This window comes from Castor canadensis, chromosome 10 (assembly GCF_047511655.1).
Source record: "Castor canadensis chromosome 10, mCasCan1.hap1v2, whole genome shotgun sequence".
Lineage (NCBI taxonomy): Eukaryota > Metazoa > Chordata > Mammalia > Rodentia > Castoridae > Castor > Castor canadensis.
Genome location: NC_133395.1, coordinates 5600716 through 5661663, shown reverse-complemented (window position 1 = coordinate 5661663; position 60948 = coordinate 5600716). Strand labels below are relative to the sequence as shown.

Sequence of the window (60948 nt, the reverse complement as noted above, 5' to 3'; positions counted from 1 at the left end):
AGTTCTTTATCTGTCATTTAATCCACAGTGAAAGCCTTAAAAATGAGGAGCATACCATCCAAATGTACACAGTCAACAAACTCATTTTATTCTAATCTTACCATGTTTGGTAACCAACACTTGTATGAATCTTAGAGAACATATTGAGACTACCAAACACACACACAGGCTGTGTAAAACTGCTAGATCCTTAAAGATTATGCTTTAATTCACTGGCTTAAGACATACAAGGCATTAAAAAAAAAAGGCATAGAAAAGAACAAATGTTTCTATATCCTCTGATGAATCACTGGTTTAGGAAAAGAGCAGTCTTCAAATATGACTTCCAATGAAATGTTTTGTTTATAAATCTAACAATGATTTAGGTATAAAAGGAAGTATCACTGATGTGGAGCAGGTCTACAGATGTAAAAGCAAACATTCTGATTTGGATTACTTCACAAAGTCAAAGTTCCAAAAAAATACTCCGTGGGGTGGGAACTTGGTTGACACACACTCTATATTTACAGTCCTCTGGAATCCCCTCCCCCCACCTCTCTTTTCATTGTTTCCCACCTCCAAATCATTTACTCTACTCTTTAACTAAAAATATACAACATATAATAGATCAGGCAGAGCAACCCAATAGTCATATGCAAATTATGGCAATCGGCCACAAAATGTATGGTGCAGTGTTAGCAAACGCCAATTTTCTGTATTACTGAACCACTAGGTCCTCCCTCATCACGACTGAATGCTAAATGATCAGCAATAAATAGAAGTCATTACAGAGTACCAATGCTCACAGACATTAAAGGAATCTAGACCACTGTTAAATGGCAGGTCACCAAACAGAATAGTAGGGCCCCTACTATTTGGAAAACACCTACTGTATACTTGTTGAGTGAGGTCCTTCTTTACCTTCAGTAGTCCTTGAGGTCCTTTCAAAAATGATCAAGACTCTAGTATTTTAGTTTTCATAAAACTGTCTTGGAGAGGAACAGCCTTAAAAGTTAAGACCAACTGTCCTGAGCATTTTTCATGACCAGTAGAGCAGAAGAGAATGAATGTTCTCAGTGCGAAAGAACAGGAAATGCAGACGACTGACAACAACAGTCCTAGCTAACAGTAATAGTTTGGGATGATTTTAGGTTAAGTGACAACTGAGGGCCCTTTATATAAAATGAAGAAACAAAATGAGTTGAACTAGACAGAATTCTATGCTGAGTTTACTTCAAGAAATTATAAAGATAAATAAAGCCACCAAAAAGAATTAAGGTACTGCTTTATCTGGGAAAGCGGGCAAACAAGGAAAAAAAAAAAAAGCCAGGGACACACTGTAGCATAAATAACTAAGTCATATGGAGTCAAACCCAGTCTGATTTGCTATGTCTTAAGAGGAACTGAAATAGTCTTAAGCTGTGAGCCCCTTCCCCTATTTGAAGCATTAAAGAGTCCTCACACAAGCTAATTGAAAGGTTTGGTTTATACAACTGATAATTTCTGCAAATTCCACAATATAAATGGCATTAACTACATATTTTAAATACTATAATAAAAATAAACAGTCATTGGTTAATTCTATAATGCATCAAGAATTAATAACCTAAGAAAACAAATTGTGAATAAAGGCATATTTAATAAATTAGGGAACATCTGAACTGCTAATAGACTGGGAGAAATTGAACTTTTATAATAGGTACACAAAGGCAGTAGAAACAAATGAAGAAAACAAGTTACTACATTGTTGCAGCACAGAAAAGATTGGGAGTCTATTAACAATTACATCCTCTTTCCTGTAGCCTGGCAGAGAACAGTAGTCAGTTATTAAGCACAGGAACAATTTAATATCTATGTGAGTCTCAAGAGCAAGCAGATACTGCAATGTCATTAAGCAACTCACTGTGATTTCATACCACATATGGCAGTAAAAAAGTAAAAAAAAATTAATAGGCATACATAAGCTGATTTCAAATATTTTAAATCCAGGCTACTCTCGAGATACAATGTTTTAAATAGTAGTACAGCCAAACAATTTCGAAATAAACATTTCCAAAAATTTGAATACATAACTTAGGAATAATGAATCTGCATCAAAAAAAGTTACATTAAAAAAATAAAGTATAGGCATCATGAAATAATTAGTTCCTATATTTTGAAATAAAAAATTAATCATAACCAACCTATTCTTCAGGGAAATAAAGCAAATGTTTTACAGGAAATCCTATTTATGAAAAAGTTCTCACTGTAGTTCATGCCTATTTAAAATTCTACCTTTAAAGGTATTTAAACTGATTTTATTGTTCCTTACCACATTAAAGAGCTCAAAACTAAAGCAACAGCATTTTTCTTAGCATGCACACACAAAATAATCTACCATTTAAGCATCTCATTCACTTATGTTCCATTTTAGAGATTGATCAAACTGTCTCAAAAATACTGGGAAGCATTTTCTTTACTGACATGTTTATGTATCTCAGGTAGCATTTTTATATCCATATTCTTTTCTTAAATAAACGTTTTAATGCCAGCAGACTTAAAACATATATAAGGATAAACGAGGCAGAGTCTAGTGTGTAGAATGGAAGAGTCATCTGTAAGGTTCCACATGCGAAAAAAAGAAAACCTTATCAAGTTTAAATGTGTTTGTTCCAAAAAGAAACATGCAAGGATGACAGACTACCTTAGCCTTTTTTTTGGTTGAACATAACAAAGCTAAATTCTTTCTGACGGCCCTCTTTGAAAATGATCTAACATTTGATAAACTTTTAAATGCATTTTCTAGTCTTTATTGGTATAATCTGTGCTGATAATACTTATTTCCTAAAAGAGGCACAGGTTTTAAGGACCTAAATCTCTTTGTAGGTGTTGTTGGTTTTTCTTACAGGTAATACTTGATGTCCTAATTGCTCTATCAACATAAAGGTAGGTATTTGTAAAAATAGCCATTAAATACTAATTCATGAGTATATTTAGTGTACATATAAACCCTATGATAAAAGTATAAATGAGAGGAAATATAGAACAGTTCTAAGGCTTCTAAATTGTTGACCATCAAAAAGTAATCCACCCTTTTAAGACTTAACAGAACTTAAAAAAAAATTGCTTAAACATATGAATTTAAGACTTTACTTTATTCAGCAAAATCATTTATTTACACAACGGGGAATGCTGGTTTGACTTTGTCAGTGAAATAAAAACAAGCTGAACAGAGACAATACTGAACTGCAGACACATATTCCTGTATCGGAGTTGACCAACTGTTTCCTTACCTGTATCAGGAGCGTCAAGAGCAACAGCATCACAAGGACACTGGCCTAACAATACACCACACAGGTCCAGTAATACCCTTGGGATTTTCCAATGCAATCACCAACTTTTTCTTTTTTTATAAATGTATAAAAAAACAAAAAGTCAGCAAAACCAGCATTATGATGGAGTAAGCAGAGTATAACTCTGAAGTCAGTGGTCAGTAAAAACCTTATCAGACCATCTATTGTTACAAAGCGATCTGTTCTTCAGACCACTAACACAGAATCCAAACAGGTGAAAAATATACCACTTTTTAGAAGACAGCAATGATCTGATAAGGATTTGACTTAATGGAAGTTGGGGGGGGGGAATAAAAGGGATTGCAGAGCATAGCCCCTATTAGAACAAGCTAACTTTCCAGATTTTCCAAATTAAAAAAAAAAAAACAAAAACAAAAACAAAACAAAAAAACCACTTCAACATGAAGCTACCATACGAAGTTTTTTCCATTTTCTTTGTAAGAAGTTCACAGTCTGCAGTTTAATCCTGGGTCTTTAACGAGAAGGACAGTCTGGGCCTGGACTTCCCCTTGCCCAGGATGATTTTCTGCTCTTCTTTTTGCTGACGCTGCCGCTCCTGCTCTAGTTTCATCCTTTCCTCATGAATCTTTCTTTGTTCTTCAACAATTCTCAACTGTTCTTCAGCCTGAAAGTTAAAATTAAAAATCAGAAACATCCACGATAACCACACCTTCTATTAGCATTATGTAACAAGAATGTATAAGGTGACGACTTATAATCAGTACAAACATACAACAGCATATTTCAAAAACTGTGCCTAAGAACATACAGTAAGTGGTAAAGCAAAAAGAATTAAGTAAATTATCAATTATTTGCACATTTTCTGTATTTCATTTTCATGAGCAAAAGCAAACAAATTTTAGGAAAGCACATTTTAGAAATGTCCAGATTGGTACAGATTTTGTTATTTTACCTATCTGTCCCTCGGCATCATGGTTAGCAGACTGCCACAATAAACCAAGAAACAGATTCATTCAGTTATGTTATCCTCCAATTACAATACTGACAATTAGACAGGCACACAAAAACTCACAGGAAAAAATCCCCATAGAGGCTACACTGTACTGTCAACATGCAAAAAGGAATCATGATAGCTCCAATTCCTTGGAGAGAAAAAATTACCCAACTTTTTAACCTGAGTATAAAATGACCTCTCATTTCAAGCTGACACTGGTATAATTAGCTACTGTTAGTGCTTTAACTTCTTCAATCTCAAGCAACCAACATCTTCCCCACATTCTTCTACAGAAGACCTTCTCTTTACCAAGAAAATTCAGGCCATTCTCATGAGCTCCTTCCTTGCCCAGACTTTCCTTCATGCATTCCAGAGACAACACCCACTTCTCAATTCTCAAAGGAGTTTAACATTACTCCTCCTCCTCCCCTAAAGGACATTGGCATTTATTAGATGATCCTGGATGCCATGACTGGGGATGGTACTGAGGGGTAGAGGTCAGGAACAATGCTACACAGCTCCCCCAACAAGGAAGTACTCAACCCCAAATCTTAGCAGTGCCACCAGTGAGAAAGTCTGTTGTAATTTTGAATGTTTAAACTGAGTTATCACATTATCCTTTTTCTCCTCTATCAGAGCTTGATCTAAAACACTGCATCCTTTGAACTGCATTTCTATTCTCATCCAAAGTCAAACTTTTTGTTTTATTGAGAAAGGGTCTCACTATCCCCAGGCTGCCCTGGATTTTCCTGCCTCAGCTTCCTGAGTGCTGGGATTGTAAGTGTGTATCTCACCATGCCCGACCAAAGTCAAATTTTATGTCACTGCTTCTACCTCAATTATTCTACTGAAACTATTTTCAAGATGATCGGTAACAGTATATACTCCAACCTCATTATTTTAATTTTCTGGTTAAGTCTTTAAAAATGTTCTCACGCCCTTCCACGTATTAACTAATACAAAAGTAAATACAAAACATAAACATCCTCCACACTTCACTCCTTTTGTCTTCACTGATTTTTCTTTTTAAAAGTAAAATGCAGTGGGCACCGGTGGCTCATGTCTATTATCCTAGCTACTCAGGAGGCAGAGATCAGGAGGATCATGGTTTGAAGCCAGTCCCAGGTAAATAGTTCCCAAGACCCTATCTTGAAAATGCCCAACACAAAACAGGACTGGCGGAGTGGCTTAAGTGGTACAGTGCCTGCTTAGCAAGCGTGAGGCCAGGAGCTCAAACCCCAGCAACACACACAAAAAAGGAAAAATGCATGTGACTAGTTTGAAGGCCCTTTGGCAAAGGATGGGAGAAGATGGGGAGGACTATTATGCAAGACAAAAATGTCAATTTTATCTTGAGGGTAGTAAAACAAATAGAAAAATCTTTTAACCATGTAAGACAAAAAGGTTTAAGACAGTAGTGTAAGGCAGAGACATACCAGGTGGCATGGGGTGGGGGTGGGGGGCAGATCCACCGGAGCCAAGTAAGGTTAGAGAGAGCAAGGATCAGAATGAGATAAGAGGGACACAAGGGACGTACAACTGTTCCCTCCCAGGCCTTTTTCATAAGCTACATTTACAGCTAGCTAGCGGATAACCACTGGGGAGATCAAGCGATGCCTTCAATATTCAACATACTCAAGATTTGAATTCTTTTACACTATTCTTAAGGTCAGTCCTTTCTGAGGTCCAAATTCGAAAACTCTTTTTTGGCTATTTCTTCCCCTGATACAACCAGTCATGTTTGTTCATTCCTTACCAGTTCCAGACACACATCCTTTGCACATCTAAAATAATGTGGCTGTTGCCAATGTCTGCTCAATCCACGCTACACAATGCTGCTAGACTCGCCTCTCTTGACAACAGATCTCTTGCATACAGAGTACAGCTTAAATTTCTAGATCGCCATGCTTCTCTAAGCACGAAGACTGACAATGAAATTAATTCTACCTGTACATCAGAATCATTTCAAATTGTCCATATCTTCCTTAATTTTCACTGATAATTATAAAAATAATTATAATTATAAAAAGAATGATTTGAGCCTGGCCTTGTGGTGGACACTTGTAATTCCAGCACTGGGAAAGGGGAGCAGGAAGACAGCAAGTTTTGAGTACAGCCTGAGTTACACAGTGAGACTATATCTCAAAAAAACAAAGAAAAAGAAAAGAATTCTCTGCTTCTGATCACCTTTAATAACTTCAAATGCTAGTAACTTTATACAAAGTTTTAATACATCACTACTTACTTGGGAGCTGAAATGTGTGCATCTGAATGAAGATGTGGTGAAAACTTTCTTGCATGTGGGCATGCACTTAGGAAACCGTTGTCATTTGTAAATACCCAAGCTCACTATTCTCTGAAGTTCTGACTTAGCCCAAGGAAAGCGTATTAGAACCTTGGGAGTGACCACCTCAACTCATAAGGGATGTCGAATCAAAATTACAAATACACCCTTTTACCCTATTCCACTGACAGAAATTCAAGTATGACAGCACATGCTATCTTAATACAGAAAAAATTTAGTACTGACTAAATGAACCACAGAGTATCTGAAACAGAATACTACACAGCTGTTAAAAAAGCAAAAACAAAATTAAAAAAAAAAAAAGGAGCCTCCATCTTCTGAAATGAAGTCTCCAAGGTACATTATCAAAAAAAGCGAAGAACCAAATAGCAAGTATAGCATACTATTTTCGTGCAATCGGGAGAATAAAACTAATTAAATATTTGTATGTGTCTGAATAATACATTTCAAAAACTCTAGAAAAGTAAATAAAAGCATAAATATACCCTTTGGAGATGGGGATGGGAAATGTGTAGATGGGGTGGGGAGAAGACAGATTTCACTTTACCTTCCAAAAAAAAAAAAAATTGAACCATGTGATCATGATATAATCAAAAAAATTTAAAAACAATTTTAAAATTTTTCCTAACCTTAAGAAATCCTAGCTCTAATCCTGAAAAATTCTTTATAAATTGAAAATACTAATTATGCTGCATTGAAATTACCTTTAGATTGTAAAGAATCAAGTTTCATTTTGTTTACATCCAATTAAACAGAAGATTTAAGTATAATTTCTCTGAGACCATATAGTGACAGGGTTAATCCCCAGTGCTAATTGTAAGTATTTAATGCAGTAATTTCAAAAACAAATTGAACCGGCAAATATCCTGCCTTTGCATTAAAACAGTAACATTCCATTATCTTTCTACTCCTTGGCAAATAAAACTCCTCAAACACAAATCTAAAATCATCTCTCATTTTAATACAGTGATGAAAAACTGGTTTCTTGTCCACCCATTTGTGAGTCCAGTCTAATTCTACACATTACTTCCTATTTTTCTAAACCCTACCCACCCTCTCTCTACTCTAACTTCTTCCATCCTAATAAACTACTTGCCATAAAATATCCACTGTTCTTCTCCCCCTTTGATTCCCATTTATACAGACAGCAATCTTTCCATGCAGGTAGGGTGAGCAGTACTAAACTCACTCACTATGGAGGCCAACGAGAAAGAACGATTACATTAGGATGGGTCTTTTTGGCCATTATGCCCACCCAGGACACTGTACCCCATCCCTAGGAGTCACTGGTGAGAATTAAGCTACAAAAGCGCAATGTACTGCTGTAACTGAAGTGCCTACTTACCCCTCCCAGTATCCTCTGCCTCATCTCCTTTACCCAGAGTTTACTGGTATTATAAAAAATTACTTTCAGCATTCTCCTTATACTACTATAAATTTAATCAACATGTTCCTTTAGCAACAGCAGTCCCTTTAGCAGACAAGTTACTGCATTCTGTTCACTACTTAGGAAAAAAAATATATAGAAGACATTTTATGTGTATAAAATGTATATCTTACAAATATTGTCTTATAAAATGCAAAAAGTTTGTAAAATATAAAAAATGTAGAGGGGGGGAGGGAGGTTGAGGGTGGGGCCTGGAGGGTAGGGGGGAGAAATGACCCAAACAATGTATGCACATGTGAATAAACGAATGATAAAAATAAATAAATAAAAAATAAAAAAATCTAAGTAAAGATACCAGAAGTGATGGGAAAGAATGAAAAATGGCACAATTAGGAACTGTGCCACTACTCAGAAATGTGGACTTTTGGCATTTTAAACATTAAGACACATCTTCATCATTCTGTCTTTTGCAACTGTAATTCTTTGGTTCATCTTTCCCTTTGTAACTTATATTTGTGTATCTCGTTTTAAATAACTAACGAATTTAAAAAGAAATTAGATGTGATTAGCTCTGACCCTTAGAAAACTTTAAAAATATACCAAAGCCAGACATGGGGCATACTCCTGTAATCCCAGCACTGGAAAGGCTAAGGCAGGAATATCGCCAAGATCACAAGATTATGGTCAGCCTGAGTTATGAGGAGACCCTGTCTCAAAAAAACCACAGAAGGTAAGACACAAGGACCCCTTTAACTATCCCTCCCACCCTGCCAATTGCAACTTGGTTACATGATGGTTACACTTCCTTAGAGTAACAACATTCCAAATCTACTGTCCTATCATTAGCCACCATCTAAAGAGAATTTGTATCATCACCCACTCTTCCTATCCCCCTTTCTTCTCAATTCATTTAAATTCCCTATTACTTTTGTAACCATAAATCATTTTGGAACTTCAACTTTAGGTAATTCTATCTCTGGAGATTATAGTCCCTAAAGTGAAGACACCAGCAAATGCTTCAAGAGGGAAATGACTGAGGTGGGTATGTGATACCATGTATAGAAATCACTGCCTTAGAACTCCAGAGACACTGCTAGGAGACATCTGATGCTTTCAGATTTTCTTGGTATTTCAAAACACTGCACTATCCACATGTGGCTCTTTCAATTTTCTGTAACCTAAACTCTCATTCCCTCATGGTCAGTTTTTTTGGGTTTTTAAAATCTTGGTCATTCATTCCCTTTTGAATGCTAAGTTTCCCTCACACCCTAGTGATCCCTGGTGTTACTTTATCAGGAGGGCCTTCTCTGCTCCTTCAACAGATGTTCCCTTCTGGCTGCCTCTAGACACCCATCACTCTTTCTAGTCTCTCTTTGGTTTCTAACAACTGCTACTTTATAAATGCTAGCCCCATCTTCTGACTTGTTTCCAGATTGTCCTTCAAGCCACCCTATGTCAATTCATTCATCAATGTCTAAAAATTTAAAAACTGTTGCCCCAAATATATTAACATAAGGTCATAAATCATTTTTTTGGTGGTGGTAGTAGGTTTTGAACTCAAGACTTCATGCTTGCTAGGCAGCACTCTACCCCTTGAGCCGTTCCTCCATCCCCAGACTGCGGTTTGAACCCAGGGACTTGTGCTTACTAACCAAGCACTCTATCACTTGAGCCAATCCCCTACCCCCAGCTCAATCAGGGATTTTCTCAACATTCAAGGAATAAGACTTTCACGCTAAAAATTCTTACTTTCCCCTACCACTTCATTTCAAATTAAATTAAAATACTTGGCATTTCATTTGGTGCTATATTTTTCCACCTCTTAAAATGTATATGCACAGCACAGTTAGCTGTCCTAAGTACTGTGCCATTCCAACTTACATAGCTCACTCTACTACAAAATGCCCCATTTCTCCTTCCAACTGTGTTAATTTCCCATGCCTGCTGCAAAAAAAATTATCAGCAGCTGGATGGCTTAAAGTAAATGTACTGTGAAGGCAGGTAAGCCCAAACTAGCATCACTGGAGCAAAGTCAAGGTGTTAGTATGGACATACCCCCTCCAAAGGCTCTTCCAAGTTTCTGGTGGCTGCTAGGGATTCTTAGGTTGTGGTCTCCAATCTTCAAGGCCATTATCATCAAATCTCTGTTCGTCTTCCCATCATCTTTTCCCTATGTATGTGGATTCATCTAGAATTCTGTTAGCGTTCCTTCATTATGCCCTCTGTCCCTTTCAGTCCTACTGGCAGTATTTCTGCTAATATACTATCATCCTAAGAAACCTTGCAAGTCAATTGGTCCATTTTCTGCTGCTATAACAGACTCCATCAACTGGGTAAAGTATAAACAAAAGGAATTTATTTCTCCAGTCCTAGAGGCTGAAAAGTCCAATATCAAGGTGCTGGCATTTGGTGAGGGTCTTCTTGTGGCACTGTAACATGGCAGACAAAGGCAAAAGAGCATTTGCCTGAAGTGAGGGAAGAACAAGCGATCCACTCACAACCTGAAGTCTTTTAGAATCGGCACTGGTACAGGAATCCATTCACAAGGGTAGAAGCCTAAGGATCTAAACAATCTTAAAGGTGCTACCTTCCAATACCATGGCACTTACATTTCAGTATGTGTTGTGGAGGAGACAAACACTCAAGTCATAGCAGTCTCCAATCTGAGTACACCAGTAAGACAGCAGCTGCACAGGCTTTCCTGAACAAGCTCATCTATTCCTCGCTGTTGCTGAACTGGATAGGGAACCTTACACTCTCTTCAGCACCACCAAAGGCTGTCTAAACACATCCTTAGCCTTCTTTCCAGAGCAAGGATCTGTCCAGTGAACATCTTTTGCCATCTGGGCACATTTTTGCTTCTGAGCCCCAAACAGAAACACCTATAAAATCTGTATTTCTGTCAAGTCTTTTAAAAACAATGTATGTGTTTTCTATCCTGTGCCTCAAAATCCTTCCAGCGTCTTCTCAATTCCAAAAACCATATCCACAGTTTTAGCTCAAAATAATGGAAACTAATTTTGTAGGCCAGAAGTGTGAAATCAGTATCACTTGACTGAAACTAAAGTGTTGGCAGGGCCATGCTCCCTTTGGAGGCTTTCGGGGTAGAGTCCCGTGAATGTCTCTTCTAGTTTCTGACCACATCACTCCGATCTTCTAATATAATCTTTAAACCTCTCTGCTGTTTTTGATTCAGTTTCTCTTGTCTGTGCCCCCCTTCTCTCTTAAAAAGGATACATGTCATACCATTTCAGGCCCACCAGTTAATCTCGGATAAAACTCTCCATCTCAAGACACCCCTCTTCTTGGCCATATAATGTAACATAGATTGGAGGAATTACAACATAGGTACCTTTTTATAATTGGAAGCGGGGGCATTTTTTAGTCTACTATACAAGTGCATCAAAAAATCCTATTTTCTTTAGAACTCTTTAGAGCCATTACTTACGAATGAGTGCTGGATCACTTTATACTTGTGTATGTGGATAGATGATCAACTGGCTTCTTGTTTTTGCACAGGACTGAGGTTTAACCCAGGACCTCGGCTTGCTAGTTACATGCTCCACCATTTGAGCCATGCCCCCTGCCTGATCACCAGCTTTTAAACATGACACCATTTCCCTCTCAAACCACTCACTGTACAATGTGGTACAGCACAATGAGCTTGGCATGGGTAAGGAGAAAACTACTTCAATATTAAAAGTATCTGTAAACCCAGAACTTGCATTAATTTATCTTTCCTTTAATTAGCATGTTGTTTACAATTCTATTAAAAACTGTCAGTGTGACTCTTAATCTGGAGTGCCCACACCTAGGTTAGTTGGATTCTACTCTGATAGTTTATCACCACCTCCACTAGTAGGCTGCTCTTCCCAACCTCTGCAAGGATTTAACTCTACAGTAAAATCTACATTTTAGTAGATTACTAAAATCTACATGTATCACCTTTTTAAAAAGTCTGCTTCCCTTTCCAAGTAAGATTCCTATACATTTCAGAATGTCTGGAATTTCCCAGGCATATCATAAAAGAACTGGAGAAGACTTCAAAAAATTTCAAGTGCTACTTAAAAAAAAAGGAAATTAAAACTCTCCATTGTATTAACAGTAGCTCTTCAAATATTTAAAGACAGTTATGTGTTGCCAAAACCAACCCAACAAATAGGAGCCAACCTGCCAAAAGCCAATTCAAGTCAAACCACATTTGGACTCTTACAGTAAGTCTGTCTGTTTGTGCAGTTACTACAAACAGTATTGACCCAGCGTGGTCAAAAAATAATAAATACAAAACAAAATTTCAAATGCCTTTGCACATTGCAGCCCAGTTGATGTGGAGAAGCTGCCAGTCCTGCATTGTCAGTTGTGTTTAAACTGTGTAATCTGCTGGGTGTTTCCCTTAATTCTCTGATAATATGCCTCCCAAAAAGCAAATGGTACCCCAAAGCAAGGTAAAAGTTAATGTGCTTACTTTAGGTGACACAAAGTGAAAATGTGAGATTTGTTCAACAGAAGCATGTCTGGTGGAAGGACAGGGTTGTGAGAAAAATGAATTAAGCACCTGGAACTGTGTGAGTATTCTCAGGTTTTCCTAAATGGTGGTCTCCCCATGGATACCAAGGGCCTATCTGATGTGTATCAGTTAATACTTCTTTTGTCTTCTTAAGAAAAGACAAACCAAATATCTTGACATACAATTTGGGAATGAAATAAGCAAACACTACCTATGTACTGGAGCAGTTAACTGATTTTCATACATGAGTGAGCCCAAGTGTATAAACTTAACACATTCCTTGACCCAATCTTCAAACTTTTGTCACAAGTACCTACTTAAAAGTGTGTAAAAAGCATGGCTTAAATTTACTTTCCTTAGTAATTATTTTTATGTGATCATAAAAGTAATGTACATTACTTGTAGAACATGTACTAATTGGTGAACAGTATAAAGTCAGAGATACTGTTCATAGTACTCTGGCTTATTTTTCTGTCTTAAATGTGCAAATAACTTTTTTTTTTAATGAGTTTTGTATTTGGCTATTTTCTATTTTGCATTTCCCCTGTATTAATGTAATATTTTGTGACTACAGAAAATAAATCTACTCCTCCATTATCATCATTTACCTAATAACCTGGACAATTTTCACTATTTTAAGTAGTCTGCTTTTATGATTCAGTATCATTAGATAAATTCTAGAAGCAGGGATAATTAAGGTTAACGACACTTCCTGATTCACCGTTACTCTCATCTCAGTTTCCAGGATCATATAAAAATTCTCCTCACACTATATCCTTGCCAAAACAGGTTTTTTTCCAGGGAGGAGGGGAACCCAAGACTTTCTAATTTGGGATTTGGTATTAAAGAGAAAACAGAAAGAAGGGGCATTGTGTAAATAATCTCTTTTTTGTCTGTCTTGTTTTTAATGAGGAACCTGGTCCCTCAACAGAGTTGCAATACACTTTTTCACAATTATAATATTTACCGCCTCCCTTCTCCTGAGGTACTTTCTCTAACTTGCTTTCAAAATCTTATTTCAGCCTGTATACAAACTTCTCAGCACTTCAGGCTGACCTATAACTACTTTTATCACTACTGACTGACTTTATAACGACCACCAATACTAGTCTTCCCATTATCCCAAAAGATTCCATTCCAGATGCTTTGCTTGTATTTTACTCTACTTTCCAAATGTCTTTGCCCTGCTTCATTTCCTCACCCTCTCATCTGCCTTCCACCTCAGTTTCTAACTTCCACTAAGGCCTAGCTTAAGGGTCGCCTCTTCCAAGAGGGTTTCTCCGGCCACTCCAGGGAATCAAGGTCAATTATCTGACCCATTCATACCACTTACTAAATAATCCTATATTACTAATTTTTCTTGGAAATGGCCTCGTCTCTACAATAAATTATTTAGAAGACTTAATGCTTTGTCTATTTTCCCACCAAACTATTTTTATCAATATAGATTTTAGCCATTTGTCCTCTTCCCTCATTTTCTAGAAGCTGGAATGCTTCTCATTCTTCTTGCGAGATACAGCCTATGGAACAATGAGCCATTCTCATTTCTAGTGCATTCATTATGTCACGAAGCAAGCACAACTGCTGGTTCACCCAAACTACCTACCACTACTGATTAAAAATAATCCTCCCATGTCCACAACACACTCTCCCTTCCTTTCACATATACCTCGTATTTCAATGCAAATTTCAACATATTTTACATCTTATTTCCCAATAAACACATGTAAAACCTGAGAGGAAGGAGAGGAAAAAGGATTATAAAAATGAAAGAAATACATCATTTTATTAAAAAAAAGTCTCTTCCTTCATGCATGACATTGCACTTTCCCTGCCAGCGTGACTACCAATAAAACCAAATATAATTTTCCCCATCATCAACAATTTCTTATACTCCCAACTTTACTCAACACTGTAATCAAATGAGCTAAGTACGACCAAACTTCTGACAACTTTTCTAAAATTCAAGACTCTTTTTTACCTAAGGTCTCTTTCACAGCACTCTATAGACAACATATTATCAGAATAGTGTTACCTCCTGCAGCCTATCTGCTCAAATCTGAATTTGTGCACTTCAGAGCAGTGCTAGCGCTAAGTGTAGCCTATAGACCAGTGACAGTCTGCAAACTGTAATCAATCCACAAATAGAAGCCAAGAGTATTTTAAGAAGGCTTTGTAGCAATCTGACCTCATTTTCCTAGTAATTCATCTGACTGCACTTTGCAAAAGCAGAGGCCTGAGAGAAACTGGTATTAAAAAAAAACCAAAACTGGTCATTTACTGTTACTTGAGAACTATTCCCGCAAAATATGATTAACAATCTTTTCCCAGTAGAAGTACACAGGCTCTATTATATTGTTCTTGTGGGTAAACAGGAAAGCAGTTGCAAGGAAGTCAAACTATCCTTATCCACCCCAGGATCAGAATGGACCAAGATTTTGGTAGGGTATACCAAGGTAAGGAGTTTTCAAGTCAACCCAAACCAAACCTACCACAGCTAACCAGTCTCTTTATCTTATCCTAAAAGGAATTTTAGTTCCTCGACTTGCTTGGTGATTTTGCTTTCACATCTTAACATTAATTGTATTTTTCTTCTCTTCTGAAATGTCCATGCCTCACAAACCAGACTGTGTTTACTCTCCAAAGCTCAATCTTAAGAACTCAAACTTCATACTTTCCTTCTTACTTCCTCCTACCTGCAGTAAGATTCTCTCCTATATGGAATCACATATTCCTAAGCATGTAGTGATATATTTTATAATGATATATACATCTCATATTCATGTTGATTTTACTCTACCTAAGCAGAGCAGATTTTAAGGTCACTGGGAAAGCAGGATTAAGGCCTTCTAATACAGATTTCCTTATGGGTTTCATATTAACAGGACAGTTATGTTTACCAGGAATCCTCTATACTATACTACTTGACTATGCGATTTCCAGTATTGCCTATTACCTGGGGCACATGACCTTTAAAAAAAAAAACATGTTCTAGAACCAACTGGCCCATGTTAACTGTTCATGTTCTTATGAACTAAAAATTATTTATGATCCTTTCTCAACCCTACTCTCAATGGGACCCACTGTTAGATACTGTGAGACCATTTGTTTGGGTACATTTACAAACACAGCTACAGGGGGAAAAAAAAAGAAAGAAGTGGAATTTACAACTTGCCTCCTCACCACCCTCCACCCAGACCTTTCTTTGGCTTCATCATTGTCAACATTCTAGACAACTCTCTAAAACTCAGAGTCCCTTCTGGGCTGTGCCTTCATTACTAGGCACTAAATACCAGTAACCATAGCCACCAAACTTCCTTCTTTTTGGATTTCTATTCTTATTTTTAAGTAGTCACCTTCACAGAGAAAGTTTTTCTCTGTGAAGAATACCTGTGTTCTTTTGTGTTTAAGTATTTCTATCCACAGTCTTTCTTATGCTGTATTTTTTATGACAATTTAAAAATTGCTCTGTATCACTTTTTACACCTCTCTTTATCAATCAATCACTTAAATCTACATTTCTGGTTAGATTATGAACTAGGAACAGGAAATAAGATTTATTACTCTGATATACTTGCTTAAATACATAAAATCTACTTAATTTGTATAGTGACTGGTAACAAGGCAACAAATGCAAAGTGCAATGGGCGGTTTAAATAACTCTAAGTTGTTTTTTAGGCATAGAAGAAATGTGATTGAAGCTGTGATAGGAAAAACTGGGGATAGGCAACAGTACATTTTCCCCAGGAAACCTGTTTTAAACCACCACAATTCTGGAACCATCTCCAGATCACAGATAAAAATCTAGTCAACTCTTCCTACTCTAGCTTCAAACTCAAAGCCCTGAAAAAGCACCCTGAGAATCTCGGCAAGTAACTTCAATTATAAAGTACAAAACTATTCCACAAAAATTTGGAATTAAAAAAAAAATTAAGCAAATGCAAAGAACTTCTTGCATGTTTTATACTTACCAGTTTGGCTTGTGCTTCTGCAATTTTTCGGTTATTCTCTTCTAGTATTCGCTCTAGCTCCTCACGCTTTGCACGTTCTTCCTCCTAAAGGGGAGGACATGTTAAAATGTTAGAAAAATAAAATGTTTATTTTTATTGATAAATATTCACTAATCTTCCTCTGACCTTTTTTGATCTGACTTACAGGGTAGCTTTATAGCTACCTTCTGTCTGACAAATGATTAACTGCGCAGCCACTAAAATCGGTTTCTAGCACTAAATTTATATCATCCCTCCCAGTCCAAACAGCAACCGACTAAACCCTCCCTAATGATAGTTTCCTGACAATTATCACTAATACTTTAATATCACACAAATCAACAAGGACAACTACAAAACTGGATAGTATTTACCAAATTAAAAAATAATATATAAAATATAAATAAAGTGAATATTTGTCTCACCAATTATGTATACCTACGTATTCTTTACCTATACTCCTTTAATCAGCATTAAAAGTTGAATATTTACTGTCTTGTCCAGTGTCCTGCAGAGTGTGCTCCTCGGCTGCCATACGCGCCAGCTTCCTCTTTAAAATGATTTGTACTGTTAGCTTGGCAATACCTGCATCAGCAGCTCAACCATTTATAAAGAAACAACATACAAGGAAGGCTGAGCTGAGGAATGCAGATGTTTATGGTAAGAAGGAACAAAAAATGTAATTCATCATTCCTAAGGCAAACAATTAATAAGAAAAATACATTTACTGTTAGTGAAAAATACAAATGGTAATCCATACTTCATGGAGCTAAGGGCTTCTTCCATGGGGAAAATGGACTTAACATTCAGATGTTGACAATTTCTAAAAGGCAGCTTATATTGTCATCTACAGTCTGAACTGAAATTCAGGAATCCAGGGGATGCATAGTCAGGAAATAAAATTCTGTAATTTATTTTTTCTTGTATAATTTAATGAAATTTTATAATGCAAACTATAGGAAGACTGCTTGATGGTTTGGGCAGTGTTCAGATCACAGCATACATATTCAAATGATTTTAATATTTGGAAAGACTGTCAGAGGGTTGTGTCCGTGTTAAAAAAAAATGTTAATATGAAACAAAAAGCAAATGAAGAGAAAAAAATCTTACTATGATTAATAACTCGCTACAAGAAAGCACAATTACTCCAAAAGTATTTTCATTATTAAATGCACTGATATAAAAAATTTTATACATTCAGTTTTATAGTCTATGAAATCAGCTATAGATATAGACATGTATATTCAGTTAAAGACAGGACAAGAGAAAATACACTTTACAAGCTAACCTTACTAAAAAGCAGAGATTTATTACAATGTCAGCCTGTCCACAATAATGCCAAGATGAAAGATGACAATGAGTCATGTACTTTAAGGCACACACTTTAGTTTAAGAAAATATAACTACAGGACTTTATGTCACACCAATAGGATTCATACTCATTATACACACTATGTTGATGGGCACTCAGTGCTGTAAAGTAATTTGCCTTGAGTGTTTCAATGATTTTCACCAAGTTTTAGGATCCTGGAGTAATCAGTGCAAACAAGCCATAAAGCTTCAGTAGCAAATTACTGTCTCACAGAAAGACATTTTCAACTTCTGCGCCAGCTGCTGATAAAACAAATCATGTGTTTAGCTTGACTCCAGACAAGGACAACCTGTTCCTTCATAACTCTCTAGAGAAAAAAAGGAGTTGTTAGTAGATACTAAAAAAGTGGATGAATAATCTGGACATTTTTCCTAAAAAGATTTCTTGAAACACATTAGGAAAATGGAGGGCCTTATGATCAGAATGCTAGAATTAGTCCACTGTATTGAAACAGGATTTGGGGAGGGGGTGAGGGATAAAAGAAGGAAAAAAGAAGAGTAAGAAAACCTATTTATCAAAAGCAGGTGCTGTCACTCAATGTTAGGCCCTGCTCTTTGTAATCTGACTGAAGGCAAAAGCCTCTCACAGTCTAGTTAACAGAGTGATGAACAGAAAAGAATATACAACCACAGGTGGATTTTTAACCTTTTCCCTTTACCACTCCTTGTCTCCCCCAACCCTCCCAAAAAGAATGTAAGTCCTGCAGCCATGGCAAAAGTTTCAAACACTTCTCAAATATATAAGCCAGTTCTATTAAATCAAAAAGTATCCTTGAGTAAGTTTTATGAAAGTAACTTTTCAATACCAGTCAGCACTTCTGAACAGGCTAAAAAATTAACTTTCGCAGCAATGCAAGTTTAGGTGAGAAAGGAATTAGATAGTCTGTATTCCATCTCTTTCTGAACTGAGCAGGAGGCACACCCGACACTGAAAGTTTTGCCATGGACTGTCTCTACTTTCCAAACGACCGAGCGTTACCTCTCTAGCTTTTTGTGCTGCAAGCTCAGCTTGTCTCTGTCGCTCGAGTTCTTCGAGCAACTGCTTTTCCATGATGCGTTTGGCTTCCTCCACCCTTCGGAGAACTTCTCGCTCAATTTCATCTTTCCTTTTCTCCAATTCTTCCTCTACCCTTTTTGCCACCAATTCTTCCACTCTTCGTGCTGTTTCTTCCTCGATGAGTTTTTCTTCTATCTCCTGCTGCCGACTAGCAAACAAAGTGAAAAAACACCTTAAGATATTTAAAAAATCTTAAGAGTGAAAATAAAGCCAGCTTTAAGTCTATAAAATCACTGAGTCTGATTTTATTTATTACTTAATGGGTTCAGAATTCATTTACAAGTCACATTTAAGGAAGCCATAGTTATTAAGAACTATTCCAGAAATTCAAATAAATATATTTTCCCTTCTCAAATTCTAAATATACAAAGAGCACAATTTATTAGTTTTAATTTCAGAACTGTGTCTCAAGGTTCAACCAAGAGTCAGAGAACTGTAATGTAGTAGTCACTTCAGACAGGCTGAATTTATTCCCCTTCCTCCTCAGAGACAGAGCAAAGTAATAGTACCGTGTAGCTCTTATTGAAAATACAGACCAGTTTATGTTCTGAACTTTTTATTTTCTACTGTACCTTTTCCTTCTGTGCTTACAAGTTCCTCTCAATAGGAAAATAGGTAAAAATAAGTCTTATTATCAAAGTTCAATGAGGTATGATACTACTGTATTAATACCATTCTGATATTTACTGAAAATAAAATTTTGAGCTAAAATACTGACATTTATCAGGGAAATCTTGCACATTTTACAGCATTGCCATGTGTCTATGAAGCTTAGTATAAAGAAAAGCATAGTGAGCTCATGAACACTTTTATTTGATTAGGTATTAAGTGATAATGTTTTGAACGGTCTGAGAATATAAAACTCTTCTGCTAGTTTTCTTTCTCGTGAGGCTACCTATAAATGTGAAGTTGCATACTTTGTTCCTATCGTATCTCCACTAAGCAGTACGCTGATACAATAATTTGTGCTGAACGAATATATTCAGAGCCTCTTACAGCGCATCTAAATCCAAATATGTCAATTTATTAATGCTTCAAATTTTTCACAACCCACCAAATTAAATAAAATCTGCAACTCTTATCTTTTGACGATTCACATGAAATACACATGTATGAGACAGTCACTCAACTGGGACATTCAGTAAAGACTTCCTAGTTTCTTTGTGGCCTTTAAACATCTCAATTCACTTCAATTCAATTCTGTCCCTGGTGTGACTCAATCCCCATGTAAGGGCTTTCATTCTCAACCCCTCTTCACAGTGACACCATACTAGTCCTATGCATCTCTAACAATCAAATTCATTTCAGTTTCTTCACTAGCCTCTACACCTTTCTACCAGATAGTAGGTACTAAAGAAAGTTTATTTTCCCACAAGGTCCTAGGTATTCAGAAGTACAAGACTCTTGTTTCTTTATTATCTCCTTCCCAAAACTAAAATTTTTTAAAAGGGTATGAAAGCCTAAGACTGACTAAGACTTCTTTCCCTTTTTAACTTCCAATCAAATACAGGATTAAGATAATTAAATACAAGTCTTTTATCTCTATTAACTTAGTAAAAGATGAAACAACCTCCACATTCAGTAATAAAAATGAATTCTCAAATAATCTAAGGAAATCAGACAGATTTCAATTAAATGGAAACTAGTGATTATTTCAACATAAAATGCTTTTCAGTTCATCCAAAGGGAAAAAGAATATATGAACTGTGGCTGACAACTTCTTCAGAATATGGATAAGGATAACAAAACTTTGCTTCTGCATATGCAAACTTTTCATATTTGGTTTAAAAAATACACACACCACACTCTGTAAGTTGATTCTTTTGAAATCAGTAAACATACAGATGCCTAAAAAGAAACTTAATATTTAAAATTTCAAAAATGTAACCCAGAATTATTAGTGTTACATGGAATACATACCTACTCTTCAAAGGGAGGATAATGTAAAATAGTTTCAATTAAAACTTGCTACTCCAAAGTGAAAAAGAAGAAAATAGGGTAAGACCCTAACACTGGCTCATCAGAAGAAAAGTTGGCAAAAATGAAAGAGACCTGCTACATATTCAGGTTTTTTGTCAGGCAATCAAGCCACCTGTAAGCAACAGCACAATGACTGAGAGGGCCACATTTCCACAGATTTGGTCAGTAAGGAGAAAATAAGCCAAATAAATTCGGCTTATTACTTACAGCAAAAGCCAAGCCAGCAAGGCTGTCAGCTCCCTGTGGACTCTAATCCCACTGATCACACCAAGCCAGGGGGGCAGATAACAGGCAGTACAGGCAGGAGTCGGGATCAGGAGTCAGGTCTAACTACAGCTCTGAGGTTTTATAGCAAAGGGGATAGCAATGGAAGTAGTAGGGGATGAGAACTGTTCTACTGCAGTTTCTCACAAGGCTGCTTATCTCCCTTTGTTCCTAGAGGAAGCAGGGCATCCCACCAAGACTGCAATTAGCCTGGGGGTGTGTCCAAAGTGAAGGCAGGCAAGGGTCTGGGCGCCACAGAACTGTTCCCCACAAGTTACACAAGAATATAGTTTTGTTGTTGTTGTTATTGTTGGTAAGATTAAAAATGCTAAGAATCAATTTCTAGAACCAGTGTTAAAAAAGTTCAGTATAAACTTATGCCTTTTCTATATGCACTTAATGCAGAAAACCAATAGGCACACAACTGAATGAAGCTTGTGTTCATCTTCATTGCTGGCAAATTCATTAACATAATCACTGATAAAAGTGCTGGTAAGACAACTATCATAAGAGGAATGAGAACTTTCTTAAAGGGAGAAAAACCAAACCATTTTTGGTCACATGTATAATATTCAGTCCCGAGAACATTTGCTGCAGGAGTTACTACTCTCGGGTGTTTTCTCTCTCCAATCTTTGCCTCACAGTCCTCTCTCTGGCCTTGTTAATATCTGTGCTACTGATGAACAGGTTCCATTGAGATCTACAAATTTTTCACTGAGAATAGTATGACACCAGGTCCCTATTTTTCCATACTCTTAAGGCATTTTAAAAACACTAGCCATAACTTTAAAAAAAAACAGGGAGGGCACAGTAGTTCAGCACTGCTAAATGTGACTATGACTTGATACAGAGCAACTGACACCATTATTTTAAGGTATCTTTAAAATGTATGAACTCAAATTGTTGAGACCTTTAGGAACTGCTTAATAATTATTAGGCAGTATTAATAGGCACCAGATACTGAGCTAAGAACTATATACAGCATGTCATTTAAATTTCACAATTCTTCCTTTGAGGTAAGTATTTATACCCTCATTTTTAATGAGTAAGCTGAGTCTAAGAAGTTTATGTTTCTGTATTCAAGTTCAGTAGATGCTTCTAAGCTGTGACTATGAACCTTGGCAGAGTCCAAAGTACATACTACCTGGAGTATACTCTCTTTCCAGGACAAGTGTGAGAGTTATATGCACCAAATAGCTACAAAAATGACTAGTTAAAAAAACGCATAAAAGGGAGGGAAGGGCAGGTGGTCCAAACAATGTATATACATGTGGGTAAATGGAAAATGATTAAAAAAAAAAAACGCATAAGGTTCTTATCAACTTTGGCTAGGTCCTTTGTGCTGTTGTCTAAAACCACTAACCTCCAAAAATACACAGCTCCACATATTAAATTTGTTCATAAAAGCTATTCCTTGCCCTAAAAATGGGCTCTAGGAGCTAGCTTGGACAAAGTTATACCTCATCTCAAAAACAAACACACATACAAAACAAAACAAAACAAAAGGGCTTGGGCATAATTCAAGTGGTAGGACATTTGCCTAGCACATGGGATAAATGGGAGGCCCTGGGTTTCATCCCCAGTACAGCCAAAAAAATTAAGAAAACCACAAAGAGCTCTGAAGAACTGCTTATACAGATCCAGTTCAGTTTACATAGTCTTACTACTTTAGAAGGCTCTTAATTTGTCACACAGTTAATTACTAAGGACATTCAAATTTAGACAGCACGGGTTAGAGTAAGTTACAGGACTGCTAACATTTTCCTGTCTGTATTTTCAACTTAATACACCTCAAAAGAAGACCTAAGAAAATGGTAATACTGGTGTGGAGAAGGAGTCATAATGAATGGCTGGGACACATAAGAAAAGGATCTTCTGAACTTTCTGAACTGAATTGTGAATCACGTGAATTGTTAGCTATTCAAAAATGAGAAAAAAAATCTAAAGGCCTACCTTTCATTGCATTAAGATAATAATTCATAATCACATCTTAAACTCAGCAGGCTCTGCTTGGCAGCATCTAAGTTACATTAAATAACATTTATTGAAATGCCTATTATAGGTAAAGCATTATCTAGGTACTTTAAATAAACTATCTCCAGTAGTACAATAAGCAAAGCCGGTATTGCCATTTCACACATTATGAAAGAAAACTAGAGGTGATTTACTGAAGGGCTCAGAATGGTAACTGGTAGCAACCAATATAGTATCGGATCACACCACAGACCTCCTACTAGTTAATAAGTGCAATCATGGTCCTTATTTCACCATCTCTCCATCTAACCCAAGACTTCTTGAAAATACACTCAACACTGCATTTTTCTCACTGGCACAAGTGAAGCCCCCATCCCAAGGCTTCAGTCCATTGCCAATCTTCTATAAACTCAGTATATCCAAAACTAGCTCCCACAGTGGAAGTGCCAAGTGGAAACTCCCTTTGGTCTTCCCATTTCCATAACTTCTACTCAATAAGCTTGTGACATTTTAGCCATTAGTAGATACATAGTAATTACTTAAACATTTGGTGGATGAGTTGCAATTGCCACAATGTAAACATAAGAGCCAACTTTAATGCTTTCTTTCCCTGACATCCTCCATCCACTTTTATGTTCCTCTATTCCATCCTAACAGCTGCCTTTACTACTCTTGCCTCAACATACTGTATTCATTTAACTTAGAATCCATCTATACAAGTCAGTGACATTTTTTTTTAAACAAAGTGTCATGCTATTTGCCTCTTAAAAATGTTCCCTATTTGTAAGATGAAATCAAAACATGGCATACAAGAACCCTTACATAATTCCCAGCCTAATAAAGTCATGCAGTAATCTCTCCAGATTACTCACTCAGTTTTAAGCATTTTCATGCACTTTATTCTGGCAGAGGTGGAGGAAGAGGCTCGCTCTTTTGGTCCATGTATATTCTACATTTTGTCTGGCAGTCTTAGCTTCTTATATGCTCCACTCATTTTTTATCCCACTCAGGATACTTCTCTCACACAATCATATCACCATCACTGAATTTACTACACTGCATTATTAAACATCATCTGTCTTTGAGGTAGATCAAAGCCTTAGAAGGGGCCAATCACTGCAACTCGCAGTGTCTAGCACTTATTAAATGTTCAGTGATACTAGCTGAATGAACAAACAAACAAGGACTTGTAAACTACTTCCCCCATTCCTAAAAATCCAATACTTGTATCTTTCCAGTGTTTTCTTTGCATTCTTTTCCAAGGCATTAGAACACATTAAGTATAGCACACAGTAATTTAGTGTTCAGGTGGCCCTTCCCTCTCCCCCTCCCAAACAATAATGGCAGTTGATTTCTCTCAATCTAGAACCACATGGATGCTCTATTTCCCATCCTCTCATCACTGAATTTTTTTGCTGTTGTTGTGCATGTGTGGCCTGCTTAATGCTTCTCATTATTCCTTGCACGTCAACTTTCCTTTCACTCTTCCTACAAGTCATAGCCTTCTAGTGAAAAGGCCTGTAATTGTTCTGTGGAGGTATCCTTTTTTTACATAGAAAAATCTCAGTGCTATCTTAGGTATCTTTTCCTATGTCCTAATTTTAAGTTATTTGAGAGCTGTATCTTTACAGCTGACCGACCAGTCAGATTCTATACCATCAAGGTTTACTATGAAACAATTACTTCAATTTAATTTTTCCTATGAATTATTGACAGTTCCAAGTATAGACAAAGTAAAAGAACTACATGTGTTTTAAAGGAATGCTGACAGCAAAACAGCTCCAGCTTCCTCTGTAATAGCTATGGTCCAGTCCCCTAGGTCTTAATAACTGCACTTTTGGAAACAAGGTGTGCTGGAGAATCTACATAATACAAACTCAACTGCAGAATAATATAAAACTGCTAAACGAATCCATATCCATAAATTTTTTACGAAAACCACAAATTCACAAATATTCCTGCTTCACGAGCACTTTCTAAACATTCACTAAAGAACTCTGTGCAAAAACGGCTGGTTAAATAAGGAGTGAGCCTATCTGTATAAAAGCATCAGAGTACCACGACCTTCAAGTAAAAAAACATTAACAAAATTCTACGCTTTAAAAGCAAAAGTCCATTTAGTTGGCTTATCCACATTTACTCTTACATCCAAAGGCACGTGTGAGATGACTAAAAAGAAAAAAAAAAAAAAATCACGTGATTTTTACCCCAACAGAAGGTGTCCAGTGAGTACCCGTAGTGAAACTGATTTTCCCTACATAAAAATTCGGTGTGGGAGCAAGGCAAAAATAAAAGCAAATATGCAAGCGTCCTCTAAACAAGCACACCATAAGGGGAAGTAAGTAAGAGCACCGCACTAAAGCAACAGTAAAAGCTGAGGGAGTAGGCTTTGGGACGGTGGGTACACAGGTGAATTCAAAGTCAAGCATACTGTACACCTAAGGTTTGTGCACTTTAGTTTTTACATATCAACAAAGAGGTAAAGACAGAGGGCTACGGCAAGAAAAGCAACCGCCGCACTCTGAACAGGACGAACACACGCGGCGAGGAGGAATTTATTTGGGTGGACCGTCCCCAAAATCAGCTCCAGCAGCAGAGAGCTTCCGGCCGGCGGCGATGTGCACGCCACGGGTTACTTTCTGTGCCAGCACAAGCGGGCCTGCAAACGCTCGCCGACCACATCCCGCCTTCCCGCCGTCCCCGCCGTCCCCGCCGTCCCCGCCAACGCGGCTCTCGGCTCTCTCCCTCTCACCCCCACCCCTACTTCCGGGAATCCCTCCTCTCTCGCGCCAAAATCGCTTTCTCCCCTCTAGGCCCGGCCTGCTCCAGGAGCGCAGACGTCCTTCTCGGCCAGCACGTGGGTCTGTCGCGCTCCAGGCTTTCCCAACGCCGGGGACCTCAGCGCCGCAGCCTCGCGGGCCCGCGGGCCCCCATTCCCCCGCCTCCCCGCGGCCACTCACATTTTTCGCTGTCGCTCGAACTCCGCTTTCTTCTCCTCCTCCTCTCGCTTCTGCTTCTCGTCCAGGCTGCTGCGCTTGCTCACCGTGCGCCCGAAGATGTCGATGCGGTCGGGCGGGGACGAGGCGCGCTCCCGCTCCCGCTCGCGCCGGGACACGGCCGTGTTGGTGGAGCGCGAGCGGGACCGCGACTCCCGCCGTCGGTTTCGCTTACTTTCCCGGGACTTGGAACGCTTCCGCACTCGCTCCTTGTCCCGCGACCGCGACCGGGACCGGCTGCGCTTCTTGTTGTGCTTGCTGCTCTTGGTGTGCTTGGAGCGGGACGAGCTCCGGCTCCGGGACCGGCCCATCCTTCCGGGCGACGCTCAGACTAACCGCTGGCCTCGGGGCCCCCTCGCGCTCGGCTCCCCTTGCCTCCGCCTCCGGACGCTGGCTGGCCGTCTGGTCGCGGCCGAAAGAAGGAAAGCTGCCCTCCAGCCGACTTTCTGGCTCTCCTCAAGAGCCACAGCTGCGACGAAGGCCGCTTCCCACGAGAAGGCCGAGAAGGCCGCAACGCAGAGTCCCTAAGATGGCAGCTGCGGCTGCACCGGCCGCCCTTCCCACAATGCCCTGCGCTGAACGTGCCGAAGGGTGAGCCCCGCCTCCTGACGATTGTTGCCGAAGGCAGGCGAGCCCTTCCGAGCACGCTCGGCTCTTTCCGCCGCTCTTGGCGGAAGCCTGCGACCCGAAGGCCATTGTGTAGTTTTGTTTTCTGATAAAATGCCAACACCAGGTAGAATGGCTTAATCACGTTTTACTGAGATTTAAATCATGCCTCGGCAGGAGGTGATTTCATTATTGTCTAGGGGCTGATTTTGTCAGTCGCTCCTAAGTTGTATCCGAGTCACTCTGGGCAGATTTCTTGATTCTTGGAACTGTTTCCTCATTTGCAAAATGGAGATGACCACACCTTCTGAAGGGGTTGCGAAACTAACGAGATACATGATGCAACAGGGTTTGATTAGTGTATGCTGACACTTAACATTGGACTTAATGTGCCTGCTAAGTGTTTTCATTTATTAACTAGGACTTCATTATTTCAACCTTCCTGAGCTAAGTGCTAGTGTTATCCCTGTTTTAGAGAGGGGTCACCCTGAGGTCCAGGGTTAAACACCGCTGGTCTAGAAGGTGGAGTAGTAGGGGCATTTATCTCGGTAGGTGGTGCAAAGCCTTTGCTCATAACCAGTAAACCCCACTGAGCCCTGGCCAAGAAAAATCTGTGTTTCTAAGTGACACAAGAAACTGTGTTGCTGGTAAGTCACCCCCAAAAGAGGCAACATTGTTACTTGCTGGTGATGGGAACCTTGAAAATCCGGATGTCTCAATGTTAAATCTTAGTTCAGTGAAAGGTTTCACTCAGAGGAAAAATGAGAGCCTTGCCTTGAACAAGCTGTTAACTTATTAAAAATGAAATAATTAGGTGTTCTCTATAAATGGCAACAAAAATTTAGAATAAATTTTGTCAAGTTACAAAATTTTAATGGTCATCCTTGACTGAAAGGCAGAACAAGGCTGGAGTAAATGGAAAACACATGCTGTCTTCTCAGGTGAATAGTCAGTATAGAAAACAGGACAATTCTTCCCAAGTCAAATTTCAAAATTCGTGCATTTCCCAAGACAGTCCCAAATCATCTTGGTGATGTATATATTAGAACTACTGAATAATTTAAATTATCTGTGAAAAGTCACGTAATTATGATTTATCGTGAAAAACAAGAGCAATCCCTTAGTTCATTTGGGCTACGTTAACAAAATACCCCCAAACTAAGTATCTTATAAACAACAAAAAATTGTTTCTCTCAGTTTCAGAGGCTGGGAAATCCAAGATTAAGTTGCTAGCAGGTAGGGGAGTGTGTGTGTGTGTGTGTGTGTGTGTGTTCAGACTCTCTGCTTCCAAGATGGTGCCTTGTTGATAAGCCTTCCAGGTGAACAAACACACGTCTTTACATGGTGGAAGAGACAGAGAACTAAAAGGGCAGAAAAATGCTAGAATCCTCCTTTCACCACCATTCGTGCTTTCGTAAGAGTACTAATCTCATTGACAGCAGAGTAATCATGGCTTAATCACGACCCACAGGCCCCAACTCTCAATACTAGCACACTAGGTATTACATTCAAAGCATGGAAGCACCCTGATAAAAGAGGCCCTAGAAAGCAGGTTCACTCCTTCCACCATGTGAGGACATGGTGAGGAAACACCATCCCGAAGCAGAGAGCAGCCCTCACCGGACACCCATTGTACTGGGTGGGGCCTTGGTCTTGGGCTCCCAGCCTTCAGAAACCCTGTTGTTTGTAAGGTACCCTAAGGTATTTTGTTATAGCAACCTGAAAAGACTAAGACAGGCATGAATCCCATTCTTCTTCCATGTCTTGATCACCTCCCCACTTCCAAATGCTATCACAGTGGTGATTAGGTTTCAGCATATGAATTGCGGGGTGGGGGGGTGCAAACATCCAGGTCATAGGGAAGGTTTGCCCAACAAAGTAAACTAAATCAGATACTATCACAGAACTAGGAAAATAGTGGAATAGAAGGATAGGTTATTCTTTTTCCTCAGGAACTTTTAAGTAAGATAGCATTTAATGTAGAATGTATAGAATTACCATGAAATGATGGCAGTATTTCTGTCAGTCTAACCTTCTGTTTGTATGTATCTGTATTTCCATACCTACCTGTATACCTGTAATTGTATGTATACATATGCACACATGTGATACATATGGTCTCTATCCATCCATACATACATTTGGAATAGTCTCTAACTAATGGCACAGATCTTTCTAATTCATTAATGTATTAGTTTCCTAGAACTGCCAAAACACATAGTTCTGGAGTCCCGAAATCCAAAGCCAAGGAGTGAGCAAGAGAGGTGATTTTGGAGGCTCTGAGGAAGGATCTGTTTATATCTATCTCTTAGTTCCCAGTGGTTGCTGGCAGTCCCGCACATTCCTGGCCTCAGATCTTTGTCTCTTCTTCATTTTTTTTCCCCTCTTTTTTTTTTTGCAGTGCAAGGGTTTGACCTGGTGTGTGCTAGGCAAGTGCTCCAGGACTGAGCTAAATTCCCAATCCTAGTTACTCTGTATCTTCTTGTAAGAGCACCAGTGATTAGTTTAGGGCCCACCATACTCCAGCATGACCTCATCTTAATGACATTTGCAAAAGCCCCCCTTCTTCCCCACCAAAGGTCATACTCTGAAGTTCCAGTTGAACAAGAATGTGGGGGGAAAGGGGGGTGAGCTAGCTACTTGAGACCCATCTCTCCCTACCGCACCTGACTGCTAGACATTTGGCAGGTTGTCTCCTTGCAACACTTTTCATATTTGTAATTTAAGAAATGCTAATTGCTTATTTAACATCCCTCTGTCTTGCTAAGAACCGAACTCCTTGAGGGAGGGATGGCACCTGAGCTGTTCACCACTGCAATCTCATGTTCAGTCAGGCCTGGCACCTGGCACATAAGAAGCAGTCAAAGACACATCAAAGTGAGTAAATAAACACAGAATGTGTTGTCTGGCTTCCCCTGGCAACCTGAATATCCAGATGCTTTTCAAAACAGCTTTATACAGAATCAAATTTACGGAATGCCATGTAATTTTGATATTAGAGTTAGGGGAAACCTGGTGGCTGAGAATGATGGTTAGATATTGATAAGGAATAACATCCCCACCTGCTTGAGGTTCACAGAACTACTCACATCATACAGCAGGACCTTCCTGATCCACAGCCCCCACCGCTAATGACACATCAACCCAGTTTTCCAGGACTGATGACCCCATGTCAATAAAAGCTTAAGGTCCTCGGACCCCGCAGTGCAGCACCCCTTCTTGAGCCCGCCCCTCTCCCGACTAGAGGGTGCACTTTTGCTTTGCTTTCACTTTGCTTTGCACAAATAAACCTGCTCCTGCTCACATCTCCTCTTTGTCCATCCTTGATTTGTTTCTCCAGCAAGAGCTTTCTAGTCCCAGACTCAGTGGCCCAAATTCGGTGACAATTCCATCATAGCTCTGGCAATCAAATCTGGAGAACTCTAGCTTCCAAAAGCGATCTTGTGATTCAACTTAAGAAAATGTTCATGCAAATTACTTAACCTTTTCCCCTAAGACAAATGATCACCGAATTGTCTAAGTGAATCTAATGTCCGGAGGTCCTATGCTATGCAAGGTTAACAGTCTATACCTCTACGCAAACAACAACAGAAGGCTTATCTAAGAAAGTAGGCAAGAATCCTGTACTAAGAAGGCAGCAAACATGTCTTCTAACTGGGGAAAACACACACAGATAATCCCAGCAGGAATGAATGCAGAGTGTTTACTGCTCCCATGCCTGAAAACACAGGGCAGCAAAAGCTCTGTGAAGGTTAAAAGACAGAGGACTTCCTTCCCAGAGACTTGCTCAGACTGGACAGCGGCTCACTGATCTCTGAGAGTTGGGCGTGTAAGCTTGGCAGGCTCTGCCAGGGAGCCAGGCCAAAGTTGAGGGAGAAGCAGCAGTGGGAAATCAGGAAGAGACTGGGGCTCAGTGGGAGGAATTTTTCCCAGTGGCTTTATTGCAGTGGTTGGTGGGGAGCAGGGTGTAGGGTAAGCCTTCTTCAGTTAGGAGAAGCCCTGACCACAAAATCTGCAGACATCTCAGTTTAGGCAAAAGGGCTTGTCTCTTTTCAAGAGGACTACAGCAGTCTGGAAAGCACAGGGTGGGTGTGGTAGGTATGGGGAAGCAGGCTGAACCAGAGGAGGGTTCACTCCAAGGCTTTTGTCCTCAGGGAAGGCCTGCAATTAACTAAAGTTTGATAAACAGCAGGAATCAAATAGTTCAGATAATTTATGAGGCAGAAAATGTGAATTTGGAGATTCTGTGTGGCTTTGTCACAGGTAATATGGAAACTTCTGTAAGTATAATCTATGAGGAACAGACTTTTAAGTAAGCCATTTCCCCAACACAAATGGTGAGAGGTTTCTTTCTCTAATTCTTTCTTTCTCCTTCCTTCTTTCAAGTAAGCCATTTCCCCAACACAAATGGTGAGAGGTTTCTTTCTCTAGTTCTTTCTTTCTCCTTCCTTCCTTCCCACCTTCCTTCCTTTCTTTCTCTCCCTCCTTCTCTGTTTTTCTCTCTCTCCCTCTCTCCCTCCCTCCTTCTCTCTCTCTCTCTCTCTCTCTCTCTCTCAAAAATGCACTGTTGCTTATGAAGTTCCTACACAAAAGACACCAAATTTACCGTCATTAGTAAACTAGTGAGGGAAAAAAAGATATACCAAAATTTAAGGGTGGGAAAAGCTGCAAAGCATTTATTTATGCCTTTTTTTTCACACCACATTCACCAGCTGCCAAAAGTGAACAGGTGACAGAAAGGCTACAGTGGGAGATTTCTTAACCTTGTCCTTTTTCCACAGCCCTCTGGCTCAGGTAACAGTCAGCTCTGTCAGCAGGAAGGGCATATCAGGACACCTGCAAGCCTTCATTCACTCCTTCTCTTGCTTGTTCCTCTTTGTAATGATCTGAGTGTCTGACCCACATCCTTTTCCTTCCCTCTCAAGAACTTCTTTCAATATTTTTTGCAAAATAGGTCTCCTGGAAACAAATTCCTCGTGTGTTGGTTTATCTGAGGAAGTATTTATTTCTCCATCACTTTTGAAGAATCATTTTGCTAGATACAAAATTGTAGGTTAGTAGGTTTTTTTTCCTTTCAAAGCTTTTATTTTGGCAATACTGGGATTTTAAACTCAGGGCTTCATAATTGCTAAGCAAGGGCTTTTCTGCTTGAACCATACCTCCACCCCTTTCCATTCTGGTTATTTTGATAGGGTCTCACTTTTTGCCCAGACCAGTCTGGACCAGAACTCTCTTATGTTTCTCCTCAATATTTGGGATGACAGGTACATCCCACCTTGCCCAGCTTTTTTCTTTGGAGATGTGGTCTTGCAAACTTTTTTCCCTGGGCTGGTTTGGAACTGTGAACCTCCTGATCTTAGCCTCCTAAGTACCTAGGATTCAAAACATGAGCTTGGCTTCCATCTCTTAAAATGTGTATGCCCAGCACAGTTAGCTATCTTCAGTGCTGTGCCATTCCAACTTACATATGCTCACTGTCCTGAAAAAATGCTTCATTTCTCTTTCCAACTGTGTTAATTTCCTGTACCTAATTTATTTCCTGTGCAAAAATGTATCACAAACTGGATTGCCTCAGACCGTGATCCTCTTCATCTCAACCTCCTGAGTAGCTAGGATTGCAGGCATGAGCCACCAGTGCCTGGCTCCTTTCACAGCTTTGCCTGTTTCAGGCTACTTGTCTTGCTAGATTACTGAGTAGAGAGAGGTCTGGAATGCTACCTTTCCTGTTCCTCTGTGGGCACAGTGCCCTCCACTCCTAGCTTCTCCAAGATTTTCTGTCTTTGCTTTTATGCAGTTTGAGTGTCCAGGTGTAGAATTTTTAAAATATATTTATCCAGCTTGATATTTGCTAAAAGTCCTAAATCTGTGATTTGATTTTTGTTGATAATTTCTGACAATTCTTAGCCACTATCGCTTTAAACATTACTCTTCCTCTGTCTCTTCTTCTGGTATCCATAGCATTTGTGATTATCCCTCGGTACTTGGGTGTTCTGGTTTTTTCTCATTGCATTTCAATTCTGGAAGTTTCTTTTGAACCTATCTCCATTCTGTGGACCCATCAGAGGCGGTCTTCATTTCTGTTACAGAAATGTTACCACAGAAGTATTTTTGAATTCTATGGTTTCCTTTTGCCACCACTTGGTTGGTCGGTAGGTTGGTAGTTTGTGAGAGCCTCAGGTCTCCTTTTCATATTAGTGACCTCCACTCAGAATCTGGTTTTTTTTTTTTTTTTTTTATTTAGGTCCTCAACTTTGAACACAGAAAAGAATTTCTGGACAAGTTACAAATATAAGAAAACTAACAGAAATGTATTGAGCAAGCAAGCAGAAAGCAAAAACACGCTAATATTTAGAACATGGGTGCTCAGAGGACGACATGCTGAACGGGCTTGAAATCAGGGATACCAAGGTAGGTAGGAGCCCTGGCCTGGATTCTGCTCAACACTTCCAGAGACAATCACTCTTCTTGGTTCTGAGCACCTACGATGCTTTAGTAACTCTTATGGTTGCATTGTTTTGACCTTATCAATTGGGCCCAGAGATACCAAGTCTGGTCAGTTCACTAAACTTGGGTCATTGTGTCATACTTGTCTGTTTCCCATGAACATCCCTTTAAAGGAAGCATGGGTTTCTTCCTTCAAAACAGGTGTCCTTTCTGAAAATGAATTATTCTTTCTTTGCAAACACTTTTGTGATCAAAGGAGTATTTTATTTTACTATATGTCTTGTTCCCAGGATAAGTGTCTTTTAAAAGATATTCTTGCTCAGTTATGAAAGTTTAGACATCCTTTGGCCAAGTGGGCAAAGTCAGAGGGAGAATGATCTTATAGTTTTTTAACCATTCATTGTAGCTCAGTGAGGAGCGTGAATTGTAACTCAAAGCAAGTGGTGAGTGTGTGCTTCCAATCGAGTTGTTTGCTAATACATCATTTACCCATGAATTCCTGTCTCCTGCAGCACCTGGTGCATTGCTTCTCTTGAGCTACCCTGCCTCACTTTGAGTTTTTTCTTAGACACTTCATTTCGTTGGTTATATTGCCCATCTGTCCTAAATGTCATCCACTCTTTGTTAGAGCCCTTAGGATTTTGATTACAGTTATTTGAAATTCCTGATGTGGTAACTAAAATCTCTGCATATCTAAGTCTGGTTCTGAGACTTGCTTTGTCTCTTCAGATTATTATTATTTTGTTTGTTTGTTTGTTTTATGATATGTCTTGTAGCTTCTTGCTAAAAGCCAGACATGATGTATTGGACAATTGGAGCAGAGGTAGATAGGTCTTTATGTACAGTTTTGTGTTTATCAAACTGGAAGTTAGGATGTGCATACTGTTTGCTGTACCCACAGGTGCCAGAAGCTCCAGTGTGCTTTTGCATCTTTGTTTTTGTCTCCCTTGTGATCTGTAGGTATCCTTAGGAACTCCTTCTTAAATAGAATCTGGGCTTTGCAGTTCTTTCACCTGTAATCCTATGATACCACAGGAGTGCTGTTGTTCTGTAGTAAGGTATGGGGTTACGGAATCATTTTTGCAATTTTATAACCAGATCTCAGTACCCAAAGGAGCCTGTGCCTCTGGACTGTGTCTTCACAAATGTTTTTCTCCTCTCAGATAAGATGGGCTAGTGAGGGCTCACTTGACTTAGATTATTTGGATAATCCCTCAAATTGGGTAGGCTCTGGTAGTCTTTTCTCTTACCGGGTTGTGTTTGCTGTGGAGAAGACTCTGGGTGTATTTCAGAATGGCTCATTTCCTCATCCTCCTGACCAAATGTGAAGGGAGTGTTTTCCCATCCTCACTAAGTGATCCTGGTCTGGGTCCTGGAGGTGAAAAGCCATGCTGATGTGGCCTCCTCTTACTGCAAACTGGGCCCTCAAAAGATTTTAACCCTTAACTTAGTCTGTCCTCAACCTTCAGCAGTTTATCAAAGGTATCACTGAAGTATTCCCACCTGTTATTGACTTCTCCCTCAGAGCTGAGCTGATCTGCGTTTGCTCTACAGTAGCCACTCATCACTTGCCATTTTGCTAATAGAATCTGAGGTTAGGACTGGTCCACTCTATCAAAGACCTGGGAGACAGAAGTTGGTGGAAGGAAACAGGTTCATTCAAAGCTGACCCTGAAGAAGACAGAGGAGAATCTCCATCTTAGAGGGTTTCAGGACACAAAAAGCTTTTATGGGAGAAAAAGGGGGCAGTACAGAGAGACCATGGGCAAAAGTTCATGTTCCCACTGGTGTCTTTGTCATACAGAAGTGAGTCTTCTTTCCTCTTCTCTGGTGGAAACCTCATAGTGGGCTTTAATCTCAATCTCCTGTAGCTAGTTAACTAAGGAAGGCTTCTCTTCAGCAAAAGGGAATAGGGATGTGAATGATAGAAGTACACTGTATGCATTTATAAAAAGAAGGGAGGGAGAGCAAGGGACTATTTCAAATGAACTCCTGTTAGCTATCATCAATCATAGACAATTCATAAGTTTTTAATTGCACAACGCTTTGAGTAACATTATGAAATATTGTGCTCCATCCCACCTGAGATGTGAATTATCCTTTTGTCCAGAGTATCTATGCTGTATAGACTGCTTGCTCCTTAGTCACTTAGTAGCCAGCAGGGTTATCAGATTGACTGTCATAGTATTACAGTACCTGTATTTAAGTAACCCTTATTTAATTCATCTACTACTGTGCCTATTTGTAAATTAAACCTTATCAGAGGTGCATAGAAAAACACAGTTATATAGGATTCAGTGCTATCTGTGGTTTCAGGTGTCCCCTTGGGGTTTTCTGTTGGAAGGTGTTCCTCACAGATAAGAAGTGGTCACTGAAGTTATCTGTCTCTTTGTTCTTCAAGAGAGAGGTTTATTTGGTGACCATGGTCCTGTGATCCTTCTAAAATAATCATGGATTATTCTGTTTGTTCAGTTTCTTTTTGTTGTTCTGAAAAGGAGAGAGACATTTTCCAAGGGTTTTTTTACTGTTGTTTTCTATTTTTTACATTTAAATAAGTAAATAAACAGTTCAAGTCCTACAAGAATTACACAATATTCACAATCTCTGAACTCATCTGTTTCTTTAGATAACACAACCATTTTGGGTGTGTGTGGGGGGGTACTGGGGCTTGAACTAAGGGCCTATAACTTGAGTCACCCCAGCAACCCTTTCTTTTGTGATGTCTTTTTTTTTTTGAGATAGAGTCTTGCAGAATTATTTGCCAGGGCTGGCTTCGAATCACAATCCTCCTGATCTCTGCCTCCTGAGTAGCTAGGATCACAGGTGTGAGCCACTGGCACCTGGCTACACAACCAGTTTTTTTTTTTAAGTTTATTTGAACTATTCCCCCAATCCCAGATTTCTTTTCCCAATTTGATCTAAGCAATCTTTCCTTCAATAAAAAGCTGAGACATTAAAAAGAGTATTAAAATTTAATGTCTTGCTACCAGCCTGTTGTTTGTTGGCCAATTACTTTTTGGAGGAGGAAGTTGGTTTAGAAATGGCCTGTTTTCCTCCCTTGTTATTTCCACTTCAATCCATAGTTATTAAACAGAAACTTAGCTCTTTTATTTGTTTTCATGGTGTTTATGAGTAGAGGGGATTAGCATTTATTGGCAAGTTAGTATGCCCCAAGGGCTGTGCTCAGTGCTCCTCAAGCTTTAATATGTAACAAATTATCCAGTGATTTGGCAAAATACACATTCTGGCTTGGTTGGTCCATCTGAGGTTCCAGCATCTCTCACCAGGGATGCTCACATGACTTGCCAGGGCTGCTTGTCTTAGTCCACTCCACTGCAGAGAAGTGCCCCAAGATCAGAGAGGGACTTGTTTCAGCATCACAGCTAGGCACTATTTAAATCTGGGCATTTCACACTACCCAAGAGACAGCAGAATTCCCTGTGAATGACTATTGTCTCCTCCCCATGACGGCAAGCTTAGCTCTGTTTAGGATGCTGGCATGGGTTGAATTTTGTTTCCCCAAAAGATATGTTGAACTCCTAACCCCTTGTACCCATGGTTATGACCTTATGTAGAAATAGGATCTTTTGAGAAATAATCAAGTGAAAATTCATCCTACCTGAGGAGGGAATATTGTTCCCCTCCTTAGAAGAAGAAGAAAAGAGACAGACACACACAGAGGAGAATACTCTGTGAAGACTGAGGTAGCTGGGGTGCTATAGCTACAAGCAAGGCAATGACCAAGATTGGGGCCACCACCAGAATCTGGGGAAGGCAGGGAAAGAGTCTCAATGAACCACTGGAGACAGCAGCACCCTGCCAACACCTTCATTTAGGGTTTCTATGCTCCATAGCTGAGACAATGAATTTCTGCTGTTTTCATTCCCATGTATGAGGTCATGTACTCTATCAGTTCTACAAAGCCACTTGACACTATGCCCTGGTTTTCTATTTTGCAAAATGTGTCTCTGTACCTTGTCTAATTATCATCAGACAAGTTCAATGGTAGCTGAGAACACCTCAGACTAACACAAACCCTCACCTATTACCTCTTGTTTGGCTTATGAGCCATTAGACAAAAAAGAATAAAATTTGCCATTTAATCAGCTAGTGGTATAACAAATATGTGACTACTTATAAAGCAAGATTTGCTGTAGAGGAAGCAGTCCATGATAGGTTGACCCTGATGCTTTGGGTAAGGCAGCCCATGATGGTAGGAAGCACATGACAGAACAAAACTGCTCACCTCATGGCCCGGAAGCCAAAGAGAGGAAGAGGAAGGCGAAGGGACTGAGCCTCACAGTCCTCTTGGAGGGCACACTCCCGTGACCTGAAGACCTCCCACTAGGCCCCACCTTGTAAAGGTTCCACCACCTCCCAGTAGCACCAAGCAAGCTAGGGACCAAGCCTTTAACACAGGAGCCTTTAAGGGACATTTAAAATCCAAACTACAGGAGTGGAGATGTAGTTCAGTGGCACAGCACTTGCCTGGTGTGTGTGAGGCCCTGGATTTGATCCCCAGCACTGCAAACAAAGATAAATATTTCACCTTCTAGTGTTTACATGGTGAAAGTGAATCAGCTGTATTGTATTTTAAAGCAAAGAAGTGCCTTGCTTTTATTTTCCAATATTTTTTAAAGTATTTGTATTTTGTGTGTGTAAAGTATTTTTCACATTTGTATTTTTAGCAAATTTTTTTCTCCACAGGATAAAAATGTTGCATGATTAATTGCCTAGCTGATTGGGAACCACACAGTTAAGTGAGTGTTTACCATGTGAAAATCTGAAGACATTTCAAAGAGAAAAACCTCTTGGGATTGCCCTGTATTTGTTCCTCAAAGAATCTCTGCTGCAGAAATTTAAAATTCAGAGCCAGGTTTTATTTTGTTTCTCCTTTCAAAGGCTTTAGTTGGCCTTGAGTAAAGAGCAAATAGACTAGAGATAAACTTTTCTTCTTTGCTTTCCATCCAGAAATCTGTAGTGGAAGGAAATTAATACACCATTTCTGTTTTTACTACTGAGTAACAAGTCACTGAGAGGTAGTAGCCCCCAATAATTATTTTATTATGCTTGAAAATGCTGTGGATGGGGATTCAGACAGATCACAGTGGGAGGGGCTTGTCTGCTCCCCGGGTCTCAGGGCTCAGCTAGGAAAGCTCAAAGGTAGAAAGGGTAGCAGTGTGACTTAATGACCAGGAGCTGGCATTTTATGGAGGGCTCTTCTCTCCCATGTGTTGCCTGAAACCTCGGTGGTGGGTCTAGTTGTACCGCCTACATGCGGTCTCTTTTGTGGCTTCAGCTTCTGCACAACATGGTGGCATTGGGAAGCTCAGTGCTCCAGATGTGAGTGACCCAGAACAAGGCAGAAGCTAGAGGGAGTTTCTCATGGAGTTGCAGAAGCCATGGCACATTCTATTGGTTACCAGCGATTGTCACTAGAGTTGGCCCAGGTTATAGGGGAAGACACTCCACCTCTCAGCGGGAGGGATTCAGAGAACGTGAGCATGTTTAAAACTCCATCAGCACTCCTGTGTTAGTCAGCTTCCTGTCTCTGCAACAAAATACCTGAGATAATCACTAAAATATAAGAAAGGCTTATTTTGTCTCACAGTTTTGGAGGTCTCATTGCTCTTGGGCCTAAGGCAAGGTGGTTCACCATGGTGACCATAGCAGAGGAAGAAGACAGGCTGGGATCCCAATGTCCCTTCCTGGAGCCTGTCTCCCATGATATAACTTCCTCCCATAGGCCCCATATCCTAAAGTTTCCACCATCTCCCAATATGGCCACTGACTGCAGACCAAGCAGTTAACACTTGGATGTTTCTACTGCTGGCTAACAAGTCACCAAAACTTAGTGTCATACAACAATTATTTTGTTATGTTTGAGTGACATTCAAGAACCAAACTATAATACCACACTTTATAAATACATGTTTCACGTACCACATAAAGAAAGTAGCCCTGACTTCTAAATGGAAGATACTGACGAGTTCTTGAGTTTTTTTGTTGTTGTTTGAGACCAGGTCTTGTTTTGTAGATGGGGATGGCCTTGAATTTGTAATCCTCCTGCCTTGCCTCCTGAGTGCTGAGATTACAGTGTACACCACCATGCCTGGCCTCTGTTTGGTTTTGAGTAAGATATTCCACCTCCATAGCCCTTAATTTCCTCAAGTTCAGGAGGAAGGGATGTCTTGGGTGGGCTCCACAGGTCCTTTGCAGAGCTATGATTTTGTTCCTTCCTGCAATTGTGCCAGTGGAGACATTAGAGAGTCTAGATTGAATTCTGCAACCAATATTTATTTGAGAGGAAGTTTCTGTGCCACATATCGCTGTCTAGGACCAAATGAGGTAGAAACACACGTAATCCCAATACTTTGATCTACTTCATTTATTATTATAACTAGTACACATAGCTACCAACTATTGCCAAGTGCTGGATGACATTTCTTGGCCTTATCATCTCCCCATACTCACAATGCTAGCCTTGGTAATTTTTTAGATGGGTCTGCAGGGGCTCACTTTCTTCTCTGTGAAGACCTCTTTCTCAGCCAGCTTTAGAATACCTCAGAGATGGTCATGGTGGTCCATGCCTGTAATCCCAGAACTCAGGAGTCTGAGGCCTGAAGATCATGAATCCAAGGCCAGCCTGGTCTATAGCAAGACTGTCTGCCCCCTGCCCTGCAAAAAAAAAAAAAAAACCACATGAAACAAAACCCCAAACAAAGCAAAACTAACTAGCAAAAGACAACATCTTAAGGCCTAAGACTCTTAGGCCTCAGAAGCAACATTGGCATGGTTATCAACACAGAAAGTGGTCAGGAAGTTTGGGGGTGGGGGGGTGCAACATAGCTGCCAGTTTGGAATCTTCTTCCAAACTCTAACCAGGCACATTGCAACCCATGAGTGATTCAGGATGCAAAGACTCCTGACACCAGTTGAAAGGTACCTCCAAAGTGACCCAAACCAACACCATTTTGACAAGTGGAAAATGCAAAGCTGAGCATTTTGCTGGACTCTCACAACACACGGAGAGAGGTGACAACGGACTCATTAGTCTCCACCACTCCACAGAGGAAGAAGCAGAGCTGGTATGTTTGAATCACGCATCTAGGAGGGTTGGCTGCCAAGTGACAGAATTGTAGCTCAAACGCAGGCCCTCTGACTTCTGAGCCTGTGTCTTTCTTCTTCCTATAAACATTGTGGGATTGTCAGATTTCCCCACCATCCACCCACCACTGAAACCCCAGCACGATCTCGACTCATTGCTTTTCCTCCCCTTAGTAGCTACTGCTACATACATGTACAATTTGCAAAGCCCACTACAAAATTTGAATGTGGGAGCCTCTTGTTCAGACAGCAGGAAAAGCCCTAAAATATAAAGCCTTTTGCTTCTGCAGTGGTTTCTTTCTCAACCTGCGATGGGAAGTTGATTTGCTATTGAACATCACACTTCCTCCTACAGGAGGATTTTTGCAGGTGAGTGAAAAAACTCAAAAACCTCTACGAGCCCCTTGCTGGGTCCTGGCTAAGAGTGAGAAGCAGGGCTAGGCCCATGGCCAACTCATGACCTCCACTCGGGAACCATCTATGTACACGAAAGGGGCTTGTTTTGTCTCCAGGCTCAGATGTGATGCTGCCAGCTTGGGCAGAGTTGGGGAGGTGGTGAGCTGAGCCCTCAGGCCCCCACCATGCAGCATTCTCTATTTCTTATTCAACTCCCCTTACAACACTCACAGATTAAGAATGCCGGGAGGGAGCAGCAAGTCATAAGCCAAGCCTTGGCCTTTGTGTAGGGTTCCATGGGACTGCCTGCTCCCTGCCCTGCAGTGACCCTGATTCTACTTACTTTCTCTTCAAACCATTTCCTCCTATTGATCTTTTTCTCCATGCTCTTGGTCTCCATCCAAGCCCAGAATTTTGTTCCTCATTTCTGAATCCATTAGTGGCAACCAATCATTTCTCACTTTGGATCTAAGTTTCTCCACCTGCAGTCAAAGTGGCCTGCACATTCTGCCTCCCTACACCTGTCCAGACTCCCCATCCTGCCAGAATGACCTCCAACTGCCCCTGGTCTGTGCAGGAGCCCTGTTTAACAAGCAAACCAGCACCAGGTCTTAGTTAATTTTCTTCTCCTTGCCCTCCCCCTGGCTCCTCAGGTGAGACACCTCCCAGGTAAGGTCCACTGTTTTCCAGTATCCCTTGTAGTATGACAGGGAAGCTGCCACACAGGTAGTGGCTTCATAATTTACCATCATTGGCTGCTTTCTCTTCCCTTTTACCTTGCTCTGCTTCCTACGAGAGGACTCTGGAACACGTACAGTTGAATCTGCATCTCAGGGCTTTATCTTGCGGTTCATATGCACATGATCCAATGACATCTGACTTGGGATCACTTTGTCATTGAGTTCAGATGTGTTCTTACAAGGCAAAGGAGATATGCGTTTAGCAGTCTCAACATAGACACACCTTACAATTAGTCGGTGGTAAGCAACACCTGATCATAGTCACCACAGAAATATGGATTCCAGTTCCATTTTAGCTTTGTATTGTGAGCATATATGTCATCAGTATCAGTGATGCACAAATCCAGAAAGAAAACAGAATGGCAAAAGTACTACGTGGGACTGAGAATTGATACGGTCTCTTAGGATAGGACCTCTCCAATGCCCCCCTCCACACTGCACCTCCACACTGCACTGCCACAGGTTACCTGTGCTATTCAGGTATCATGATGCAATGTTGTTTTCACCTCTCCTTAGCCCCAGGGGAGGAGGGTAGAGATTGATGGGCTGATGATAATTGCTGTTGCTCTGCTCTCTTTGCTGATGACTGCTTTAGGAGTGAGCATAATTCTGGCCAATGTGAGGGAAAGTCTGCTGGGAGACTTCTGGGTAAGTTTGTCTCACTTTGAAAAAGGGACCCAGGAAGGAATGTTCTGTTTTTTTAAACTCTGCAATTATGATGCTTGGACATGCTTCAGTTCTCTGACAACCTCTATAGGATGAACTTGAGGATGAAAACTAGCATGCCGCAGAAGGCAGAGAAGAAAGCGAGAAAACCTGTGGCTTTGATGACACTGTTGAGCCATTGACATGACCACTGGATTGCTGATGGTCCTGCCTCCTGATCTCTTGTTATGTAGAATGACAAATTCTTATACACATGTGTATTGTGTGAAATATTTTGATTTGGGATCTGGTTACTTGCAGGTGAATTCTGCTGGACTATTCAACAACCAATGTGAAAGACAAAAGGAAGTGAGGTGAATGAGGAGGAGGGCTGACTCTCCTAGATGGAACTATTAAGTGCTATGCATGTCCCTGTATAATCAGTTTGATTAAAAAAAATTTGAAAAGGACTCTAGGGGGCATTTGAATCAAGGACTCAGTGTTGAAAGAAGTTGAGGGATTTTCTGTTTCTCCATGATAATTATGATCATATAAGAATGCAGTAAGATTTTAATGGTGGACTTTGAAATGTTCAGGAGTGAAATTTCATGATATTTATAATTACAGATGTAATGATACAAATATGAGCAGCATACATGGCAAAAGGTTAACAATAATTACCTCTGAACAGTGGTATAGCAATGATTGTGTATTGTTACCAAACCAGGCCTGTTTTGCCCACCACACAGTGTGCCAATTGATCACCGAAACCAGGAGAGCCAGGTCTCAAATCTGCCTTCCTGAGGAGCTATGAAGAAGTGATTGGAGGTGATGTAGTCAGTGATCTGTGCGTGAGTAACCAGTCTTCAGGGCTCTTCCTGGGACACATGTTCAGAACACCGCAGTGTTAGTGTGATCCAAAAGTGGAGTCTTTGCCGTCTTATATCAAAAGGTCACACACTGGACATGTGCACAGGTCCAAGTGAAGAATGGGTGGTTTTGACAAAAGTGGCCTTTTAAGTCTCTAAAAAGTACCCTAGGCAACTGTTATCATGAAGCCCACATGGGAGAGGTGTTATCTGTGGCGAGATGAGCGGGAGACTAACAGGGTATTGATCCACTGATTGACCTCCAAAATGAGTAATTTTTAAAGTCAACTAGCAGCAAGTCCTTAGAAGCAAGGGATGTAGGAGGGTTTGTTCAGGTTTTCTCTCTCAGTTTCAACGCCACTCTCCTCACTGATTGTGTCTTCAAGACTTCACAAAATTAGAAAAAAAATAGAAAAAATTTGAATTCCACATCTGGCCAAAGTTAATATGCTTTCATGAGGCCCAGCTTTGATGAAAAAGGCAGAGTTCTCTTTGAGAAACGTATTACAAGGGAACATAATGAAAATTGCCCAAAAGCCCCCCGGCTGGAGGGAGTGTGCTACCTGTGTTATCAACCCAGGTGATTCACTGGGTGTTTGCCAAAGACAGCATTCCATTAAAGGGAGAAACCATGACCTCAGGGGGAAGCAACGCCCATGCAAGCCACAAAGCCGGTACGAGAGAGGGGACATACTCACCTCCTCTCCTTTTGGAGTGGGCACTGGTAAAGTGTGCCCACTGTGTCCCAGTGATGCACCTTCACATTCTACTGTAAGTGTGCCCATCAGTGTTCCCAGAAAAATGGTCATCCACACTCAGCACATGGTTCCCAAGGTGGTGGGAACTGCAGCAGAAGCTTGGCTACAGAAGATGGGGAGGGTGGCAGGAGAGCAGGCACCACGTGTGTCAGAGAGGCCTGGACAAGTACTAGGAGGATTTTGAACCTTCTCTTGAATGTGGTGTTACGTATTACAGATGGCAGAGCATCCTTGGAAAACAGCGAAAGGCACATTCTCAGTGAGGCGTTGGGTAAGCTAAGAACTCAAGTATTAGCAGATGTGCTTTATAAATATTAAAGGTATGGAGGAAAGGAAGGGGTGGGGCTGCCCCCTTGAAAAGGGAGTGAAATGGAGGCATTTGGTTGGCTCAGGGGACAGAAAGAATCAGATGGTAGAGCCTGGTGTATTGGCACACACATGTAATCACAACACGGTGGAGTTTGAGGCAGGAGGATTACAAATTTGAGACCAGTTTGGACTTAGTAAGACCCTGTCTCACAAAACAAATACAAACAAACCAGAGACCAAACAAGAAAGACCCTCTTTGTGTGTGTGTGTGTGTGTGTGTGTGTGTGTGTGTGTGTGTGTTGACAAAGATTCTCCTCTCTCCTAAACGAACTTTGGCCAGGCTCCTCTGACCTCTCTTCTCAATTGGGACTTGACTTTGGGCTTTTCTTCATTGCCCAATTTTTAAGAATCCTGATAAGTCAGTCTATCCAGTCACCTTCATGCTCCGTATCTGTTCTCCCTGCTATCTGATTAGATTCCTCACCCACAGCCATCGTTCAGGTGGTGTCTGATGGCCCTGGCTTGCCTTAGCAAGATTCCTAAGTCATTTAAATCACAGTCCCCCTAATCCCTCCAGTCTCATCTTAGTCATCTTCTGCCCACTCATCTCCACCCTGCTTCTTGGTTGTTAAATCTCCACTTTTCTTTCTCTCTCTCTTTTTTAAAGTTATCAGGAGCATAACTTTATTACTCTCAGTTCTGGAGGCTGGGAAGTCCAAGATCAAGGCCTTGGAAGATTCAGCACATGGTGAGAATTTACTGTGTGCTTCAAAGACGGTGTTTGCCAATGAACTATTATTCAGCCATAAAGAAGAATGAAATATATTGTTTGTCAGTAAATGGATGGAACTGAAGATCATTATGTTAAGCAATGTAAGCCAGGCTCAGTGGAACAAAAGTTACATGATTTTACTAGTAAGTAGAAGCAAGACCTAAAAGTTAAATGTATACATAAAAACATACATGATCTAAACACATACACACACACACTGAGAGAGAGAGAGGGAGAGAGAGGGAGAGAGAGAGAGAGACTAACAGAGAGAGAGAGAGGAAGAGAGAGAGATTGTAATAGTGGGGTCTGTTCAAGGGGACTGTGGGGAAATGGGAGAGGAAGAGAGTAAGAGTGAATAACATTGAAATACTTTGCATCTGTGTGAAGATGGCATAATGAAATGCACTGAAAGCTGTTGAATAATCAGAGAGCAGGGTGATACAGAAGGAGTAAGTAATAAAAGGGGTTATTCTAATTAAACTACATATATAATGTGTGAAATACTATGGTGAAACCACTGCTAACAATCAATATAGACTTAAAAAAATGAAGGACAGAAGGTAAACAAGTCCTTAGTGGGTATTAGTGGGAGGGGCAAGTGCACAGAGCCTGTGAAGGAAGGGGAATATTGTCCATGAACTTGGTATACGTGCATGAATGTAGTACAATGAAACTTGTTAAAATTATTCTAAGAAGGGCAGAAGTGGGGTGAGGGAGAATGATGGAGGAGGTGAATCTAATTAAGATACATTGTAAGTACATATGTAAATGCACAGTTATCCCCCTGTACAATTAATACATGATAATAATAAGGTAAAACAGAAAATAAACAAAGATGGTGTTTGCTGGTTGAGTCCTCACAGAGGGAAGGGGAAAAGAACTTCCTTGAAACTTCCTTAAGTGTGTATTGTACTTGTACAAACAATGGGCTTCATTGTGGCACTTTCTAATGTGCACATTACATGCACTGGTTATATTCGGCCCCTTACTTTCTTGTTCCCCTTCCCCCACTCCTCATTCTCCTCACTTGTAGCCCCCTTCTGTCCTCTTTTCTTCACCATACTTGACGCTGACCGACATCTCTCTCCCCTGCTGTAAAATCCCATTGCCATGGTCTCTACACTGATCCCAACGTTCCTGTACCACGCCTGCTATACTGTGCTTGAACAAGTGACATATTTTCTTTTTAAAAACAGTGTGTATAATGCTTTAAAGTGCAACCCAGAAGACAGCTTTTGTTCACTGTTGTTCTCATGAGTGCACCAGTCATGGCTGAGTTTGTCTCAAATCAGGCCCAACCACAGACCAGGTCCTTGACACAGGATTTCAGAGCACAACAAAACAAAAGCCAACCTGCTGTGCCTGGTCTTGTGGAAGCCATGGGAAAGCACTTGCAGATGTTGACCATCACAACTCTTGTCTCCAGGTTCGAGGTGACCGTGAATGAGGATCTTAGTAGCCTAAACAGTGGCTGTTCCTCTTCCAGGATTTTGCTAAGCTGCAGCTCAGATACAGAGAAACCACCCAGCCACGGTGTTTACAGAAGGTAGAGACATACATGAGAGAAGGTGTGTGGAAAAACGCCTACTAACATTTCACAAAACAATTACTATTTTGTGAGTTGTCCTCCACAAACTACTGGCTTTCTAGTACTTGTCACAGTGACAGGTTTTCCAAAAAATAAACACAGTTGCTGAATGGTAGGTTTCTCAAAACCAAGCCACGATTATCAAGAACTTTTTGTCATGATTTCTTGGCCTGTCATTTATATATAGGGTTGACAGATAAAACCTGGGACACCCAGTCAATTTGAACTTCAGATGAACAATGATTTATTTTTTAAAGTAAGTATGTCACTTATCTTGCACTCAGCATACTTAACAAATAAGACCTACTTAGACTAAAAAAAATTTGCTGCTTATTGTGTCTTTATTTGTGAAATCTCAGAACAATAACTGTATGTTCTTGGTTTTCTTTTAGCAAGGAGTTCTTGCTGTGCCTGTGAACTGCCAGATCTGCTGATTATACTCCAAGAAAGCCTGCAAAGCCATTGATGGGCACTGCTTTGCACTCTCATCAGCTACGACAGTGCCACTCTTCCCCAAAGTCACCTGCTCAGCACCATGTCTGGTTTGGGGATTTTTGCTAAGCTCATTGGGAGACACTGTGCATGGTGTGGAGATTTAGTTACTATTTTTCCTTTCTTTTCGTTTTTGGCAGTACTAAGCTTTGAACTCAGGACCTCAGGCTTGCTAGGCAGGCGCTCAACCACTTGAGCCACTCTACCAGCAGTAACCATTTTCCCATTATAAGGGAGGTTGAACATTTTTAAAAATGTGTTTAATGAATATAACATTGGTTTTTCTGTGAACAGTCTATATCCTCTGCCTATTTTTTCTTTTCTTTTTACTTAAATTTTCTTTCCTCTCAAAGGGGAGGTGTTTCTTCTTTTTTCCTTTACTTTGTTTTTTCATTTGTTTTGTTTTTGGCAGTACTGGAGTCTGAAGTCAGAGTCTCATACTTCCTCTACCACTTGAATTATGCTCCTAGTCTTTTCTGCCTTAGTTATTTTTCAGGTAAGATCTTGCATTTTTGCTCTGCAGCTGGCCTCAGACCAAGTAGCGTCCCACTATGGCCTCCCACATAGCTAGGAGTGCAACTGCGACCACCCCACTCATCTTACTGATGGTAATGCAGTCTCACTGCCTTTTTATGAGAGGCTAACCTCTAACCACAATTCTCTCAATCTCTGCCTCCCAAGTAGCTGGAATTACAGGCATGAGATTTTTTTTTTTTGTAAAGACAGGTTCTCACTATGTATCTCAGGTTGGCTTCAAACTTGCCATCCTCCTGCCTCAGCCACCCAAGTGCTGGGATTACAGATGTGCGCCACAGGCCCAGTGCTAGGAACTATTTCCCACCAGGAAGATGAGTCCTTTGTGTTGGACGCAACTGAACATAGTTCCCAAGTTGATGGCCGTCTCTGTGTCTGTGTAATGTTGATGCTCATCTGTTTTGTTCTGTGAATTCCTCACGTTTAGAGGGGAATTGAAATCTATTCCCACTCAAGGTTGCTGGTGTATCAGGGGACTTTGTGTATTACATGGAGGGCCCTCGATGCCATAGTGGGTGATTTGAGACCAGAACTTTACCAGGTGCCATGTTAACATCAGGACACAGCTTCTTCCTGCTCGAATTTGCTTAGTGTTGTCTGCCCATCTGTTAGCCTTCAGCCAAGCTGAGTCACTTTTATGGCACATGTCTCTCGTACATACTCATCAGATGAATTTCGCTTTGTGGTCAGATCAGAGGATCTTTTTCTTGTAATGAGTGTCATAGCTATTTTTCATTTAACAATTAGCAGATGTGCTCTTCATATTATTTTATGTTCTGGTTCTGTTTTTAAGGTTTTTTTTTTAAGTCTTTCACTATATGGTGTTTTCTTTGCTTTTTGTGCAGAACTTTATATATTTTCCCTTTATTGGCTGTTATAAACATAATGTTACCTATACTTTGCTTCTTTATTTTTTTAGATGGCAATCATGGCAATGGAGTCTTTCATTTCTCTTCCTTCTACACTTTATTTTAATCAGTAATGCTGTATTTCTTACTATCTGCACCTGAACAGTGCACTCAGAAGGCCTCTGTCAGCATCAGCCTGAGGTACAAGGTCCCACTTCCCACAATGGTGGGTGACTCCACCTCTCTGCCCCTTCCCCTTCGCAGGTTCATGTGACATTTGCGATCTTCTCTTTAACCTAACCACATCCCAACCGTCAGAAGTTCTTTGATTTTGGTTGGCTGATGTTCATGCTTTGAGAGTCGCTCAAGAACATGCCAAGAAGTCTGCTACCTGAGTTCTGCAACTTTAAAACTCTCTGGAACCTTTATGCTCGACAGCTTGTTTGGCTGTAAAAACCCTGCATGGGTGTTTGCTTGTTGATGCTGTTTTTTTTTTTTTTTTTTATCTTGAAGTTATGGCTCCCTTGTCTTCTGGTTTTGAATATGTCTGTGAAGAAAACAGAAGCCAGGCTGATCTTGTTGCCTACTAGATGCTCAGAGGAGTTTTCCCTTTACTTTATGGTCAGATAGCATGAGGAACATATGTGCCAGTACTGGTAATTCTAGTGAGTATCACAGACACAGTGGGGGCTCTTTGTCCTATTTAAGTCATATATTATTTTTATACCAGTGTCTCAATTTGTTTTATGCTGCTATAACAGAAGGTCTGAGGCTGGGTAAATAATATAGGACAGAGGTTTATTTCTTATAGTTCTGAAGACTGGGAAATTTAACATAGAGAAGAGGAGAGAAAGAGAAAGCCGCAGAGAGAAAGGAAGCCAAATTCAACCTTTTATCAGAAACCCACTTATGAGATAGCGCCATTAATTCTGTCATGTGGGCAGAGGACCCAAGAGCTTATCACCTCTTGGAGATCACAGCTCTCAACACTGTAATCCAGTGAGGATTACGCTGCCAAACCGTAACGGTGGGGGACATGTTCAAACTATTGCACTAAGGGAAATTCTGGTTTGTTTTTAAAATATTACTTGTTTGAATTTATGTTCTATGCCATTTCTATTACTTTGATTATTAATGTCATAGGTGGGAGATGAACCACGAGTACAATGTCTTCCTTCACATTCTTTGGTGTCTTTCCACTTTTCTCTTACCCTTGTTTAAACTCTAAATTTCCATTTCCATTGTCTGCTTTTCTCATTTCTGTCTTCCTTGCTCATGTTATATTCTCAACACCATCTTGAGAACATTCTCTTCTTGGCTTCCAATTTGCCTTCACTTCTGTATGATTTTCAATGATTTTTTTGCCTTTATTTTGCTATGTCTGGTTTTGTCTTATTACTTGAGCACTCATGTTTATTACTTGAGCATTTGTCTTTTCTTCCCAGATGTTTTTTCCTTATCAGATTTGAAATAAGGAGAACGTATATATCAATAAGAGAACTGAATATGCCAGTAGAGGTATAGATTGGTATTTCACTAGAAGTAAAGGCAAATGTGAATATATTTTCAACTTATAATTAAACCCTGATACAATTCTATTTTATCTTATGGAACAAGAATTTTCTAAAATACTAAAGTCAGTTCTATGCAGCACCATTAAAATCAACAGAGGGCAGGGACTCTACTCCAGTTTTTACTATTGTGGCTGAGGATAGTTCTGCAGATGGACAGAAGACTGGGGACTAGAGGTAAGGGACAAAGGCATAGAGTATGTGACACACCCCTATAACAACAATGGGTGTGCCACAGCCTTTGGGAACTGATTGGCACTGATGAGGTGAAAGCCTGGCCTGTGGTAGGGAATTTTCCTTTAGGAGAATTCACCTGTATGTGGGTTCTGTCTGAAACCTGGAACAAAACCAGATGCTGTATGGGACTTCAAGGCTATGATTTTCTTATTTGTTTAGATGAGTGGGGAGACTCCTGTTTATTTTCAAATAACTAACTCTTCCATCACTTAAGTTTGTTTCATAAAAAGTGGTCCCACCAGATAGCGATGCGATGGAGATGCAAAGTCATGCACGCATGAAGTCAATTTGTGTTGTGGGGAAAGTTATTATTTGTGCTAAGCGGGGCCATATCATACTGGGTACAACCACTTCCAAGAATCTGAGATCATTTTATTTTATGCTGGGCTCCTCAGTTGGTCTCGGAGCCTCTGCAGTATGTGATTTGAATGTGGTCATACATGCTCTTGTATGCATTTGTTTTTAAAAACTTAGGGATTGGATTAAAAGCAGAACTTTCTCTTAGATGAGAGTGAATAAGGTTTAATCATTACTGTTAACCAGATGCTTTTCCCATTTTTCCACAATTAAAACTTATTATGGGGACTTTCATTTAAACATAGAGTATTCAAACATGTAATTAACAGTTTCCATACCCTCCCCAAATTCTGATAGAATGATGGAAAGTAATTTTGACAAAAGGTGCAAACAATAAGCACAAAACCAAAAAGGATAGGAGAAGGGAAAACGTCACATGAACTCAGAGCAATCTTAGAAACTGGAACCTGGACACAAAATGGGCCTTAGTTGCATGAGGAAGGTGGAGGGATCTGGAATAGAAATAGTTCTAGAGGGAGAATCAAAAAGTGAGTCAATTAGGGTCAAGGAAAGGAGATATATGAAAACTATGAGAGGAGGGTCAATAGATACTGTCCTCTTTTCACATTTGGGACCAGGTTCCAGCTCTCCAGATGTTCCCTGGGGCAGGACCCCATGGTTATCAGACAGAATCTGGGCCCCAGGGTGCCAGGTACAGTGGAAGTAGTGAGGGCAGAAACATGAAAGATAGAACAAAATTTCTGAGACAGAAAGACATATAAAGTTATATTACAATCAAATAAAATTTTTTCCATATATAACCTTTCTTGGACCAAGGCATTGGGTATTTGTTCTCATCTTATGTACATGCCGTGTTGTTTGTGATGTGTGTGCTATGTGTGGTGGGTTGTGTTATGTTGTGCTGTGTGAAGTAAACATTGTGTGTATGTATGGTGCATATGTTGCCTGTGGTGTGTGCATTTGTGTGTTGTGGGTATGTTGTGTGTGGTGTTTGTGTTTTGCTGTGTGCTTTTTGTTGTATGTGTTATGTGGTGTGTATTTATGTGTGTATTACATGTGTTTCCTGTGTTCCATGTGCTGGGTGTTGATGTACATGGCATTGAAACCTCAGCACCCTTATCTCTTGCAGCTCTTCTTGTAGAAGCGCTTCCCTTCTAATTGTATGGAAATATACTATGCACAGTTTCATTTTCTTGCTATGCATCTTGATTGAATCACATTTTTCTTTCTTTTTTCCTTTCACCTGTCAGGTAAACTCAGGCTCCAGCCTGCCTTTCTGTGAACCTCTTCCACTTCATCACTTCTTGTCTTCTGGATGGTTAGCCTGAACTTCTTTGGCATGGAGCCTATACTGCCTCACAGTTGTTTCACTCTAAATAAATGCATTTTCTGCCCTAGTACAGCTTGGGTCCTCCTTTTTATTTTTGTTTCATTATCTCCTTTCTGCACAAGAGAGCAAGGCACGCTGATTTTGTCTGATTTAACCCATCATGGTTAAGGAAGAGGGTGGGAGGCAGTTCCTCTGTTTGTGGCAGCATGGCCAACCCCACTCTATGGATATTACAGTTTTACATTCATCTCACTTTTTTATGGACTCATAGTTTCTTCTTGCATATTTTGGATCCTAATCTGGTGTAAAATTTAGCTCCCTGGAATTTTTTTCCAAACAGAAGCCTTCAGAATTTTTTCTTTACTAGCTTGATTTTGACATATTTTGGGTTAATGGAAAAGATGCAAGATAGAACACAGAGATCAGGAATGCCCTTGAGTGAGTTTCCCCTAAAATTAGCATTGCACATAGCCATAGTACATAAACTAATAACTTAGCATTGATACCTTGCTATCAACTATAGTGCAGACTATTTAGACTGCCTGCTTTTTTTTTTTTTTAATCAGATCTCCTCTTTTCTGTTCCAGGATCCCACTTATCTTCTATCTCCTTCAATCTGTGACACATCCTTTGCTTTTCTGCTGGGCTCAGCTAAGGAGAGGTTCCTCTGGGAGGAGAGCTGTGGGGTGTTCCTGCCTCATCTTCCCTGCCTGCAGGCCACAGCTTGTCCTTTGCAGCCCTGCCTAATGATACATCACAGGCGCTTGTTAACCACTTATTTTTCTCACCTTCAGACCTAGTCTAGTAATGGCTTTGCTGTTGCCTCTTCATCACCTCCTTCTGGTGTTCATAAACTCTAACCTTGCTAGGTAATGGTCCCTTCCTTAGACTCGCCTCTCCTCAATAGACTCTTCTATTTGTGCCCTTTTCTGCCTGAACTCTGGCCAATTGAAGCCCCTCTAACTGCAAGGGGAACAGTCAAACTCTCTAAGTGGTATTGGTGAAGCATCCACAGGCTCCAATTTCTTGAGTTTTACTTTGAACTCATAGCACGTTATGGTGTTGAAGTATCTCCCCCAAGTCAAGTAAGGTCATATAAGTGAGTCCCCACAAGAAGGAGGAGATTAGGACATGGATGCCCGCAGAGGGATGACCATGTGAAGACACAAGGAGAAGGTGGTTGGCTACCTGTGAACCAAGGACCTAAGCCTGAGAAAAAACCAGACCTGCTGATGTCTCAATCTTGACTTCTTAGTCTACAGAACCATGAGGAAATACATTTCTTTGTTTAAACCTTTAGAACTATGGAACTTTAAGGCAGTCCAAGCAAATTAATGAAGTACACCAACAATTTTTTTTCAAAGAAACTTTCCCAAGGAGACAGGGAAGTGGAGTGGAAAGCAACACATGTAACTCCAATACCCCAACTTTGACAGCAGCAATGGAGGATAACTGGTAGAAGAGCTGTCTGACTGGGGTTCATATAGCAGCTTCTTGGTCATTAGTGTTTGTTCATTAGTACTTCCTTTGGAATGTAGCATTCACTTCATATTCTCCTAGGGATGCTTATTTTCTCTTGGTTTTATAAGTTTGACATAGCTGCTTTATTATTTTATCATATGGTAAATGCCGAAACGAACAATTAGTTAAAATTAAATGGATTCATGGGCTGACGTGAGGAGACTGATGGGTTGTGTGTCCTTCCACCACCCTCATATCCTCTCTTCAGGGCTTTGCCATTCATCTCAGTAAAAAGAGAGGAACTTTAATATTTCAAAGTGTGTAACATTTCTAGTAATAAAGCACTTTTCTCCTTTTTGTCACTGAGTTGATCTATGATTGCTGTTGTATTGATTAATTGTATTGTGTTAAAGTATGGAAAATTGTTGTAATAAAAATTATTAGCTAGTGTGTTAGGACTAAGAAACCAAGCCAGAGAATGACAGGCTGATACGCAAATGAGCCAACCCTAAGGTGGTTAGACCGGTAGCACCAACTATGAGGTCACCACCAAGCATAAAAACCCAAGCCTCGGTACCACTCATCGCTTGCCTCCTGAACACTGGAGACCATGCTGTCAGAGCCTATCCTGAAGCTCTGACGTAGAGGCAGCTGCCACTTGAGAGCACCGCCCCTCTTCTGATGACCAGGTGTCACTGGTGAACTGCCAGACTGGACCTGCAACTGAGATCAGTGGTAAGGATTCCCTGGAGCTTGGCTGGACTCCTCTTATTGGCTAAGAAGACATCGCACGGTGAGCAAGGCTTGGGGAAGACCTGAGTAAATTCCTGGCTGGCTGGGGTAGAAGAGGACAGGACAGTCAGATCCGTGTGAGAGTGCCATGTGGATTTGTTTGAATAAAATCCTGTTCTCTGAAGTAAGAGTCTCCTGAATACTGCTTACCTATACTTGATTGGTAATGAACCATAAGTGCTCAGACAATCTACATTAGCCAAAAGTAGTGGAATCAAACAAGAAGCAAAGTTCAGTATTATTTATATCTCAGGGCAGACTACTGACTCCTGCTTGCTGTCAGGTTTCAGAGTTGAGTGGCTTTAAAGGCTGCTCCCTTCCCCCTCCCCCACCCCACTCTAATGCGGATCTACTTGACTCTCTGCTCATGGCCATTCCTCATCTGAAACCAGGATCTTCACCAATACCTGTGATGATCTTGACTCTGACCTCTAGCCCTGAGTTCCCATCTTTCAGGTATTAAACTGCCCACTGAACACCTCCGTCTTGTGTCCTCTGGGCAGTTCCAACTCCCCTTGATCCCAAGGAGGAGGTCTTCATGGTCAATGTCTCCCCAAACCTGTCGAACCTTTTTCTATTATTGTGTCTTGAGATCCAAGTTATCAGAGACCCTGGTCCCACAGCCCCTGAAGGATGTCCTTGCTTCCTCCATACCCCGCATCCTACTACATGGCATATACATTTTACTTATTTCATATCTGATATTTGGTTATTGAACATTAAAAAATGAATTCAATCTCATTAGCAATCAAAAACATACAAATCAACAAAAAAAGAAAAAAAGGTGTGAAGACGTGATAAGGAAAAATCCCAATGTGATCAAGAGTCACAGGAAATGAACATTTTCATATACAGGTGAAAGGAAGACAAAATTTCTGCAGAGCCACCTGGCAAAGTGTGCAAGAAATTTAAAAAAATGTGTTTCCTTTAACTCCATGACTTCACTTCTAGAAATTTATTCCAAGCAAGGAAATTGAAAACTGTATAGGTGTTAACACTTTAGCTTCACTACACTTCTATAAATAGTAAACCATTATAAATACATCAATGCCCAAAGAGGGGATTTGCTCAATACATTATCTTACATTTGTAATTTCTTGGCAGCTATTAAGAATAATTATAAGGCTGGAGGTATGGATCAAGCAGCAAAGCACCTCCCTAGCAAGTGCAAAGCCCTGAGTTCAAAATCCAGTACCCACCAAAAAAAATGATTATGTAGTGTACCAACATAAATGAGATTCACATGTATTTTTAGGTATAAGGGAAGATTGCAGTTGGCATAGTGGCTCATGCTTGTAATTCCAGCACTCAGGAGACTGAGACAAGTTCATCACGAGTTCATGGCCAGCCTGATCTGCCCAGTGAGATTCTGTCTCAAAAAAAGAGTTGAGAAACAATACAAGTAATATATATGATAAAAATAGAATACTAAGAGAATTTTCATTTTTGCATATGTGAATATATATATATATAAAGACATTGGGAAAATGTTCTTCAAATGATTAATGGTGGTTATTTTGGAAAGTGGCCTTGTAGAAAGCTAATTTTCTTTTTAAGCATTTGAAAAGAAATGCATTTTCTGTATTTGCAATAATTCCTTTTATAAGGAAAAACCTAAGTTTTAAGAATTTTAATATGTCTGAGTGATTTTGTGAGGAGACAGCTAGCATCATGTACTAATGGAGAACACAATCAAGAAGCATGCCAGTGTTTGTGGTGTTGACTCCACCTTAAACTTGGCCCTTATAACCTTGTAGCGCTCCCCAAAGGAGAAGCACCACCTACTCAGCAGTGTCTCTATGAATCCATGGTCTCTAGGGGCTCATGACCCTCAGTTAATAGAAGCAATACTATGTTCTGAAATTCTCTGAGGCAAAGAATCAGAAATGTAAGGGAGAAGCAATCCTGCAATTGCTTCTAGATTTCAAAATTACCAGATATAAATAATTTTCTTTTATTTGAAGGCTTTAAATGGAAGCAGTAAGACCATCTTTTCCTCTCTGCTGGAATTTTTCATTTATCAAGGAAAGTCTCACATTCTGTGGAGGTTTCAGGTTCTTTGCAGGCTTACTCTCTTTTTGCCATAAGTTCTCACTGACCTTTCACAAAACAACTCACTTGAGTGTTACCTTGTGCACAGTTTGAGCAGATGCTCCAGCATCCATTGTAGGTGAACCCACTCTTCCAGCTTAGGGTCTTGAGTTTCTGATGCTTGTTGTGTCATGGGAATGTGCTCTTACACTGACCCTGTCTTTTAAACCTGGGTCAACACCTGCAGTGAGAGGCTTCTGATCACTTTCAGGGAGAAGATTCTGCAGCAACTTCTCCACTCCCATCTTCCTTGAGCGTGTACTTCCTTCTTCAGTGCCTGCCCCTTGGAGGCATTTCCTGTTCCCATTCTCTGTGCCTGGACTTTTCTTCTGGGGACCTCAGCAGGACCCTTCTGTAGTCTTGACTGATTCTCAAAGCTGTAGATGCCTCCTGTATGAATCCATCTTAAGCTCCTGAGGCCTCCTTTTTGACTCCTTCCTCTTGGCAGTCCTCCTGCCAAACCTCTTTGACCTCCATGAGACTATTGGATACAGTCCCTAAGGAGGTGGCAAGGGGGACTTCTTAACTTCTTCCAAGCAATGTGGAGACTTTGGCGACAGTCTGCCATTAGTTCATTTGTTCACAAGGTGCATATGCCACCTACTTCTACTTCACTTGCTCTGCTACTCTTCTACAACCCTTGCATCACTCAAGAACCCCAGTTCTTTGACCTTATCACTCTCTTATTCATCACTCTGTCTTAAATTCCAACATTCTCAATTCTCTGATCTTTTCCCCTCTACAGTAATTTATGACAAATTCCTGATTACATTCACTCCAACCTTGGCTAACACGAGAACCTACCTATCTAGCTCTTGTGCCTCTTTACCCAGTGGAAATTAAACATTACCAGGGGACACAGGTTTCAGTGAAACCCTGTGTGAGCATACATAGGGTCTGTGACAGTTTCTGAGATACTGAGCACTTTCCAACTCTTCTTGACACTCTTATACACTTTTCCCTCTTCTTATCTTCTCTTAGTTACTGATCCAGACTTGGGAAATTCCTCATTTTCTGTCAGCCAAATTTGCACAACTTTTTTTGCACATGTCCCAAATGCACTTTTCCTCTCCTGTTAGGAAGGCCAAATGTCACTGCTGGCTTTGAAAGGTGGTTTCATTCCCTAAGGTGGACACCATCTTTCCTGTCTCACCTGTACCAGGGCTGGCTTTCTGAAGTTATCTGTTTCTCTAGGTTACATTACCTGTTTGTCCTTTGGTGGCTTATTCTCATGGGCACTGAAACCAGATGTATTTTTTCCATCTTTAAAAGGAGCTATTATTGACCTGTCATTCTCTCTAGTAACACCACCATTTCTTTGCTCTGTTTCCCGGTATGATGTCTGAAAAGCCTTGTATACATGTATTACTGTCATAGACTACTTGCTTTTAATTTTGTAAAGTATGAGCTATATTGTGAAAGATACCATGCTTTTAAGAGTATATAAACATATGCATTAATACATATTTCCATATATTACCATGTATATAGAGATGTACTTAGAAATTTGTGTCAGTCAACTTTTCATTGCTGCGACAAAATACTTGAGGAAAATAACATAAGTCAAGAAAAATTTATTTTGGCTCATGGTTTCAGAGGTTTCAGGCCATGATCCCTTGGCTCTGTTGTTTCTGGACCTGTGGTGAGACAGAGCATCATGGAGGAGAGAGCATGGTGAGGCAGAGCATCATGGAGGAGAGAGCATGGTGGGTCAGAGCTGCTCACCTCATGGCAGTCAGGAAGAGGAGAGAGGAAGGGGCCAAGGTCCCAATATCCCTTTCAAGGGCATACCTGCATTTTCCTATTTCTTTCTATTAGGTCCCACCTCCTAAAGTTTCCACTACTTCCCAATGATGCCATGAGCTGAAGACCAAGTTTTCAATACATGAGGTTTTGGTGGACATTTTATATCCAACTGTAACAAAATCAATGTCAAAAATAGAGTGTTACTGGCACCTTAAAAATCCCCTATGTGACACTTCTAAATCACAAGTCATTACTGCTTCCACAGATACAAGCACTTCCCTAACTTTTTGTGGTAATCTCCTTATTTTCTAAGATATTTTCCCCACATTTGCCCTCTCCCCAAGCTATACATTTTTTAGTTTGTTTAACAGAAACATGTTATTGGATCTATTCTACAACTAGTTTTGGTTTTGCTCAACAGAGTATTGTTAAGACTCTACCATGTTAATGTGTGTAGTTGAATTATGTTCAGTGTATAATAAGGCATTATTTGAACATATCTAGATTATTTATATTTTTAGATGAAGATATTTGAATTATTTATAGATTTCTAAAAATTTTTAAATAAATAATGTTTCTATAAATATTATTGTATGCATCATATGTGCAAGAGATTCTCTAGGAATTCAATTGATGGGTAAGAACATTCTACATTTTCAATCTAATTAGCTATTGAATTTTTACACAAAACTATATGAGGTGGTGGATCTGTTAATTATCTTGTTGTGGTAATGATTTCACAAGGTACAACTATATCAAAACACCACATTGTACACTAAATATGTATACTTTTTGTCAATTGTACTTCAATAACAATGGAAAATATAATGTCTTTTTTCTGATTTCTCTTTATCATTGATGTTCTTCAGGATACTATGATTTGTCTAGGTATCCATTTCTTTTTACTTACCTGGTTGGTATTATCTATTGATTACTTGACTGATTATTGATTATTTATATATATATATATATATATATATATATATAATATATGTTCTTGTGAAAAATTACTGATACCTCTTTAAATATTGCTTGTGCTTTACTTTATTGCACTGAAATAGCAATTAAACAAAACTATCGTTCTCAATGTACTTCTTTACTCATCTTTCATATTTTAAAAAACTGAAAGGTGAAGAGGCATTAATGGAGCAATTCTGGGAAGGTGTAAGAGTGTTTCATAGGAAAGAATGTATGGCTACCTGAGAAAACCTGCTCCTGGGACCTGCATGATTGGTGCTTAGACAGTGAGGGAGAGAAAGGTTGGAGATAAGGCAGGGAACACATTGTTTAAGTTCTTCAGCAAAAGGCAGTGGGAAACCATTTCAATGTTCAGTGTGAAAAAGTCACTCAGGCTGAGGCCTAGAGGGCAGATTTGAAGAAGGCTAGACGAATGCCAATAGACTAAAGATGAAGGTACTGTGGTGTTCAGCCAGAAATGCTAGCTTGGAAGCAAGCAGGGTAGCAAAACTGCTCACCTCCTGATGGCTGGCAGGCAAAGAGAGACATAGGAAAGGACCAGGGTCTGAATGTCCCCTTTAAGGGCACGTCCCCAGTGACCTCATTTTCTCTCACCAGGCTCCATCTGTTAAATTTTCCACTATCTCCCAGTAGCACCTTGGACTGGGAACCAAGCCTTTATCACATGGGCTTTGGGAGGACATATATCTGAAGTATGGCAACATATAATCCTTTACTTTCTATCATCTCTGGTATTAATAGAGATGAGCCGTCCTCACTAAGGCCAAGTCCTCCATTACTGCATGACTATTACTCTCTCCACTTCCTCAACCTAACTTTTCTCTGGGCAACATCAACTTTTTCCTCTTTTAGCTTATTACTATTAACAGAGAAACCTGACTTAATTTTCTCTATGTAAAAAAGATCTGCTTGACCCCATGTACTCCATTTCTTTGCTCCCATTTGCCTCATCAGTCCTCAAAAGGATTGGCCCTTCTCATTTCTCTTGAACACACTCAATAGGTTATGTTCCAACCTCATCATAGAATCTTCTTTCATTAACGTCGTGAGTGATATCCATGGTGCTAAACACATGCAGGCTGTGGCCAATGATTGAGTGACACAGGGCAAAAATGGCAACCCCCATGTGTCCAGGTACAATGAGATACCTTATGGGTTCAGACCGAAGCTCATCTGCTGTTGAAACCATGCACACCCTTGCTTAGTTCTTCCTTCTGCCCCAGTCATTCTTTCATTATTTGAACAAATATTTTCTCTCAGGCTCTCCCTCTACTTAAGCCACCACAAGACCATTTTCCTATGCCTTATACTGGATGCCCAGAAAAAAATTCTATATCTGTGTCAAATATAAACTATCCTAGCTTTAACAGCTAACCTTTATCAAGATGCCAGTCTATCACAGGTCTGAAAATTTTGGAGGTAGTTAAGAAGTTCTGATTAGGTCCTTCTGTCTCCCTGACCTAGGTAGGAACATAATGTCATTCATATGAAGATCTTGTTTAAAACTGTCACAGCCTCTAGTACAGTTGTTAAAAATTAACACAGAGCTGGCATATGAAAGGTATTCAATAAGCGTTTTTGAATGGAAGAATCACTAAATTTAACCTGCTGATGGGCTTCATCCATTTGCTTTATGTTGTTTTTAGTATTTTCTGTTCTCTAAGATCTATGACTGAGTAGATGCTGACTTTTGCTTCCATATAAGCCGTACATACACTATCAGAACAGCCTCTCTTCCAAAAGACAAACTCCTTGGGAATGGAAAAAGGATCTACCCCAGATGTCTTCACAAAGCAAAGGTCAGTTCATTGGTATCATGGAGTCTCATGGACAAAAGTGTCTTAATGGCCATTTATGTCTCTTCCTCTCCCTCCCTCCCTCCCTACCTCCCTCCCCGCCTCCTTCCCTCCCTCCTTCCCCTCCTCCTTCCTTCCTTCCTTCCATCTTTCCTCCTTCCTTTTTCTTTTGGTAGTGGGGATTGAACCCAGGGCCTTGCGCTCTCCCACTTGAACCATGCTCCCAGCTCTTTTGCTTTTATTTTGTTTTTTGAGATAGGGTCTGTTTAACTTTGCCTGGCTGGCCTCAAACATTGATCCTCTTGCTCTGCCTCCTGAGTAGCTGGGATTACAGGCATTAAACACCACACCCAGGTATACAACTGACCTCTTGTTCTAATCTTTCCATCGAGTAATGCAGAAGCATGGGTGTGCTAAATCCATA

General features: G+C 40.1%; 1 protein-coding gene and 1 non-coding gene across 4 annotated transcripts; both read right to left on the bottom strand.

Moving 5' to 3' along the window:
• Positions 1-3094: 3094 nt before the first annotated feature.
• On the bottom strand, positions 3095-26678 carry Arglu1 (arginine and glutamate rich 1). Of its 3 annotated transcripts, XR_012436148.1 has the most exons (5): positions 26061-26677; positions 18805-19030; positions 16947-17004; positions 16437-16520; positions 3796-3936 (listed from the first exon to the last, which is right to left on the bottom strand). XR_012436148.1 is itself a non-coding variant. In XM_074043009.1 (4 exons), exons 1-4 carry the CDS (start codon positions 26405-26407, stop codon positions 3772-3774), a joined length of 822 nt encoding a protein of 273 aa, XP_073899110.1. In that variant the 5' UTR covers positions 26408-26675; the 3' UTR covers positions 3095-3771. The 3 variants fall into 3 exon arrangements, 2 of the variants coding, with proteins under 2 accessions (XP_073899110.1, XP_073899111.1); XM_074043009.1 differs by lacking the exon at positions 16947-17004 and having other exon boundaries at positions 3095-3936; positions 26061-26675; XM_074043010.1 differs by lacking the exons at positions 3796-3936; positions 16437-16520 and having other exon boundaries at positions 16528-17004; positions 26061-26678.
• A 4586-nt stretch (positions 26679-31264) lies between these two features.
• LOC141413199 (small nucleolar RNA SNORA13) lies at positions 31265-31445 on the bottom strand. Its single transcript, XR_012438007.1, has one exon. It is a non-coding gene; the product is annotated as a small nucleolar RNA SNORA13 (small nucleolar RNA).
• Positions 31446-60948: the final 29503 nt, after the last annotated feature.

Coding starts and splice junctions, on each gene's coding strand:
- Arglu1 (XM_074043009.1), bottom strand. CDS start 26,407: ATGGGCCGGTCCCGGAGCCGGAGCTCGTCCCGCTCCAAGCACACCAAG. Junction 19,031..26,060: donor TTCGAGCGACAGCGAAAAAT/GTGAGTGGCCGC, acceptor TTTGTTTGCTAG/TCGGCAGCAGGAGATAGAAG. Junction 3,937..16,436: donor CAGAAGCACAAGCCAAACTG/GTAAGTATAAAA, acceptor TTTAACTTTCAG/GCTGAAGAACAGTTGAGAAT.